At 39.4% G+C, this 52,229-nt stretch overlaps 3 protein-coding genes across 11 annotated transcripts in view; 2 read left to right on the forward strand and 1 right to left on the reverse strand.

Annotated features, from left to right (window-relative positions):
• LOC117409067 (cyclin-I) overlaps positions 1-8,680 on the forward strand; it is a 20,534-nt gene extending 11,854 nt beyond the window's left edge. For both annotated transcript variants that reach the window (XM_058990848.1, XM_058990840.1), the window contains exons 3-7: positions 3,899-4,033; positions 4,573-4,647; positions 5,417-5,557; positions 6,642-6,872; positions 7,305-8,680. In XM_058990848.1, coding sequence (XP_058846831.1) covers positions 3,899-4,033; positions 4,573-4,647; positions 5,417-5,557; positions 6,642-6,872; positions 7,305-7,793 — 1,071 coding nt within the window. In that variant the 3' untranslated portion in view covers positions 7,794-8,680. The remainder of the gene's footprint in view (positions 1-3,898; positions 4,034-4,572; positions 4,648-5,416; positions 5,558-6,641; positions 6,873-7,304) is intronic.
• A 2,003-nt stretch (positions 8,681-10,683) lies between these two features.
• On the reverse strand, positions 10,684-45,332 carry LOC117409066 (septin-11). Of its 8 annotated transcripts, XM_058990811.1 has the most exons (12): positions 44,899-45,070; positions 33,161-33,281; positions 29,821-30,016; positions 28,721-28,907; positions 25,886-26,047; positions 24,363-24,459; positions 22,524-22,692; positions 22,008-22,140; positions 20,395-20,576; positions 16,622-16,741; positions 15,718-15,788; positions 10,684-14,145 (listed from the first exon to the last, which is right to left on the reverse strand). In XM_058990811.1, the coding sequence occupies exons 1-10, from the start codon at positions 44,923-44,925 to the stop codon at positions 16,687-16,689; spliced, it is 1,329 nt and encodes a 442-aa protein (XP_058846794.1). In that variant the 5' UTR covers positions 44,926-45,070; the 3' UTR covers positions 10,684-14,145; positions 15,718-15,788; positions 16,622-16,686. The 8 variants fall into 8 exon arrangements, with proteins under 8 accessions (XP_058846794.1, XP_058846797.1, XP_058846776.1 ...); XM_058990814.1 differs by lacking the exon at positions 44,899-45,070 and adding an exon at positions 45,235-45,332 and having other exon boundaries at positions 10,684-15,788; XM_058990793.1 differs by having other exon boundaries at positions 10,684-15,788.
• Positions 45,333-49,862: 4,530 nt separating this feature from the next.
• LOC131698571 (uncharacterized) overlaps positions 49,863-52,229 on the forward strand; it is a 4,567-nt gene continuing 2,200 nt past the window's right edge. Inside the window, exon 1 of the mRNA XM_058990786.1 lies at positions 49,863-52,229. This exon is cut by the window's right edge and continues 2,200 nt beyond it. Within this exon, the coding sequence (XP_058846769.1) occupies positions 50,134-52,229 (2,096 nt within the window). The 5' untranslated portion in view covers positions 49,863-50,133.

A 52,229-nucleotide genomic window follows, 5' to 3' on the forward strand; every position in this document is an offset into this window, starting at 1 on the left:
TACTATACAGGGTAATTTACATTTAATGTACTCCCTATTTGCTGCATGTTTTCTGCACTGCTACAGTACAGTTGGGAAATGTAAGAATACCCATTTAAAAAGACAAGCAAGTGTAGAGCTACCCAAAAGTAAGTTACTGTAGAATAGCACCTGCTGTGAGCAAACTGAAAATGACCATCTACAAAGGTTACTCATTGTTGGAGACCATAAATAAAGCAACACGTGTCTGAGGACAAAAACTTACCGTTTTATTGGACTTGTTAGCTTTGCCGGAATGATTTTACTGTTGTCTGCATTCACTAGAAAATGAATGTGTCCAAAATGGATAAGCGCATACCATATTTGTTTTATTATTTATTTTGATCATTACCGTTAATGGTTAAATATATGGGCAGAAGGTTTAAACTTGTGATTGGAATAATACAATGAGTTACAGCACCAGACCTTTGGTCAGGTTTGGTTAGTTGTGTTTCACATTGAAGACTGCCCCCTGGTGGTAAATAAGACGGAGACACCCTTCCTCAATGGTCAGACAGGGCACAGGCACTTCAGAATCAGGACTGACACTGACAGGCATGAACTGGGGAGAAGTCCAGAATATGATGAGTCTGAATGCTAGATCAGCCACTGCCTGTGTGAACTTGGGTAGTCTGCTAGAAACCTGAGCACATGCCTCCGTTCTGGGAATGAATAAGGAAAGGTGAAACTTGAACTTGGATAGAAAATGAGAGCTGTCCCTTTAAACAGTGCCTACTTAGTATATTCCTGCTGCACAGTCTCCGCCCCTGACCTGGTCAGTGCTACCAGGCCACGGCTCCATTGAACTCCACTGACTTCCTCACTCACCCCCCAGCTCACGTGCTACCTCAGCAGTTTCCAGGCAGCTGATCGAAGGGTACGAGGTCAAGCAGCATCTGACAGGCTAAGAAACGCCCCCTCCATAGCAGGAGGGAGCCCAGAACTGGTGCTGTCTTAGAAAAATACAAAAATATAAAATATGCTTAATAGGCATACTTGATACATGACTATAAAACATTGTGGTGTAATATATCTCTTCATACAGTAATTAACCTTTGTGTACAGTATGTCCAGTGAGTACTAAGAGCAATAACTGGTAAGGTAAATGTAGCATCTCGTTTGTCATCTTCATAGTAACTAGTCCTACACTATCCAGTCTTTGAAATGAAGGATGAGTAGCAATGCTGTATGTATTTCACCTTGGGGATCTTGCAGAAAAAGCAACAGAAACAATGTAGACATTTGACCCTGCCTCAATGCCCAGGGGTATGAGAATGTGAGTGTGCATGAATGAATGAGCACTGGCTTTGTTTGCAGCCAGGCTTCATACATATCTACATGAAGGTGCAGGATTGTTGTAACATTCCTGAGGCTTTATCAAGTTTTGTTTAACACAACAGGTTTGAACATGCAATGGAACAGACAGTAATAGTCAAAATAAAAAAGTAAAACCTTAAGGTTTTTAGCTACTCCTTCGTATTTTAAAAGCTGTGTATTTCATGAAGCATGGTTCCTTCCTCCACTCTTGATCTTTTAAGCTCTCCCAGTACATGGCATGCAGTGTTATTGTAATGTCTTGTTTGTAACGCCAAGGCTGCGTTTACCAGCTTCCTGTTCTCATTCCTCCACCCTGGTAAAAAAGATAAACGTTACAGTTTTACTGTCTGTTTTAATATACTGTACTACTGACACAGGCCACTTCCCCAGCTCTACATAATCACTCAAACAGTTGGATTTCACAGCAAATAGAAACAGGTGAGCTACTTCCTGTATCCTACACAGTACTGATATTTGCCTGGAAAATTATACGTTATCACAGATTTTTTAACCTGTTTTTATTCCCAGGAAATTGTATACAAAATAAAAACATAAAGTAACATGGCTTGATTTTACAGTATACCAACAGTCGTAATCATACTACATATTATGATAATAATCTTCCACTTACAGAAGCATAGAAAACACTTACAAAGCAACTAATGGCAGAACAAGTCCCAGATGTTTGATACTGGTCGTTGAATTTCCTTCGCATGTTAATTACAATTTGAAGCGGTTCTCTAGATGTAGTGTAGAAAGTGTAACATACAGATGCATCCCCAACAGGACAGTAATTGGAGAGGTCCCCCCGTCATGATGTGAGCTTTGTGTTTGTTTGTTTTCTCCAGTGTACCATTCCTCACCAGTGTCAGTAGTTGAAGAATCCTGTCATGGAAACAGGGTTATTTTAGGAGTCCCAGTATGCCTGTGACTTGTTTGTATGTCTTCATAAAAATAAGTCAGTAAATACCAATAGTATGATCAGAACTGCCTACATTGGAAAATAATGAATTAATTTCATATTCCAAGGTATGCTGTTTAAGGTGGAGCGTATAACATATAACAATGCACACACAAATAAATAATAATAAAAAAAATAAAATAAAAAAAAGATTATACATATTTTGTTTTAGTAGGCTCTTCAACAGCAGATATCGGTGAAGCAGGGCCTGTGGTTTTGACTGTCGCCTGAAACTGACTTGACCTTGATGCAAGTCTAAATGCCTGGCCAGGCTGGCTTCTTGTACAAAGGGTGAGAGAAACAACAAAGCACAGAGCGCTATGTGCTCAGTGTCACAGCCTCTCTGCAGGACAACTGACAATCAAAACAATGGCTAGGACAGTGCTCCTCATTGCACCAGCCAGCTCTCATCAGCTGATCTCAATCCCCAGCTGCTTCAGTTTTACAAACTGACTTGGCAAAAAAATATAGGTGGATGTGTTTTGGTCAAGGTGGAAATGTTTTGGTCAACAAAACCTTCCCTTTATTCCATACTGAACTCTTACTTGGAATAAGAGACCAATTCACTTCTTCTTTTGCAGTGGAGTTGATGCCAGTGCTGTTTATTAATTGTGAATAATGGTAGCCTACTGTGAATGGTAGAGAAGGTGCATGTAGTTGTTAGTCTATCAATCTTATTGATCTCAACCTCCGGGTCCATGCATGACTAGAGGAGCGCACAGAAACAATAACCTCACCCCTGTATGTGATCCACAAATGGTATCATGAGAAACATCCACACTGAAACGTTCGGAGGCTCTGATTTATTAATAAGACAAAGACATGTTCCTAATGAAGCCGTTAGTGCTAGTGCTAACCCAGTTGATTTAACTTAGGGGAACAATTTCACTCGAGTTAGTGCCTATATGAAATCAGCACTGGGTTCAGCTACACTGTATTGGAGCAGTGCCCCTTGTATTTGTTTACATTGCAGTGGAATGTCAAACAGAGATAGGGACAGTGCTGGGAGTGTGGGACTCCTGATTCAGCAGAGCTCTCACAGGGCTTCTCTCTATCACTGTCCGCTCAAATCATTAAACCAAAAACGGAAACAAAATTTTTGCCAGATGTGTCTCGACCACAGAATTTATACCCCACTCGCACACCGGGTACATTTGAAAATGTACTACTGTATTTACCGTGCAAAGTACCAGCATTAAAACATGTTAAAGTTGCCATTGGGAGCAGTGTTCATAAAGTTTTAGCTCACCAGTCTAGTAAATTCATTAAAGTGCTGGTCATCCACAGGTCTGCTAATTTAAGGACACATCCATTAATGCACACTGAAAGATATATAATGAGAATTCTTCCCAAAGGTTTTGTTCACTGTGAGTGTAGTGTTCTGTTTGAGTTGGCAATTTCAATAATCTTGGTCACGTACAGTAAAAGCGCTGTAGATTCTTCAGTGGCTGTGTCGTTTTGACCTGTGTTTAACAGTGGTCACACTGTTTCAACCATTTTTCTCAACCTAAACTGCTCTACAGTATCCAGATCAGCCGATTGATTACATGTTTAACACGTGTAAAACAAGTGTAACAGTGTTCTCTGTATCTCTTTGTGCAGGATACAGATATCTCTCCAGCACAGCGGGATGAAGTGATTCAATGGCTGGCTGAACTTCACGACAAGTTCCATCTTTATCCAGAGGCTCTCGCACTGGCCATCAGTATTTTGGACAGGTTTTTAGCCATAGTAAAGGTAAATATCACACCGAGCTCACCTCCAGGCACACAGTCATTCAGAAAGTAAGATGCAATGCAGGAACCTCATTCTTTGTGATAGCAGAGCTACATGTCTGGCTGAACCTATTCTAAAGTAATTTCTGCAGCACAGGAAATATATATTTTGCATTCATTTAAGAGATTACTTGTATTTGTTAGTGCATTTAGATATTATGGTACTTTGTTTGTTTATTTATTTATTTTTATTTATTTATTTATTTATTTAATTAATTGATTGGGGTTTTTTTTAGAGATTTTTATGTCACCTGATCAAAAATAAACACTGGAGCTGGAAAATAAAACAAAAACAAGCATTCAGCCTTTACCCAAAAAATGACATGCTTTCATATTTTATACACAACTTTTTTTTTATAAACGGCTTGTGTTTTGTAGCCATGAGACGTTTGCTAACTATAGCGGTAAAAGATGATTTTCTTGTCACTCAGCAAACCCACACATCCTGAGGAAATGCCAGACAGCTCAAAACTAAACTGGTTTATTCTGGTTTCTCCTCAGGCCCGTCCAAAATACCTGCGCTGCATTGCCATCAGCTGCTTCTTCCTTGCCGCCAAGACCAGCGAGGAGGATGAGGTGGGTGCACTCCGCTACTGAACTCCCTGAACTCACACTGGTGTCAAGGGGTTCTTCTCCATGGCTGAACTGGATTTGTAAAATAAGGGTAGTGGCAGTGTGCTTAAAACTCAGAGCTGACATTCCCTATAAGACCATATTAAATGCTCTTTAAAATTAAGCAACCCTAATGTTGAATTTAACTTTCTTGCTGTGTCTTTACCTTTTCCTTTTATTCATTTAGTTTTGACCTTTGTACCAGGCCAAGATTTAGGGTTGCGTTAGTCTTAACTACCAGATATAAACTGTTGCTTCAACTTTTTTATATTTGGTTATTCAGCTGTTGTGGTGTGTAACTTGTTACCTAGACAATCTTTTATAGGTGTGCATTCTTATATTTTTGTACAGTGTGTTTTAACTTGTTCCCACATGCCCTTAAGGCTCTAATGTCCTGATTTCTAAAACAGTAGCTGAACTACAAATAAGCACTGTGCCTGTTTACCCTGCAACCAGTTTGTGGGTCAATTTCTAGCATTCTCAGGCACTCAGGCCTTCATTATTTCCCAATCATTAAACTGACAATCACAGTGACAAAAAACAAGATAATAATCAACTGCTTCTTTATGCTGTGTAAAATGTTCCTACATGGAAAGCAAACCATGGTGTATTAATTATTATTTTTTTTTTTTTTAATGATTGACTTTTTTTTTTTTAATGTAATTTTCTTGCTCTAGTAAGCGTGGTTGTTATGGGATACACTTTGTCTGAGCCCTTGTCTGTCTGCCTGTAGCGGATCCCAGCCCTGAGGGATTTGGCAAAGGACAGCAGCTGTGGCTGCTCTGCATCAGAAATACTGCGAATGGAGCGGATTATACTGGATAAACTGAGTTGGGACCTGCACACAGCAACGCCTTTGGATTTCCTCCATATTGTGAGTATGCGCTCCTGTTGTTCCACGTCTGCCTAATTCGGGATCTCCAGGAGCACAGGGGGATAACCTCCCATCTATCACTTAGGAGCCGGGGCAAACAAATGTGGAATAATCTGCTTTCACAGCTACTAATTCACAAAGAGCTGCTCTAATCAAAAGTTACAGCTCAAACAGTCACTTGTATAGATTCCTATTTAGAAACAAATGCAAGGGCAAAGGCAACATTTTTGAAAGGAAAAACATTAATGAATTAGCAAGGAATGGGTCATTACTCCTACCAAGCTGCAACTAAGTTGATTCTTTCTCGTTATATCCTACAGTGTGTGTGTGTGTGTGTATATATATATATATATATATATATATATATATATATATATATATATATATATATATATATATATATATATATATATATAATAATTTTTTTGGAAACTTCCGTATTTCCCCTTTCTTGACAATATTTGAATAGTAAAATATATTCTGAAATCAAAGATACCTTTCTTTCAAGTCAGTTATCAGTTTGTGAACCTTATCAGAAGTTTATTCAAACAGAGCTGCTTGTGTTCCAAAACCGTCAGTCAGTCAGTTGACTGTGGCTGTTACTGGCATTGATATACAGAGGAGGGTGCAGCACTTGTTTTGTTACAGCATAAAGTTCACCATATACTGGCATCTTCCTCAATTAAAGCAAAAAGTCCCTTTTCCTAAACAGTACAGGTTTTGCTTTCATTTCTTTAAGCATACCCTGTTGGTGTGATACGTAAATGGATAGCTCATGTTTCCACATCCTCACAATGAATTGTTTACTGTATGTTGGAGTATTTACTTGAACAGCAACTGACCCTGGTGAATTACTTGGATGACCTTGACTTTGACATCCAAACCAGTATGACTTTAGTGACTTTATGGTCAAGAAATCTAATAACTGAAATTGTTCCAAAACCGCTCAGTATGAAATAAACCTCCTTATTAAACTATGCTGGTTTGTTTTTTAAGGATCTTGTTAAACAAAAACATATGCAGTAATCCCTCAGCAAGGTGGCTGTTGTTAATTTCGAATTCTTTGTTTGCCCTCATTTTCCAGTTCCATGCGATGGTGCTGTCCAGCAGGCCCCAGCTCTTGGCCAGCCTCCCAAAGATGACCCCGTCCCAGCACGTGTCTCTGCTGACGAGGCAGCTCCTCCAGTGTCTGGCCAGTCATCCGCTGCTGCAGTTCAAGAGCTCCATGCTGGCTCTGGCAATTATCACCTTAGAGCTGGAGAAATTGTGTCCTGATTGGCTTGCTCTCACTATCGACCTGCAAAGCAAAGCGCAGGTAAGGAAATGCTGTCAATCATTTATCTTACTGTACACAAATAAACTAACATTGTAACAGAGCCACCAGGATGATTTTTCTTCCACAGCAGACCCACAGTAGCCCCACTGGTATCCTTTTACCAGCCTTCCAATGACATTGGCCATGATAATTGCTATGCTGTTGTCATAGTCTGCGGCATTCAAGTCTTTTGGCTTGAGTACCAGGGATTGTGTTAGGAAACTAGACACTAATACTAAATGCTATATACATGACATAAGCCAATAACATAAGTTAATCTTTGAAATAATAAAATACTAAAAAGCAGAAACATATATCAGTAAAATGAAAATTACATATGTTTTCATTCACATAATAAAAAGATTTAAAATCCTTGTACCAGTAAGGCAACTTCTATTTTCTGAAGCCTTTTTCTTTCCTCTTTACTTTCAGATTGATAGCTCCCAGCTGATCCGCAGCCGAGAACTTGTGGCGCGTCACCTGTCCTCACATCAAGCTTCCATGCCTCCCAATACTGTGTACATCTACCGGCCCCTGAAGCATTGCCTTGTTCCCTGTGACAGGGGAGCCTTCCGGGTTCAGCCTTCCTCCCTTGTCCCAGAGACCGGTCCTCAAGCAACAACAACGACGACGGCCAAGAACAGCAGCCGTCCAGGAGCCCCCCTCAGAGGCACAGCGGCGCCCCCCCTGTGCCGGCGCCTCTCAGCCCCACTCGGCTGCAAGCAAACCTCCACCAAGCGCAAGGTGGAAGAGATGGAAGTGGACGAATTCTACGATGGAATCAAGCGGCTCTACAACGAAGACGGTGCCCAGGAGGGGGCAGGCATGGAGATCGTTGGCTCCACCTGCTGTGTCACTGTGGCCCGGCAGGCAGGCAGTGTCTCCCCCTGCCCCACCCTGCAGCCCGTCAGCGTCATGTAACAATGTTAACAACTACGAATAAAACCGAGGCAACGGTTAAGGGCATACCTTACAGGCTGTGATGAAGTGAGCGAAAAACAAAATCTCATGCTGCTGATTTATAGTTTAACTGTTTCTGAAGCACATATTTAAAAAAAACAAAAAAAGATATACAAAAAAAAAAGTTCAAAACTCCCAAAAAATGTGGAACAAAAAAAGTAGAAAGAAATGTCTTGTTTCTCTTTAGTCTTTGATGTACGTTTGACTGTTCTCAGATTGCTGTTGGGGTTGATGTTTACTGTCCTTGCTTGTTCTGAATCCCCTCCACCTTTCATTGCTTAGAATCCTAACTCGGTTGTTTTGTGCTGAAGTCCGTCTGTATTCCTTTTACTTTTCTTAAAGATGTTGTGCATGATGGCCCGTGTGTGACCTGTAACCTCAGAGATGCTTAACAGAAAGGCAAATTGTAGAATTCTGGTATATTTAAGTTAATTTATAAAAGGCATCCAAAAACTCTGTATGTTAATAGGAAATATAGCAGGGAAGCTGTTTGTAAACCGCCCATTACAAACTATGAAACTGAAGAAAGTTGTGACATGAGAAATGTTGTGAATTCATATTATTTCTTAAGGAGGCAGCACAGTGATTTCATTTTCTTCATTATTTCCTGACCATTGTGCTCCATTTTTCAATTTATGTGAAACTGATCTTTTATAACTAAACAGATTGATGCTGTCATCATTTGAAAAGTTTTAAGTGAATAATAATTTAATCCTAATTTCTTTTGAACTCTGTATTATTCATTAATCACAAGCCTGTTGTTTGCAAAGCTCCTTTGGCAGCCTGAAAAGGGTAACCGCTGTTCTACTGAAACGCTCCTGGCAATAAAAACGTTGTTCTTGCATTCACTTTGAATTCTGTTTTCTTTGCTATTCAGAATAAGTGAATTTATCGCTCAATGGGTGCAGTTGGTCTACAGACTGTGTTTTCTAGTAATGTACATTGTAACAGCACTTGCACATTTACATAAAAGGTACTGGTTAATCCCTGGCTAATAGTTGAGGGAGGGGGATTTCATGTTTGGCAGAGGAGATACTGGTGAAACTATGTCACATTATACAAGGATTGAGAACATTTCACCTTTCAGGTGGAAGTATCTTTGTTATGTGTGTTGTTTTAATATATAATATATATCCCACTGGGTTGATGTTGGGTTTTTCTTTGATCTCCTGTGATCTGTTGCTGAATCACATCCACCAGAAGTCCTTCCTTCAAATGTCAGAGATCAGTTGCACATGAAATGGAAAGGACAGTTTGCGACCTCCAGCTGAAATCAAACACTAACAGTTTCTGTTGCAGTTTGTAGATAAAAGCAGTTCTGTAGATGTGAACTATCTGCACTGTGTGACTCCTGCACCACCTGAAAAATACATGCAGTAACGTCCTGAACAATGTAGTTCGAAACACAAGAGTGGGGGAAATGTGAGGTTCATCAGCTGTGGCCTGTGGGTGCACTGGTCCCTCTTTTTCCTTCCCTGTAAGTGCTGATCCCCTTCCCCAAATATGTAAGTATTAGCTGCATATCCACCGACAGACTGAATGCATTTTTAATAGCAGAAAGCTTGGCCAGTTTGCCTGGTGAGTAGACAAAAAAAAAGCATTTTTTTAAAAAATTTTATAGCCCAGTGCCATTAAGAGTCAAATTATAAATAAACTTTCTAAGAACCTTCTTTAGCCCAGACCTGAAAGGATGTCATAATAATAAAGTAAGCATGCAATTGTTGGCTGTTTTCTAGGCTCAGTGTGCAAAGAATCAATGTACACCATGGCTCTGCAGGATCTCTCTCATATTTTACTATATATTCTACAAGGGACAGGGGTTGTACGCCTTTAAGATGTTACATAAACTGCTGGGAGGGGCGGTAATCCTCAAGGACACCTCTGGCCACACTCCTGTTACAGTAAATACGTGGATTAAGTTGTTTACTGTACAGTATCACCGGGGGATTGGCTGCCCTGCCCAAGACAGCCTGGCCTGCTGAGAGTCGTTGAAAACTGTGAGACTTTTCAAAGTTGAACCATTTGTCTGCAGGGATTGTATTTACTTGATGTGTATATTAAACGTGCAAGAGAAATCTTTTAAGAAACAAAGTAGACAAACGTTTCGGCCAGCGCCATCATCAGTGCATAGGACACTTTTATACATTACATTAGTTTTACTGTATCTCGTGAAATTAGATGTTGTGTTCTTGAAAGTATGGATTAAAAAAATACATATTGCAGCAGAACAAGAAACTGAAGCAGCAACCTGGAAACAATCCTTGGCTATGTACTGAACTAATGTTTTAGTAAACAGCTAAAGATATGCTGAGCTGCTGTTAACATGCAGGAACCTTGAGTAAAAAAATATTTCCTAGCTGGTCAAGGATCTGGTGAAAGTTGATAGCCTTCCTCCAATAACAGGATGGTTTTGTAACCCATACCCAGTTACCCTTCATTTCTGTGGTAACTCTTTACTGTGGTGTAGGGCTCCCCCTGCCGGCAGAAGCAGCGACTCAGCTGTTTTCAAGCTGGATGTAGGATGTCATACAATATTAACATGGATTAGGGTGTATGTCATACAAAATTAACAGGGACTGTTAATATTGTAATCATAAATACATTCAAGAAAAATAGGGAGAACAATTCATGAAGTATGTACAGAGATGTTCATTACAATAAAAAAGTGATTCGTTTAAAAACATATCATTTGAATTACTTTTAAAGTGAAAAAAAAAATGTATAATTTCATAAATAATGTTTTAAACAGCTCTGTCCAAACCTCCCCATCTCATGAAATCTCATAAAATTAATATTTAAAATGAATATCAAAATCAAAATTGAAATAAGATCCATAAAAAGTGGGAAATAGTTCAGGGTTGCAATTGAGATATATTTAACAGTAAAACTTGAGATTGGCGTCTAAAATCTAGAATTCAAATTGAAATTAAGGTTAAAATTAAAGTAGGGGTAGGGGTTGAGGTTAAAATAATAAATGGAATCTCGAATTCAGATTGTCGTTAAGGTTAGGGTTGGGTAGGACTAAGGTTAGGGTAAAGAGCTGTTAAATATTGAAGTATATTTGGAGTTAAAATTAGGGTTAGGATTGACGTTGAGGTCTAGAATCTAGAATTTAAATTGAGATTGAAGTTGGGGTTAGGGTCAGGGATAGGGAGCTATACATTTCAGTGTATTACAATAACTGCATCTGCAAACAAGACCTGCTAAGAGCAGGACCATTATACTTCTGTGTGCTTCAGGTGTGAAGCTGTAGCAAAGCAAAACGCTGTAACGTGTCAGTAATAAAAAAAAAAAAAAAACAGTGATTACATTGAAAACATTTTTATAAACGTCAAGTATACCAAACGATTCTTTAAAAAAATGGAGTCTTTCATAAAAGGGAAAATAGATATTAAAAATGACTAAATTCCTCTCAGCCAATCGCAACAACTAATTGACCGAAACCCTTTGATTTTGCCAGTGTCTTTTTGTGTGGAAAAGCAACAAACTGACATAAAACATTTTTCAAAAGACGTGTGACAGGTGAATCGGGAAAACCAAACTCATCAGTTGTTTTCAAGGACACCAAATGGCACTAATCTTTGACCAGCTTACAGGAAGTCCAAGATCAGATCTGTGGGGTCCTTTAATTAATATGAAGAATTTACCAGCCACCCGTCTGTAAAATGCTCTGTGCCCCTATAGCTAATGCAAAAGTGCACAGGAAATTGAGCTCCAGAGCTCATGAATGTTATATAATAATGTGTGAACATTTCACAAAGCCTCAGGCGAATCCATTCACAACGTGGAAGTGTGCAATGCACAAGTTGTGTTGGCCTTCTCTCAAACCAACATGGCACTGACCCCGCCCTTCCTCCCTCTTACAGAAAAATAGGCTTCCCTGAACAGAATGGAGCCACCAACACAAACTGGCTCCAGAATCAAAAGTTTGGATCTAGTAGTTAAGACCTTTTATTTCACACATTTATTTTAATTTGAATGCCCATGACAAGAGTTTAATTCTCTCGCACCAAAAGGACCCCCCCCCCCCCCCCAAAGCCACTAGAAATATACTGTTGGCATCATATTGTTATTTGCAAGCTACTTGACTGGGCCATCATACATTTAGGCTAAGTTGATGGAGGTTATGTAACAGCTGGTATCATGTTGTATAGCAAAATTGATAAGAAAAAAAAAAAAAAATCCTGTCCATCATGGGGCCAGTATCAGGAGGTATTGTACAAAACAGTTCAAGCTTTGTTCAGACTGTGACAGATCATTACATGTTGGAGGCACAGCTTCAGTTGCTTCCTTTGAGCTTCTTCAGCGCATGTTGAACGATCCAGACCCAGTTTTCAAAGCAACTCTGAAGCTCATACTTGATCTTTACAAGTCCGGCATGAGATCTGCTCTCCTCAGTCACATCTGATGATTCTTTTGGTTGTTATCCAGATCCTCTCAAACATACTGCAGTTACCAGATATTTTAACTTGGTATGGGAAAACCAGTTGAGATCCTGATTAGATCCATTTCCATCCTGGACTAAAATCTGTGCCAGTGAGGTTCAACCCTATGAATATGAAGTCTAAAGCCCCATGTTGACCACAACCATAACACTTTGAACCACCCCCTTTTTTTTTTTTTACAAGGCAGAAGTCTGAACTCCAAACATAAAATGAACTGAATATAAAAGAAGTGCAATATTGGACTTTAATATGCCAGGAAATAATCCAAATGTATCAGGAAAATTAGACCAAAAAATAAGGTCTCCAAATTGCTGGTCACCAGTCACTATATATTAAAATATGGTACATGAATGTTTTGGGTATGTAATGGGAAACAGATTAAGGCTTCTCATAAAGGAAGCAGAGGAAGTCTACTCCCCAATGTCATGGCATTTTTTTTTCCTCTTGTTCTTTTGGTTTGGACAGGATACCTGACCAAGTATTATGAGAGCAGCTTGCAGAACAAAACACCCATTAAAGTGCTTGTAGCTAACAGAATCATTCCATAAATCTTACTGTCAGGCCCTTCCCTAATCAGTTGTGTGCACGTCTCAAATAAACAGGCTTTATCAAATATGCATTTTCTTTTAAGAGCATCTGGCACTACACAACGTTAAAGCATGTTACTGGCTGCAAAGCATGACATTCAATAAGGGAACCAGGTCATTGGTTAACAATGGGAAAGATGGTGTTGAAGGGGTGGGGACAATTTCACGCTCCAGGTGAGGCGACCAAGGAAGTGCAAGACAACCTAAAGCAAGGCTTGCAAACAGCTTTCTTTAACACAGTCTAGTACCAGATATCATGTATGAAAATATCCCATGTACTAAAACTGCATATTGAGTAGCTATGTAGTGAATGCCAGGTAAGAAAGACTTGAGCAGATACAGGTTTGTGTTGAAAGTGCACAATGTGGATCACTTATGGAACATGGTTCTTCGGGTTATATTGATTTAAAGAATTCATGACATGAAACAGTGCGAGTCAAGATGACCAGGACACGCTACGATGCGCATCAGGATAATGTGATGGTGCTGATGGGTTACTGTGGTGTATTAACATAACATGATTATTGGTGGATTTTTTTTTTTTTGTGAATGGCGAATGATATAAAGGAGCAGGTGTTCATACACACGAGAATTGTCATTAGAGAAGCACTTTGTGGGCTGCGAGTAGCTCTGCTGTGCTTTCGGTCTGGTCGTGTTCTACTATCCACTGCCTCTGAATTCCAGTTCATATCATGGAAGGAAGCACCACAATTCATTAGTAAAACATTCAATCACTTCACACTTTGTAGTTGTGCAATGTATGTTTTTTTTTTCTTTTTATAAAAAGATATCCCACCCCCACCCAGTAGTTATGAAACATCTGCTGTTAATTTGATCATCTAACCCTAAACAGTAAAGCTGTGCCACACAATATTGTCAAACTATTACAATAAAAGCATTTAAAAATGAATTAAAGTACTTAATACAAGGATTAAAAGTTGTAATACAATATATGGCTATTTCATAACAGATACATTTACCTGGAAAATAACCCCAAAACTTTTGACCCCTCAATCCCCACTCAAACATACATGGTGCAATCATGATCGTCCGATAGACATTTGCACTTTAATAAAGCTAAAACATAAGACAATCTGAAAACTGCTTTTAAACTTCCAAAGAGGATGCCAACGTTTCTATATAAATGCTGTCATTGTGATAGAGGCAAAGAAACACAAGCAATAGAGAATGCAGGAGCATGTCTTCTAAGAGCGAGTACACGTGCTCTCCAGCGCAGAACGTGCAAGCAGCTGGCAATGAGAAGACTAGAGAAAGAAGCGGCTAAAAGGAAACAAACGAGAACACAATAAAAAGGTTACTGGAAAGGAAAAAGAAATTAGGTCAAAAGGAATGGCGAATCTTGCCAAAAACAAGACAAAAACACCACTAAACATCAACAAACCTGATCCTAAAATTATGCAAATGACAGCCGAGCACAGCTGGAATGGTACCTTGTATAGAATGTATTTGTCAGTGCTGGCACCATTAGAATACATAGTTGAAGTTTACAGTATACCGTGTCAAAACTAAAACGTTATATGTCATTACACACATAAGAAAGCTCCAAAGCGACAAACCATTGTTGCCTTTTAGTATAGCATTTTTAATTCTATTACTATCTCAACATGACTCAGCCAGCCTGTTACAAAATGGTTACTTGTGTTTCAATTAAAATCTACCATATAAAAGCAGCTATTGATGTTCATGAACACATCAATCCTGTGATTCAGACCATTTCAGACATGCCCCATTACTTTAAAACAGAGAAACATTATGTAGGTAATGGTGCACATTGGTTCATTACATTTAGATACTAAATGTTTCACGCAAAACACGCGGTATTTATTTAACACATTAAAACAGATGAAATGCACTTTAATTAGAGAAATTATTTCATAAACACATGTATGGTAAATGGAGCAAAAGTAATACAAGCAGCAAGAACAGGGCAGTTTACATGATGCCATTTATTAAACAGATAAGTTATTTAAAAATATTTAAATTACAGCTTACTGATCATCCAAATCATGAATGTGAGCCATCATGCAGCTCTGCAAAAAAACTGGAGACACTTCTTTGTGGTAAAAGTTTGATCATTTATGATTTAACCAAAGTTTGCATTGCCTTTGTATTTCCTAACTTGAACTCCTGAATGGCTATTTTTTGAAGCAGGTGTTGATTTTCTAAGACAACATGTAAAAGCACCACAGTGAGAAAAGAAAGGAGCGAGGAAATGTATAGAGGCGGTCCTGAAGAGCAACGCACAGCCCTGCAGCAGGGGCTTGAAGTGGGGGGCCAAGCACAGCTGCTGACTTCTACATTACTGTCTGCAAGCTCATCTTTCCTTCATTTTCCTTCCCTACCTGATAGTCATCTCAGGCTACTGGCAGTCTAGTGTGGGCGTTACCCCTCCAGAGCTGTGGAGGGAGCTGGACTGGCCCCGCTGTGAATCTCAATGAACCTGCTTTGTACTATAGCAGGTGCGCAGGAACCTTGTCCTCTTATTTTAAGTCTCAAACGTGGACTTGAACAGTACTAGAAAGCTGAATGTCTACTTGCCAAGAGGCAGCATGCTAGTGTGTGAAACATCCACACTGCATTTTAAAAACACACAAGAAATAAAACACCAACGACTAACCCCACCTTCCAATTGTGAGTAGTAGTATATTTAATAGCTTTTTTATGCAAACCATGCAAAGGTTGACAAAAGTCTAAATGGTATAATGTCTTTGAAATGAGTCTGGCAATAAGAACCTAATCATTTAAAAATCATCTGAAATCATGGCGACGGCCCGTTTTGTGGTTGCATGCATTTTATATGGGAGTGAGAGTGGTTACAACGGCCATACTTACATGCATAGAGGAAAGAATAAATCCATAAAGACATTGATGGAGTTAGTTATTCCGTGCAGAGCCAAGGATTACTGTGAAGAAACAAAGCAGAAGAGATAGAAAGAAACAGAATGGCTACCACAAGGCTGAAACTTAACATGGCTCAAGGGATTTTATTCCTCCAATAAGAGATCAATTTCAGTTCTGTATCTGCTGAGACGTGTATTACTGTTTTCCCATAAGCGATGGCCTGGGTTACTGAAACAGTAAGCAATATTATTATCTTGAGCCTTTATCCTTTTTTTTTATTTTGTGTGCCCAGTTATTTGTACCCGGACTTTCTCCCTCATTTGGAATGTCCAATACATTTTCCCCCCTCAATTCCCCACATAGCTCAGAAGACCTGAAGGTTCAGAGCCAGCTTCCTCTTTTACACCCAGGAGCTCGAAAGCTATCTGAAAACTTTTTGCTTTGCTCAACAGTATTTCAGAAAATCAATATTTCATCTAGCTCTCATGGAGTCACTTGCATTGCAGGTTCTTCCAATTCAGCCTTGGTGAATTTCCATGAATTCATTTCAACTGCTTGTCAGCAATTAAATACAGATAATATAAAAGTTAGTTACTTAGAGGAAACAATTAATTGTAGATTTAATTCTTAGTAATGCTTTTTTTTTCTTTAACCTGGAGGCCCAAACATTGGAATTTGAAGGTTTCTTTTAAAAGGCGGTCTTTCTGCATTTCCCTACTCTTGTTGTCCAAACCATTCAAAAGATCGTTTTGTTTTTTTCCCTGGAGCCATGCTTGTCGAAAAGAGTCAAACAAAAATCTGCTAGTAAAAGAAGCAGAGGAGCTGTAAAGGTGCTTAATGGGACAGTGTGTATGTGTGTGTGTGTCTCAGATGAAGAGTAAGAAAGAGAGGCTACCTAGCCTGGAAGGGAAAGAAAGCAGAGAGAACATCAGCAGCAGAATAAAAACAACATCCCACAACTCAGAGGGTCAGCAGCGGCCTCCACGTCTTGGGATGTTTCAGAAACGGTAAGAATCTGTCCGGGAAAGGAACGCAATACAAAGTTAAGCACAAATGGATTCCACTGTGTTGTTCTTGCTGTTTAATATTTAATTTACTTTTAAAAGTAGGGATGGACATTTATTTACCAATACTGCAATAGAATATACGATCACAGACAGTTAAACATTTACTTTATTATGTATCTCCCCCCCCCCCACCCCACACAGTATTAAAAGACAACATGAAATAAGCTTGTAGCACTCAAAGTGTTTGGTCCCTGAATCTAAAATACTAAACTTCATAATAATGAACCACTTCAGTAACACTTGTTGTTTCTAAAACATAATCTTGATTGGAAAATACTGTTAAAAATGTGTACCCAATATTGAGGCCTTTGAATGGTTTTGAACTTAATGTAAAACTATTAAATACATACTGCTGATGTAGCAATTAAAGTTCCACAATGCAAAAAAAAAAATAGTAATAATAAACTAAACAAACATTCACAAGATGTTGCAACGTAAAGATTACTTCAAAGGCTGAAGACATTCCCTACTTTATAGTCTTTCATATTCCCCTTTCATAAAGTCTATTGTTGCTGTACAGGCCAGACGGCAATACACTGGGTAGCTGTGCACTTCAAGCAATCTTCATGTATCATGTTTATACAACACAAAACAAGCCCAAGAATAACAGTGGACAAACATACAGCACACATTATGATGCCCCCCCCCCCATGATCCAGCACTGAATGATATGTCCTTTTCTAACACACATCACATAATAAGGTAATGCAAGTCAAAGCAGTAAGTATGCCTAAACAAGAGAGATCAGACCGATTCAATTATTACAATACAGATAATATGATCTGGATAAAAATGTAATACAAATACTTATGCAATCCATATGTATATAGTACAGGGAAATAATGCTCAATAAAATTGTCCCAACAAGCAAGGTGTTTGCTCTTTGAGCTAATATATATATATATATATATATATATATATATATATATATATATATATATATATATATATATATATATATATATATATATATATATATATATAGACACACACACACACACACACACACCACGCTTGCTCATGTGATATTTTCCTATTATGAGCTCTTCTGAATTTTCCTATTTAAAACAGCAATGGATTGGCTGCATTACTGCAGAGTGGATGAAAGGAGCTGGTGAGTATGGGAAGCTTCCTTGGCTTGAGGGATGTTATGTGAAGCTTGAACTGCAAATAAAAGGAAAAAAACAAACAAACAAACAAACAAACAAAACATGGTTAGAAATCATACATGAGCTGCCCCCGCCCAAAACTAAAAACCACGTGAATCACGTTTCAGCACGAATGCAGTGATCTTTAAAAATGACAGTTTTAAAGTAATTTAAAAAAGTGGTTTAATGGAATGGAAACCAATTTCAAATGATGGACATGATAAAAGTACCACCGCCATGATCATGCTGTGCTGTTCAGTTCTTCATGTATTTAAGGAAACCTAGTTCACTTCACTAAAAAAAAAAGTTACAGAATAAAAATAAGTGAATTAATATTAAATGCTGAGTAAAGTAGTCTGATTGCTTTATTTGAAAGCTTTGATACACTTGCTTACTAGGAAAGTGGATTTCACAGCAGCAGTTTAGCTCTACCTTATCCAAAGTCATTTCCTTCAACATTAAATGATGAACAATAAAACCACTAATATATTAATGCAACAGGCAAATCAATGTCAGAGTAAAATATAGTCAATTAATGTAATGGATACTGGACCAAAATAAAACTACCAATGCTGGACTTGGAAAAGGTAATATCTTTTTCTATAGCTATGCCAATGTTTCCCCACGTTGCATATTCTTAAATTACCTTCTCAAAGCCCTTTCTACAAAGATAGGAATAGCCAGTATCCAGAGTCAATAACATCGAACAGTGATGAGCAACCTGAAACTTGTTCTTGATCCACAAATTTAACAACACATTCATGACGTGTCAACAGAAAGGTCTAAACCAATGTAGAGAGATTAAACAGTATTGATATCTAAAGATCCAATACCCCAAAGAGCAGAGCAGAGACAATCATTTTATAATTCCATGTAGGGAAACGAGGAAACACTTCTAGTAGTATCTAATAAACAGTTGGCTTTATTAGCAGTGTTTAAACGACTGTAATAATTGTAGGAAAACGTATATTTTATTTATTTATTTATTTATATATATATATATATATTTATATATATATATATATATATATATTATATATATATATATATATATATATATATATATATATATATATATATATATATATATATATATATATATATATATATATATATTCTGTAGACCCCTGACACCCTGGTTAGTGAGGTCAGCCAGGGGCTGATACTTTGGGATTTAGCTCCAAAAATATTTGAGTGTGTAAACCAAAAAGAAAAAAAAAAAAAAAAAAAAATAGGTGACTGCCATACCACCATTCCCCACTAGGAGGTGTAGTAACATCCCTAGGATCACACAGTCGAGCAAAGCCTAAGCAAATCTCCACCCTTGGCTTCGAATGCATCTTGTAATTGTATGCGACTTCGAGCTATTTCTTAAATGTGAATTTTAGGAGAGAGATACAGTAAAGTAACAATTTGGTTCACGTCGTGAAAACTAAAATATGTACATTTGCAAGTAAAGTAAGCGAGAAATAGTTAGTCAGTAGCCGGATGAACCTGATTAGTGACATATAAACTCTGAAGTTTATTTTGTCTTGAATTGCTGTCCTCCTTTGTTTATTGGCATAGAGACAATTGCAGATGCAGCACAGCTGGATCACCGACAAGAACTAGAGGAGAGCTGCAAAAAAAACCCTATGCAACAGCAAATTCATGATAGGCTGAAAATACCAACCTTCCATTTACTTTAAGAAAGGTTTTTAAACCATACATTTTTGGCTGCAGTTCTGTAAATAATGCGCCTGTCATATCCTGTCATGAGTGACAATCTGTTATACATTAAAACAGGGCTTTACTCTTTATATATAAGAAAAAAAAAAAAAAAGTTTGGTCTGAATGTTTTTCATTTGGCAATCTTGGTTTAGATAATAATACTAATAATAGTATAGAGGTTGAAACCGATTATATATTTTTCCTTTAGCTTAGGAATCTTAATGTGCCAAACTGTTTACTAGGCCATTTAAGAGCAAATATAAACAGCTCTTGTCACCTCATGACCTCTAGTGATGATACTTATACCTCCTTGCTCAGGGCTCCAATGTGATCAAAGTAATAACCTCCAAATGAACTTTTCCAAAACAGAGTGCCCCCGACCCAAACTAGCCTGAGACCCGCCCCCCCCTCCCCAGCTGTTTACAGCTGTGAAATCAGTCTCCCACGCAATTATTATTCAACTCCAGCTGTGCAGCTAAAACAAAGAGCAGCCTTGTGGAGCCAAACAATCAGTGGGAAGTGCGTGCTGATTTACAGCCTGTCAGGCAAGTCTCCGATAAGGGAGGGGAAAGGGTTAAACACAAGGGTTATGGGAATGCCAGCATCGTCTGCTGTCCCAAGTGGAGTTAACATTTCACTTGTATCTTATTACATGGCAGGCATTGAGGTGCCTGTTAAACACGCCAGGTATGCGAATGGCATGGAATCCTCCAGTGAGAAGATGCTTGCCGCACAGCACTTACTTTTTCTTGTCTTTGTCCTTCTTTGTGGATTGGGAGCCGGCCTGCTGGGCCTGGAGAAGCTGCACTGCTGCTTTCTTCTTGCTGAAGGCACCGACCTCGTCCTCAATCTCCTTCTTCTTGTCTTCCAGCTTCTTCTTCTCGTCCTGGTGCGTCTTCTTTAGTCTGTCAAACTTCTCATGAAGCTAGCAAGCACAACACAATAAAAAAGAAGACACAGAGGGTGTTCACCATTAAGAGTCAGGTTATTACAGTGCCTCATCCTAGCTCAGCTATTTAACACGAGTACAATTCCAAAAAAAAAAAACAACACACACCACACATGTTCGAACACAAGTGCCTTTTTCAATGCCACAAAATTCAGTGGCTGAAATGCTTGATGGCTAGACTTTATATTTTGTTATAGTTTTACTAAGATATTCCAATGCATGCAGGAGGTAATGCAGCCCTTCACATGCCAATCCTGTCTTCGGTCACTTTGTGTGAAGTACATTTTTGATGCCATTTCCAAAGACTGGCATCCCAATGTCTCCGTAGAACACAAGTTCTACAGCAGACCCGTCTCATGTTAAAGCACAGTGTGCTTTTGTTCCATTACAACAATAAAGACTACAGGAAAATTCCAGAATATTTTCACAAGCAACAGATGTGTGCAACTGGTGCACATGGTTGTGAAGCTCAGAGCTACAAGAAACTTCTGAACCACTTCAGCAGCTGCACCTCAGTTCTAAATAAGTGCACAACCCTACTCCACCTGCATCTCGCATGCCTGCAAGTTATGTTTCCAGACTGCACAGCCTGCTGTTTGAAGTGTGCAGTTGTTTTCCCTACACCTTTCTTTAGATGTGCAGTGTTGAAAGACTAATGAGCCACATGGAGTGAAAGGCTTGTGACTTCACGGAAAAAGCACATACAGTATCAAAAGTGATGCCTTAGCCCCACTATGCTGACTACCATCACTTTCTCAATATTTAAGTTATCACAGAGCACTAGGGCTTTAAACTCACAGCACTCCAGGCTCCCAACGTTACTGTCTGCCAGTGCCAAGCTGGCAGACAGGTCCTTTTTCCTCAGCCCTCCACAAAACTATCCCATTGTTCAACCAGGAACAGGAACAAGCACCCTTCACAGAGCTTGTGTTACAATGCTGCATTAGCATTGGCAAGGACTTTTGACTAACAGCATAAATTGAGCACAGCAATTGAACTGAACCACAATTCAATTATTCTGCATCAAACTGTGTAAACAAGTAAATGCTGATGCACTGAAGTATAAAGCAACAGCAATTTGTTCAGTAGTTCTTCAAATAAATAATATCCAAGAGCCAAAGTAAACATTTTTTTTTGTAAAAACATAAAAGGTGCATAGAACTTGTATAAAAGACAGCTATACATACATTATATATATATATATATATATATATATATATATATATATATATATATATATATATATACACACACACACACACACACACACACACACACACACCATTTCAAAAAGGCTAGAAAAAAAATTCTCGCTACACAAAACATCCTGGTAGTGGATTTGTCAATATTAGGTAAGTAGGCCCAGGGCACCCATTGGGTTAAACTACCTCCCTTGTTACACCCTACCTCTTTTTCAGCTTCTTTGAGTTCAGTCTCCTTCTCCTTGACCCTCATCACAAACATCTGCCTCATCTCCTCCTCCTTCTTCTGCAGCTCCCCCAGGAACTCATTCCTCTTCGCTTCATACGTCTCCTGAAGGCTGTGGAGGGAAGGCAGGACAAGCGCCATTAATACAATCGCTGCCAGACATCTCACCCCGCACAAACAGAAACGGCCCACGCAAGGGAGAGGGAAGCCTTTTATTTCAACATGTGTAAATAATAAATCAGCAGTATTGTGTACACAGAACGCACTGCAGTGGGGTTTAATTTAGATGAATCAACCCATTTAATTGATATGTGATGGTACCTCTGAGAAATCTGACCTGATTTCACAAACTGTGGACAGAGATGCAGTACATCTGAGCAGGTATACACTGAATCCACAACTGCAAGCCTGCCCTGAAGAACACACTGTACTGTGATTCTGGCATTCTCCCATCGAGAACAGAATGCTCCCACACTGCTCGGTACAGCGAGTTACCTGAAGGGCTTGCAGTCGGGGTCTGTGTCCTTGAAGCCCATCTCCTCCAGCTTGCAGCGGCGGTAGAGCTCGTAGTGCCGGGAGTGCGTCTGCTCCCGCAGGTCCTCCATGTTCACCCTGATCAGCATCTCCCTGAGCTTCACAAAGTCACAGTGATTCTCATTCTCCACTGCAGGGGCACAGACAGGAACACCAGTATGTTAACCAGGAGGCTGCCACTTTCACAGGGAGGTACAATCCAATCAATTGCAGTACAGCTTGTACTTAATATATCATGTTTTAGAGAAGTAAACATACAGTTGGTCTGGGGGGGGGGGGGGGGGGGGTCTGACTTTCTGGCGCATGCGTGGTTCTGCAGGAGGAGGGCAGCAGCCCTGTGAGTTCCGCCTGCCGCATGACACAGAGAAGCTGGGAGAAGGTGTGTGGTCTCTCCCTCTCTCTGAGTGGTTGTGAGGCGGGCCTTAGGGGGTCACTAGTCCTAGAAGAACTACACGCTGTTATTCATGCAGATGGCCATGACCGGGGATACCCAGTGATACTGGTTGAGGACGCCAGCATAACGCCAGTGGTTGGAGCGAGAGAACAAAACAGGCAAGCACGGCTGAGGAAGACAGCCAGCCTTGACTAAAGAAAAGAATAATAATTAAAATAAACTTATGTACCCGATGGGAACGTGTATCGTTAGAGGGGAACTCTGGCCACCCCAGTGTATAGAACATAGCCAAGCGTAGGACGGAGACCCGAGCTGACCGGCTTAGCAGCCATGGGGGCACTGCGTAAGCAACACCTTTATAGTTTTATTACTGTGTTTTATTTTTCCTTTTGCCTTTCGTTACTCATTATTTTGGGCACCTGTGAGTGCGCCATCACCAACCTGCCTGCTACCATCGTTGGTATCAGGGTAGGCGGGCACAAGCACCATCTGGTGGAGAAATAAAATAAAAACAACCGCAAATAAAAAGAATAATAAAACTGGACACCAGTGCAGTGTTTTTAACTAAACCTTCGGTCTCCCGTGTGTGTCAGTGAACTGCCCACCACCCTTCCAAACAGAATTATGAAGTTCCTATAAAACCAAGGACAGCCACTTGGGGGGACTCTGCAACCTCTCATGGGGATGGATTTTATATATATATAAAAAAAGCATGATAGCCTCATATGAGGATGCTATATAAAGTAATGGAAAACCCCCCCCCCGCTATTTTCTAAAAATAGGTCATGCATGAAAAGAGTTAAACACAAGAATGTTATATGAAGATAGATTAATGCTACAGTAGGTTTGGTTGCCAACTTTGCTTTAATACGATCAGTAAAATTGTTTGTCAACTATTTGCTTTTACTTTTGTGGGGAATCATTTTTTTTCATGACAGATGAAGAAAACAGCAGCTGACTTGTATAGCTGAATCCAAACGAGGTCACATTTATGAAATGGAAATCAACCAGCTGCTCAGCCTTTCACGTGTCCTCAAAGTGGCATCAGATGAGTGCACTGACAGGTCTTGCGTACTGTACCGTGTGCATTTATACAGCCCTTTATACTGAACAACAATTTCTGTTCAACTGTGATACGCTATTGACATCTACCTGGATTATATCATTAAATCAACCATAAATACTACTTCATGGGAAAATACGCAGCAGTGACCTTCTCTTAAACCCTTCAATAAATAAGAACTACACATCCTGCAGAAATGAATGATTGAAGCAGCTTTTTACACTGTGGCAAAAAAACAGACTCATACAGGAGGAACGGCAGTAGACGACAGTAAATTAAACGGTTTTCCTTTATGAGAACGGTACCATATGGAAGTAAGAATTGCTGCGAAGCAGACACATACCCTGCACAACACCCCAGGGGTACTGTCTTGCCTTGGCCATTTTATTTCCTATCTTCACCTCTTCAGTGCTCCCCACAACAGCAAATGGAAGATGGACCTAGAGCGAGGGAGGGAGGGTGAATCAGTACTTCCTGTTCCAGTCAGCTATGTCAAGTTTACACTATAAAAACAACAGCTGTGCAGTATGTTTTACAGTACACTGCACAATTTTTTTGGTTAATTGTAGGTTCTATATTTGCACAAAGCTTCAGTGTAAAGTGAATACAGCAGTCTTAAGTGATCAGATTTCAGGCCTAGCTGAATGCTTGTATAGTTTACTGTGGCTAATTATTTGCATTATCTGTGAAAAATCAGTTACTGGTGCCAAAAATACATTTAGTACGACCAGTGAAGCCTGGAAGAAATTAACTACCCCTCCAAAAACATGCAAAATACAACTTCACCAACACCATGCTTGGCAGCTTTTTAGCAGAAAGTGAAAACAAGATTCTTTGCATATTGCGGATTCGATTTTTGGTTTAGTCCTTTTTTTTGCTTTACAATTTTATAAAATTCTAACCAGGAAGAATCTGCTAAGATTGAAGCAACGGTGTCCTGTCAAGACAGCAGACATACAGTATGTACAGGCAAAAACAATAAACAAGAAACAGAAAATCCCATAATAAACACAACCAGAACCATGCTTATTTTACACATGTGCTCTTCAAAGAGTAAAGCTGTCGACAGGAAGGAACCCGGTAAAGACTGCCACAACGAGGAGACTAGAATTGAAATATTTATTGTCCACATATTCCCTCAGAACAGAAGCATAACTTGATGCAAGCGTATAGTTTGAGTAAGTCTGTTCTAAAGACACAAATAGAAAGAGAAGGGTTTATTGACACCCCTATACGTCTCAAGAAGCAAAACATCTTTTGGCTTCCCAAACTCAACTCTGGCCCTCGCGATCTAATCCTGTCCAGCTTTTTACTCCAAGCAGGTTCTAATGCAGTTAATTGAAGCTGTTAAGAGGCAATTAACTAATTTAGGACCTGGTTGGAAAAAAGACCAGGACTGGAATAGATTGAGGGCCAGAGTTGAGTACCACTGATCAACACTATTATCAATGGGGACACAAAAACACAATGAATATGCTTGCTATCCCAGCATTTCTACAACACAAAAGTAAAACAATTACCCAGGAGTACAGCAGAACACCATGATCAAGAGTATGTCCAGTACATGTAAAAACATATAAAGAATGACCTTTACCACAATTCATGAAAATAGAAAATCTGTTCTCCAAATAGAAACCTTTTGAGACCTATGTATGGGGCCTCCACTATATTCTCATCATCGGTGATATGCACCTCCCACAATGGGGCACAATTATTTCCTGAGAATGATTGCTATTTTCAGCATACTGGATGAGAATGGCTTACATGCAAGGTGGATCCAAATACACCATAAAACCGCTTGAATGCAGTAGCATTCAGTATTAACTTGATTTACTCAAAGAAAAAACCATCAATGAAAAACCTTACACTCATAGTTGCATTGATTTCTGCTACAGTCTCCTCATCAGTTGGGAACTGGTAGATCTGTACTCCGTTGCTGACCAGTTCACTCATGATTTTACTCTTAAACTTATGAAGCTCATTCTTGGCAATGGTATCCGCTTTGGCAATGATCGGGATTATATTCACCTGTAAAAAATACAAGAAAATAATAAAATTATCCTTTCAATTTACCCCTTAAGCTATTTCTTTGGCAGATCCTCAAGGAGCAATCCCACTGCGAAATTCAGTAACCAATTTCAAAGGTCAAACTGAGTAACGGACCTTAATCTAATTTGGATTTAAGATAATGAGCAGAAAAGACACTCTGTGTTCCTACTTTAATATACTGCATTAGCAGAAATAATCTATTACAATGGCAAGAAGAGCATGAAGAATTGTTTAAAAACCAATAGCACATACTACTGTATAGCCTTACTTACCTTTAGGCAAGCAGCTGTCAATCACTATACATGGCCTGTTACAACACGGCATTTGTCCAACAAACCACTGCATTTATTTTGTTTCATCAAAATATCACACTATATGTTTGCTATGTATATAACAAAGTAAATGATCTGCAATATTGATACAATGTGTTGTGGAAAACCAATAAAAAGGGGACAAGACAAATATCAGTATGATTCATGTTATTCTAGTATATACTAGTGCAGCACTCAAATGAATAGGCAATAGACGCAAGTTGGATTTTGTAACATCGTTATCCCTTTTAAAAAGGGATTTTAAAAGTTTAATAGGACAGTGGTCTCCAGTGTCTGAGGCGCGGTCAGGTGGCACTGCGCCCTGGTTTCTGTGGCTGACACATGAAAAACCTGTTGAGCAGATCTGGCAGGAAGCAAAAGGGGGTCGGAGACCTAACCCACTGAGGCCTGTAGGAGTCGACGCTGCACAAGCCAGGCTGTGAGTGGGGCTGTGCCAGATATAAGAGCAGGCCACATGTGCAGCAGACTGCAGGAAGTGATCTGTGCCAACAGAGGGCTGACACACATTGGATTGTTTAACATTTTCAGAGAGGGATGATTAACAAGTATGTCACCGTGGCCGTACAAAACAAAATTAGAGCCATCAGTATCACGAAAGAGCAGATCACCGTGACTTACAGCGGACACATGTTTACTTACATACACACAAATTCCATTACTCTCAATTTCTTACAAAGAATGCTGCAATCAAGTTTTATCACCATTGGTGAAGCCAATACAAGTAAAATGTAATGGCAACATATATAAAGACAGGCACTGAGGCTCCTCCTTAGGAGCCCCAGACTCTAATACTCTCAATAATGTGTGCAAAGGACTGTACTAATCTTATTGAAGTGTAATTTTGATTATCCAACACACTCTGGAGTAGAACATTTACTTTCATGGTTCATTATTATCAAGTTGTAGATGTTGCCTGTATACGTTTGATGGCTACTGTACACATAAGATATTTGGTATTTATCAATTAAAACATGAGCCAGAGAGAGTGAAACCTGTGAAGAGCTGCCACAAAAGCACTGGGAAAAATATGGGTTACAGGCTGATACCCTTGCAGGTAACATTATACTTCCAGCTTCTAATTCTAAACATTTCTAAAGACAGTGAACAACTGAAGCAAACCCAGTGAAAAAAACCAAGTCAAGCTTTTATAAATGAATATACAGCTGACAGTTATGGATTCAGATTCCTTCCTGTAGGCATAAGCATGAGAGAGTACCATTCAAAAGTAGCATTCAGCATGTGAGCAGAGAAATTACAGCAGTCAAGTAGAAAATATACCAATACACTGTGTACAGACAGCACACAGTGGGTTTATTGTGAGGAAATTACTTAATTACCTTGACTGAACAGTAAGTGCTGGAGTATTGTGTAAATAAAGTTTGTTATTCCTGTTGCTGGACCTCAGCAATGTGAATGTGCATATCTTTTTCTATGCAGATGCTCTGCAGTTTGCCCCATGAATATCAACACAAGGGGAAGTGCTTTTCTATTCACTACCATGCCCATACCACTTCTGCCTAACGGTGTTCCCAGCAATACAGTACTTTATGATTCGTAGCGGTTTATGGCAGGCATGCTCAAAGGCATTTAGACAGTAGGGGCCATATTCACTATACAAAATGTAAGGTTACAGAACTATTAAGAAAATAACTAGGGTGCACAAAGATGGACGCTGCCACTGTATTCCCAGCTGCCAGAAGATAGTCCATTTAAACTGATCTCCAAAGTTACTTATTTGAAGCTTTGTAACATCAGTGTCTTGTTTTCTTTTTAGCACTTGAGTTAAATGCTGTATGAATATGGCCTTTGTTACTTAACAAGATCAACACTGCAAAAATAGGAAAAATAACTCCACTTCAAATTGGCAGACTGCTGCACAATGGGGGAAAAAAAAAAAAAAACCTCAACACAGCAGCACAGCTAACTAGTGAGGATGCCCCAATAGTTTTTGTACGACTTACTTCCACAAACTCTAAAGACACGAAAACTATTTAAAATATTTATTGTAGGGTTTTCTTTTTTGCAAATATAAAAAGTGAAACTAAAAAATTTTGCACCCTGATGAGAATCTCTCCCTCTCGCATTCCCTCTTGAAATGAGTCCTATCTGTACAGTACCCAGTGAAATGAGAACCTTGCAGAGTGAGACTCGGCAGTTCTGGGCACAGCCTGGAATCAGAACAAAACGCTTTGTCCACCTGGGTTCCGTCACTCACTATTGTGATACATTCATATTTATTGCATATGATTAGCACACCTGCTAATCATATACAATAAATATGTCCCCCTTAAACAAATAGTTCAAATATACCATCCACTACCTTGCTGTCTAGCTTCTTCATTGTAACAAGGTCGAGAGACTTTAGCGAGTGTCCAGTGGGGGCAATGAAGTACAGACAGGCGTGAATCCGGGAGTCATGGTAATTAAATAAGGATCTCTTGATTTTCAGCTCCTCCTGCAGGTAGGCTTCAAACTGGGCATCAATGTATTCAACTATCGGTTTATAGCTAGAAAAGAAACAGAAATATCATTGTACAGTTAGTTATTTTGCTTCGTTGCAGAACAGTATTTAATACTCTTTTAATACACACTACTCCAGTTTGAAAAATTGCTGTTATTTGCTGCGTTACCCCAGACAGTGTTCCAGCATCCTGTTTTTAAACCCTAGTAGGACCAGGGAGTATTTAAAACAGCCACAACCCAGACGCAGACTGGGAAAAACAATAAATGTCCTTAAATAAAAACCAATCAAGTCTGCCAAGGATACAAATATCTACCTCCAATTCTCTGGCCAAAACCCAAATGAGGTTGAGGATAAGAAATAAGGAGAGATTTGATTTTACTACATAGCATTTAACTACAGGATTAGATTTGTTAATTTTATTTTCATCTTGCTTATGTTTTCATAACCCATTTGGGCAAAAAGCTGTGTAACCAAAGTGAGTGGCAGTCCAGGCATCACATGGCTGGGGTGCTGTATGAGGGAACAGGACCAGGGCCAGGCATTTTCCAACCACCTGCTAAGTTCATAGGCACTGTGAACTCTGCAGGCATGGAAATTACATTTCCAGGTCCTCACTGCCAGCCAGCAGACCTGCATTTGATTTGTATTCCTTGTGGCAGAACACAGATTTAGAAAAGGAGCACTAGTTACAAAGCATATCAGGAACAGGAGCAGCATGTCCTGTAATGCCCCGATAATAGACCCTCAGAGCAGTCAGTCATGGACTAACTGAGAAAATCCCTTGATCAAGCATTTCAAGACAGTCACAACCCAATAGCAAAGAACAATCTTCCAAGAGTCGTCCATTCATTACTAAACACAGGTCACAAAATGGATGTTCTTAAATCTTATCAGACATGGCGATACAAAATCCACACCCCATCTAAATGACTATATAAAAACATCTATATTTTTACCTATCTTCTTTGTTAATCTGGTCTCCAAATCCCACCGTGTCGACGGTTGTCAATTTTAGACGTACGTTGCTTTCCTGGAGTTCGTAACTCTGTGCTTTTAGCCGGACCCCAGGCTCGTTGTGGGAAGCGGGATCACCTTCAAACTTGGTGTTGAACAGCGTGTCCATCAAGGTGGATTTGCCAATACCGGTCTCCCCTGGTCATGCAGTAAGGAAGGTATACAAGGTTAATACCAAGAAAAGCTTGAGATCCTTTGGACAAACAGGAAAGAAGACACTACTTGAGTGCAGAAGGCAACATACAGACCATCAGCTTGGTCGGTATTATAAATGTTAAACAGTGCTTTTCTATGGTAACACAAACATGAAATATTTAAAAATCACACAAATCCATATTCTACTATATTAGTGTGCGTATGTGAGCAGCAAATGGCAGCCAGTTAGGAGACAAATATAAAAAGAAGGTGATTTAACAATAGAACCATGATATATTAGTGATGCATGTGTATTATTATCTGCTTGTAGAGAACAGAGCTGCTTTCATGAAGAAACAAACAAATTCTTCCCTTCAGAATGGCAGATTCCCGATGCTAATTAATAGGTTCCAGATGAATTTTAAGATGCTGCACACTGTGCCAGCAAAAGCCATGTGATTTGCTCCAGGAACAATCCTCCCCATTAATCACGGTCTTATGACTAGCAGTTAAAACTAAAGGCCATGCAAACTGTAGCCCCATTTGTCAGGTAATGAGCAGAGTAATAGAATACCAGAAAAAAGAATGTACTATAAAAACTTAGCTTCACTACCTGTCTAATTTACAGCTCACAGACTGATTCTAAACAAAATTAGCATAGGATTGATTACCATATGAAGTAATCTAGGAATATGGCTCATCATAGCCATATCCAGTGCAGATATAATCATTATGTAACAGAAACATTGTGTTCAAATCAAGACAGTGGCTCAGGTCTTGAAGTGGAATTACAGGAAATGTGGTAGCAATTACCCATAAAACAACAGTTACTTGGTCTGGGCTTTATCGGCTACAAGACTGTACTTATCCACTATCCTGAAACACTGCAGGCTCCGCAGCACCACTACACTGCAGGCTAAAAAAACAAACAATAAACAAAAAAAAAAAAAAACACACATAGGAGAGCCGATATGCGAGAATTTAAAAGTGATGCAACATCTAACTAGGGGGCTAGGTATGGCACAGCAGACCTGGGATCAAATCCAGTTCAGGTCACAAGTGAAATGAGTCGGATGATCTCAACTTAGCCACTACACTATTGAGCACAGTTCTGCTTCAGTGGGACCCACAACCCAATAGGATGTTCAGGACACTATTCAGTTGATAAGAGATTCAACTGGGTGGCTCTCTTGGTGCATGCTAGCACTGTGCCAGATAGTATACAGTGCCATTGTTCTTTCTAGCGGGTAAATTATTACTAAACGTGTGGTCTTGTGTAACTCGGTTTTGACAAGTGATTTACTTTGCAGAGCCACATGATTCAACTACTACCACCAGCTCCAGCTCCATCACCATGTAACACATAGGCGTCATCTGATTTCAGATATTAAAAGAGATACAGATCTGCTGTGCGGATGAGAAAAAAAAAAAAACGCACGGGAGACGGCGATTGCGCATGCATGCTCCCACGTTTACCCAGAGTACAACTATTAGATACCTACTCCTACTCCCCACCCTTCAATTACATGCTATATGTCTGCCTAGATAAAGATACTTCACAGGAGAAAGGGGCTGAGCTAAGGGGCTGTCAGCGTTTCATTTTGTATGAGAACATTGGTTTCTAGTTATCTCCTCGTCTGCCTGGGGCAGGATTCACTTTGATTCAGGGTTATTTAGGAAATGTACAGGTTACTAAGCTGCCTCAGACATTACTTGGCAGTCTCTGTCAAGTCCACTTCACTGCACTAGACAGACATTATTCTCTTCAGTGGCCTGTTCTTACTGCTTCCGTTTGTACAATTTACTAGCAAGACCACAATTAAAAGGCAATTTTACCACCAATCACTTCTAAACTTTGTACCCGACATCTTAAGAGCTGGAATTTGTGATCTCTGGACCCAGCTGGCTGCTATGGCATTCAAAGCTGTATCTTGGAAAATTCTTGTGGACTAAAGGCAACAATTTGTGGGGAAAAAAGCTTATTTGGAAGGTTAATTTTTCCTCTGCATGGAAACTGGATAGTTTAACTGTGTTGAAGTTCTTATGTCTGAATAGTTTTTGAACTTAGAAATGAATTAGATGATGATGCAGGGTTTCCAGTTCCTCTTGATAAACATCTGAATAAAAATAATAAAATGATGAATGTTGCCCACAAAAAATCAACACATTGATATATTTCAGTATCTGCTGTTGCATTACCAGACAGGGCCTGATCCGTGGCGGGTACAAATCTTTTTGTTCTATAAAATTTAATTTTTAAAACACAGAAAGTGTTTGTTCCATCTCTACGAGACAACAGTATTCTCCTCGTGTTTGACATGAGCAGATCTTAAACACAGGGTTGTGGAATAGTACCATGGCACCCTTTTAACAGAAGGCTTGGTCCTGCCCTGTACTACACTTGCTCTGGATTAAAATCACCCTTTTTCTATAAAACACTTCCCCCCCCATGCAGACAGTGACGTCACCAGCCGCCAATCCCTTAGAATATCTTTACAACCCACTAATAAGCCTGCATTTAAAAACCACAGAGAATAAACCTCAAATAAACCTGCCCACTCACACAGCCCTGATGACACACTGCTGTTATGCAACACTGTGAAATCCTGCTATTTATAAAGAGTGAAGATTCTCCAGGATGTACGGGGATATTTATTAGGATAGAAGCCCCCGACACCACCCCCCAAACACACACACACACACACACACACACACACACAGTAAAAGGGTGTTCGGTTTGGCATAGACTGTCAGATATTTAAATAAATGCATCCAAAAATAATTCAATGTATTACATCATCGAGCGATTCCTGTTAATGCCCTGGGGAAATCAATTGGATTTTGTCCAAAATAGGCAATGGAGCTTTGACAAGAATGCTGATAATTACTAATAATAATAAAAGTACATTTTCTCACCCCACCTCCGCCCCCACTGCAACACCAGTATGAGTCACCCCTTAGCTGTCACAAAGGACAGTTGATGCACAAAAGCAAAGAACCGTTGAGGCTTTACTTTAATACTGTTAACTGCATTTCATGCAGTACATCACACTTGTCAGAACAGTAACTACAGGTTGTAAAGAGATAAAAGGGTGAAATCCGTTGATTCTTGACATTTAGAAAGTTCACAGCTGCGGCAGTACTTACCCACACAAAGGATGTTGAAACAGAAACCCTGCGTTGTGGATTTGTTGACCAGTTGATCTGGAAGACTGTCGAAGCCAACATGACCAGATAAAGTCAAGTTCCGCAGATCTTCACTCTGAGACTAAAAAAATACAGGAGATGTACAATCAGACACTTAAATCATCATAAAATTACAAGTGGAAGATAAACCACCCCCAATCTACCTTCCTGGAGCCCCTCTCTCAAAGTGAATGTTCCATTTATAATAATATGAATTCCTTGGTGTGTTTACAAATGTAGCCTTCTGTGCACTCTCTACGCATCTCTGACCTAGTACTAAATAGAACAAGCAGTTCGTCGCTGCTGCGTTCCCAGAGATGGGCTCCACACAGCAGGGGGTCACTCCTCTCAAAGACAGGGTTATAATAACTCCCTGGGAAAGAGGAAATCTGACTGCAATTCCTCTCACTGCATCTCAATGCTCTTCAAAGAGCCTATGGTCAAAGTTAGTTCATTTTCAAGAATGTGTTGGAATAGATTCTCCTCATTTGTATTTGAAGTTTTCAAACTTGTAATAAAAAAAAAGGAAAGAAACTTGTGCACTGAAGCTCCATACATTATATAGGAGAGAGCCCTGCCACAGAGGGGAAAGGGCTGTAGTGTACAAGCACACATGTAATACAGACATGACTGGATGAGTCCATGCCACAGGATTCACAACAGACAATAGCTTCCCATTCCCGGATTGAAATTTCAAGTGATAGGCGAATGCGTCCTTACAATAAAGTAAAGCCCTCACGTAGTGCTGCATCTGCTGCTCAAGGGTTTGGATACTACACAGTCATGTGTATGTTACAGTACGTCTCATTTGATACATTTGTAAAACAGGCAGAGGTTTTTCCTAGTTTTACAAACTAGGCAGCCGATTCTGGTAATTTTGCAAAATAGGGTCATGTTCTTTTTTATATATATATATATATATATATATATATATATATATATATATATAATATATATATATAGAGAGAGAGAGAGAGAGAGAGAGAGAGAGAGAGAGAGAGAGAGAGAGAGAGAGAGAGAGAGAGAGAGAGAGAGAGAGAGAGAGAGAGAGAGAGAGAGAGAGAGAGAGAGAGAGAGAGAGAGAGAGAGAGAGAGAGAGAGAGAGAGAGAGAGAGAGAGAGAGAGAGAGAGAGAGAGAGAGAGAGAGAGAGAGAGAGAGAGAGAGAGAGAGAGAGAGAGAGAGAGAGAGAGAGAGAGAGAGAGCTATAATTATAAGGGACAATGTCCCAACAACCCTACTGGGGTTAGTACTCACTCATGCACCATTATCTATGGAAAGATGAGCATTACTGGCAAAAACTGACCCACATAATTTCAGGATAAAATCACTCCCTCTTGCTGGCAGTACTGAGGCGCTAACATTGCTGAAACAAAATTAATAAAAAAATAAATAAAATAGTTTGAGATAGCATTATGCCTGACAGCTGCCCATCACTGCTTCGTGTAATCCGCAATTCCGCAGACAATCTGCCATGAAGCCCGAATTGCACTGGTATGCTTTACTTGGATCTGTTTCAAACAGCACTCCAGTTGAAGCCCAAGCACCACGGTCTCATGGAACACAGAGCACTGACATACTTGAATTCCGTTCATGTAGCGTCAACTAATCCTTAAAGAAAGAAACATTTTCAAAGTAATTCCCAAGCAACTTATATTTCACATAAGGAATTTGTATACCTCGCAAATACAGAGAATGTAAAAGTAAAGCTACAGATATTGAACATTCAAATCATAAATGTCTAATGAAACATGTTTAACAAAAAAAAAAAAGAGCACAATTTAAAAAAAAAAAAAAAAACATATGAACATTCAAAGTTGATTTTAATACAGTACCAGTTTAAAATAAAGTCAGATTCAATTTATGGTAAGATAGTAAGTTTGTAAAATGTCCCCCCTTCCATCCCCCACATCTGTACGGAATTAGAGTGATCAGGATCTTCTTAAGACACACACACCCCTTCTTAAACCCACAGTACCATACAATAGAATTCTTTGACAGACTCCAAAAAAATAAATTCAGAGTTTCACTTGGTAATTTTGGATGCCGGGTTTCATTTTGGTCCTCTGAAATCAATATATATATATAACTGAATCAATAAATTATGTAAGATAAATACCTTGAATCAATAAATGATGCAAGCTTGTAGTAAAACAACTGTACAACAATTCTTGGGTATCAATTGGTTTTAAAATGTAAACACTAAGCTACTTCACAGAACAATCGAAAAAGTTTTTATTATAATTTATAAATAATAAAAAGAAGAATCATCACCACATTCTCTCTCAGGGACACCGCAGAAGAGCATTCCTGAGCGGTCAAGTAAACTGCACTGCAGCGTGAAAGAAGACTGAACCACAGTGGACCATTGCTGCAATAAAGCTGGCAATACAGGGAAACCACCAGCAAGGAAAAACACAAAGGCTGCTGTAGGAGGAGTGCTCTTACTACTAGGGTGCATATAATTCAATCTTACAGATTTCTACTACAGCAAATTAATCATTCAAAAAATGTTAGAAAAACCACAGAATAAAAAAACAAGTCATTTTTTGTTACTGGATAACACTTAACAGAACAGACATTTTCCCTTTTTTTTAATCTGTCACATTTGTGAATATCACAATTTACTGTAATGATCGCAAGCAACAGCTTATTTAGTGACACAATATACTGGAGCCTAATTCTTCATGGAGACTTAGTAGTTTTAGGGAGTAATTATCCAGGAATCACGGACATAAATAAAACAATTAATTGGGGCCATGCCTGATCTAACCCTCCTCCGAGCCCTATTACTGAAACAATCAGGTGGCAGGAATAAGGTATAATTTGAGCTGTTAATGCAGTGAGAAGGGGAAACAATATTTAAAAGGTGTTCCGACTCCTGTCACCTAATCATTTAAAACAATTTACTTAAGAGTATTTCTGAAACGCAGGACTGGATGCTGGGTTAGTGGGAGTTTCTAACTATGCATACTGGATATTAAGTAAGGTAAATTATGTGTATGGCCTTAAGACTGCACATTATTACAGGAACCTTTGAAACTTTAGTCTTTCTAGTCCAAGAATAAACTCATAACTCGGAAGGCAGAGCACTTTATTCCCACTATATAAAATCGACATGGATAAAACAAACTAAAACTGACCATGGGGAAAATACCAAAAACACTGCACCTCAAAAAAAAACAAAAAAAAAAAAAACATCCACCGCACTTTTAAAAAGGGACTTTCCTAGCCTTCTCTACTGCATTCAATTCTGGTCCCCACATTACAAAAAGAAGTCTGTGGCTCTGGACAGAAACTGAACAAACCTGCCTGGGTTAAAAGACAGGAGTTATGTAGACAAGTTAAGGGAACTCAATCTATTTAGCCAGCAACAAAGAATGGGTAGAGGTGAGTGTTACCCTCGTCACTTTTTGAGGTACAGCACAAGAGACCAGGTCTAGAGGACACAGCTGGAAATTGAGTGCAGATACATTTTACAGAGGTTGGTGGGTGTATAGAATCGGTTACCAAGCCATGTTGTGGCTGCTGTGTCATTAGGATCCTTTAAAAAGGCAACTCTACAAGGCTTGGGGATCAATCGTCACTAGAGACTGTGTGAGCTATGGTGAGCCGAATGGCCTTCTCTTGTTCCTAACTGTTCTCGTGTGCATTCCACTGCCTTGTAAACTCGATTTCTTAAGGACAGCAATGTGACAAACAAGCGTGAAGGAATGCCAGGACCCAGGAGTTGGGTAAACAAATAGTCTTCACATGTTACAAATTCCACTGGCCAAAATACTACGCAAACACCAATTACTCAACCTGTATGTCTTTGGCACAAACTCAGTACTAACACACACACACACACACACACACACACACAACACTGCGAGCCAGAAGAAACCCATGAGAAAACGCTCCAAATTCTGTGGGACATTTAGTTTGAATTCCAAGGAAAATATGCAGAAACTGTCAATAAATTAAACCATTGCAGTTTTTAACGTGGCTTTCCCACAAAAAATATATGCATGATAAATAAGAGCGATAATCAAAGTTTTAAATACATTTTCTTACTTAAGTTAGTTATACTTTAATACAACTATATAAAGTACATTTATGTTTGGGAAGTGTATACTATATATGTATGATCTGTTAGATTTGGAATATCTGCACATACCAAATAAAATAACTTCCTAACTTCAAGGTCAACAGAAGAAATGAACATTTGAAAAGGGCCGAGTGACACTGCGGCTTCAACTTTCCTTGCGGTGAAAACAAATTCAACCATCCCAGCAAACGCACCAGTAAAAAGATTAATCAAAAGAAGGTTAGTCATTCCTACTTTCACAAAACAACTGAAACTTTAGTATTGCAGTTCTGCCACCACACATTGTATCCTAGGTTCTCTACTGAAGACAGTCAGAAGAAAACAGCCCATCTCCTAGAATAAATGATGCAAAAGTGCCTGCTCTTTAACCCTTTATCTAGAGGGAGCATTAAAACCCTTTCAGGTACAGTCACCAGCTCTTCTACTGAAGTGTTTCTGTGAGCCAGCGTGCCGTCCACACTGTCAGCTGAAACAGGCAAGTGGAAAAACTAAAGGCATCTTGGATTAGGACCAGAAGAGGTGAGGGGAAAAACAGAACATGACTTAGATCAAGATGAAAGCAACACGGTATGAACTACAGAACAGCAGCATTTTAATACTGAACAGATCGAATTAAAACTAGCAAGCTGCACAGGTCTCTGAAAACAAAGTGTAGATTGACAAATCTGAAAATGATATTATTATTTATTTCTTAGCAGACACCATTATCCAGGGCGACTTACAATTGTTACAAGATATCACATTATTTTTACATACAATTACCCATTTATACAGTCGGGTTTTTACTGGAGCAATCTAGGCAAAGTGCTCAAGGGTACAGCAGCAGTGTCCCCCCACCTGGGATTGAACCCACGACCCTCCGGTCAAAAGTCCAGAGCCCTAACCACTACTCCACACTGCTGCCCCTATTGCAGTATCAGTTGCATAGTGTATGGGCAGTGAGGTTTCTTTCGTCTGTGACTTCCACCAGCACCTTTAAAACAAGTGTGAGTGTAAAACTAAACCTGCTCTTGCTCCCAACCTGGGGTCGTGGATGGTTCCATCTGCAGGCTACAATCCAATCTGTGACCAGACTTGGCACAAAGATAGATCGTCTAGAAGCATCACATTGGTCTAGCATTGCCATGCACCTGCCTCCAATATTTCACTGATGATAGTAAAAATAATACAAGTATACAAGGAGATATGGAGTAAATAAAAGGCCAATTGACTTTGCAGAAGGTGTAAGTGAACATGCCTTCCGTGCTATCTTGTGTTGAACAGATGCTATGTTGAGGAGCAGTGCAGGTGGAACACCTGTTCCGAGGCTTCACACTGTTTTGGTTGTTTTCATAAAGTCCTGAAATAAACATTCAGCTGTTGCAAGTGCAGAATCCCCCCTATCACAAGTGGTTTTCAAATTAAACAGATTTGAGTGTTAAAAAATTAAGTGTTTGCACGCAAGCTATTCTCTAGTCTATAGAAAAAACAAGATTTTGTGATCTCATGCACTAAATAGGTCTCGACCCTTATCACGTTGAAGCGATTTGAAACTGGATACCAACTACATCAAATTCACTCTTTAAATAGGAAAAGGTAGCAACCTCAAAAAGAATAAATAATAAATGACAAAGCTGAACAAACTGACAATTCTTTTTTTGTTTTAAATTACCGCTGTTGAAATGAATGACGATTTCATTTGAACAATTACTTGTTTATGGATCTCCTGTGCAAATGACTAAGCCTATGAGAAATCTGTACTGAATTGTGTAGCCATTCAGTGATATTTAGATAGGATTCCTTCTGTACGAGTTAAAGATTCCCCCAGTAGCCCCCCAGCCCCAAAAATGCTTCATACTGTATATCTGGAACGTTCACCCAAGTCAAATTGCATTATGGGGGAAATGGGAGCCATGACCTTACCATGTTATAACCAATTCTGTATTATTACAGATTGCGTTATAACAGGGTAACACTGTGTGTGTGTGTGTGTATATATATATATATATATATATATATATACACACATATATAAATTCAGGGACAGAAGTGAGAGAGATCTAATATTGTTTGTCAATCGTCATGAATTAGAAAGATTAAATCACACTGCGTTTTGGGACAAGTATTATTGAAGTGATATATTATAAAAAGTACAGTATCAACATTTTTTTTTTAGTAATGAATGTCATTTTCTAGCCTACAATGAAATGAACTACAAAGTTCTATCTGTACCGTATGTCATATGCTGCAAAGATCATTGCATTTTCATTATTTATTTATTTAGTTCATTTTGCAGACATATGTTTTTGTTGCAGACTGTGACAGCGTTGTTTCAGTTTAATGCTTGCCCTTGTTTCGTGCTGGAATCCTATTCCAGTGCTGCAAGCACACATGAAGAGGGAGGTGCCCTTGGTGTGGTCGATGTGACTTCCTCTCTCGCTGACAGACACTGCCCTGCCAGAGGTCCTGGGGGCTGGCTGTGCTGTTACAGCTGGGACACCGTTTAAACTTCCAGTTACATTCCACTTCTCACTCTCCTCACGCTAAGCTGAGGCAGCAGGAGAAAAGAAAAAAAAGGGATGGAAAATGCAAGCCAGCACTAAATTTTTTTTAAAGTGAAGAACGCCCAGTTCCAATTGAAACATGCTCAAAAAGACACTTTAGAAACAAACCTTGTCTAAGTTCCCAGACAGTGGTATAGCTATAGACTATATTACTGAGAAAAACTAAATTCTCGCATAATTCTAAAGAACTTATTGACTGCCGGACGAAACAGGTTTTACTTATAACAGAGATAACAAAAAAACAATCTACTCTGGTGTCTTACAAAATCTATTTGTAGTGTCGGTTTTCAGGAGGAAACAGACATTTTAAAAGAGGGGTATACGCTTATAATTACTGAAGCAGTACACAGTGCTGCAGCCAGAGAGCAACGTTTCCTGGTAATTTCTTATCTTTTATTACTATATCCTTCCTTAGTCCAGTGTTGCATTCAACAACTCAAAACGATAAACTGGCAGGCAGGGGGGCTTCACACAGTGCAGCAACCTGGAAAACGTGGAAGTTTCAGCAAAAGGGCAAGACGACAAATGATTCTGGATTTCATTGCCAGTTACCCCACTTACGGGCTCTGTGATAGCCACTCCACCAGTCTGTCCCTTAATCTCACAACCCAGTTCTACAAGTGGATACAAACACCACTATGGTGTACTGTTGCAGTTTTAATAGCTCTGGCTCTTTGCACTCGGCTAAAGTACAGTCACGTCTAAAGTACAGATCAACTACTGTACTTTATCATTTTAACATGAACAAGTAGGTATGCATAATCACCACTATATAGACGAACAAAGGAAGAGCTAGAACAACGTCATGTATCATGTGTTGAACTGCTGTACTTTTGCTGGGTTATAGTGTTGTCATGCAAGCATTTTTTACCTCTGCATCACACGAAACTTTCTCCTGTAGACACCCTTCTTGGATGCAAGCGATCAGTCGTTAATTATAACTTTGCTGGAGTGGTGCAGGGAGCTGGTTTGCTCACACTGTGCTACATACATTCAGAACACATCACATTGATTATTTGTAGCTGGAAGGCAGGACCAGCCATTGCAATGCCTTAGGTATGTTTTACATTTTTTGCGATCCCACACAACAAAAATACCATGAAATGACCCTTTTTTTAAAAAAAAAAAAAGGTTTTATTGTCGTAGATCTTATTTATAATACTATAAGCTATATTGATGAAGGCACTATCCACACATGAAGCTTAACATATTTATTGAGTTAATGCAAAATATTTAAATCAGTGGTATGGTGTCTCCTCAGAACCTTTTACAGCTTAAGAAAGCCGATGTGGTGACAAAGCTCCACTGCACTGTGCTTTGAGGTGTTAACCACAGGCTGAGCATACAGACTCCAGACTGGAGTGACCACAAAAACTTCATCTGCAATCAAGGTAGTTAGACTCCAAGCAGACAAAGAAAACTCCAGCTCTAGAAACAGGGCCTGGTCAAAGAATCTTATGTTAAGAAACAGAATAATAATTTCAGGGAAAATGGTCTTTACAATTTGTATTTCTTGTTCTTATTGTATGACTTATATTGTAACACTTGAATGTATTTGTATTTGCTTGCGATTGTAAGTTGCCCTGGATAAGGGCGTCTGCTAAGAAATAAATAAATAAATAAAATAAATACAATTCCATTGTTTAGTGGTTGTGAATGAGCCCTGAATAGAATATGATTTCCTACTTTAATATGTTCATATTATTCCACAGCATTTCCTAACTATTTCAACACTGCAGAAAGGCCATTCAGAAAAACCCTACAGAAAACAGCAGCTCAACAATTAACCAGGCCTGGTCTTTGGTATGCCACAGTATCATTTTTGTTTCTCTTACTTTCATATAACATCATTGAACCTATTTAATTACTTATAGAGGGGTTGTCTTTTTGCAAAGTTTGCTTCAGTTTATCCAACAATAAAACTGTACGGTACTGTCGAGTTACTTTACGGGTCTGGTTTTCTCTAACTCTGCTGTGCAGAATAAATGATTTTTTTTTCTTCTATTGTGTAAGTATCGGGACTTTCACATCGGTACTGTCTCGACCATTTAGGGACTGTTGGCATGTATGCATATGTATAAAGAGCTCCTTTTCACTGGGGGAGGGTAGTGTATTGTACAGTACTTTGTAACAACTGTAAACCGTGCTGGATAAGAGCGTCTGCTAAATAAATACGGTACATAATAAATATTGGTTGAGCAGAGACAGAGCACACATCCACATAACAAGCACATTTGTTGAAAAAAGAATGCGAGCAGGCGTGAAATCATTGGATCGTCATAGCACCAGGAGGATAAATCCAATGGGAATCAAGAATGCTACCGCCTCCCCCCCACACCCACACACCACACAGGGGCTTATTTTAATTATTTGGAAAATAAACACTGAAAAACAAAACTGTCATGAAAACCAGAAAAGATCCTAGAACAGAAAAACCTAGAAAAGATTAGTCGGAATGAAACTCCCCCTATTGGCCAATCATGGCCACAACGAGTCTTGCTTCACAATTACAGCACGGTCGATTTAACACGCCCTCGTATGCTTGATTGGTCACTTCATGGGGCAAAACCTGCCCCCTCATGTGATTGACAACCTTTAAAGAAGTCTTTGTTTGCCAAATGAAATTGAAAGATCATTTACCAAATGAAATTGAAAGATCAGTCAGCAAAAAGCTTTATATAGGAGGCTGTGTGGTCCAGTGGTTAAAGAAACAGGCTTGTAACCAGGAGGTCCCCGGTTCAAATCCCACCTCAGCCAATGACTCATTGCGTGACCCAGAGCAAGTCACTAAACCTCCTTGTGCTCCGTCTTTTGGGTGAGACGTAATTGTAAGTGCCTCTGCAGCTGATGTATAGTTCACACACCCTAGTCTCTGTAAGTCGCCTTGGATAAAGGCGTCTGCTAAATAAACAAATACTAATAATAATAATAATGTATGATTAAGTATTAAATAAATTGACTTCAAAGGTAATTTATGAATTGACAAATTAATTTAAGAATTGATTTATGAATTGACAAATTTAATAATTTATAAATTAATTTAATTGAAGATTTAATTTTGACCCTTATAAAGCTCTATAAGAACACATGCGTGGTTGTACAGTAGTTCAAAGTAACATTGCAGTTAAAATGGAAGGCTCTTTTTTAATGCCACCCCATTAGCATTAAAGATTGTACACTATTTTACCCCGTGAAAATACATTTTACTCTCTGTGTCAGAGGGTAAGTTACTCCCAGACACAAAAGTAGTGGAGTAGTGGTTAGGGCTCTGGACTCTTGACCAGAGGGTTGTGGGTTCAACCCCAGGTGGGGGACACTGCTGCTGTACCCTTGAGCAAGGTACTTTACCTAGCTTGCTCCAGTAAAAACCCAACTGTATAAATGGGTAAATGTATGTAAAAAATAATGTGACACCTTGTAACAATTGTAAGTCACCCTGGATAAGAGCGTTTGCTAAGAAATAAATAAATAAATAAATAAATAAATAAATAAATAATACTGAAACCTATATTGCTTTCCAATAGTTTCAGTAATTCAATGATAAACGCATTAGACAAAAACATGTCTACTTAACAGTGCTCCCTTGAAATGAATGCGGTTTCAGAGATTCCTGGTAACTATTTAACAGTTGTAACGTGATGACCCTTGTAATAGAAGTAACGCTACAGCACTGTATACAGTACACAGGTATCATCATCTCCGAGACGAGGTGACCAAGAGCTATTAGGCCATTTTACCAAAACCTGCAATGCATTCGTTCATCTCTGCAGAACGCATATGACGTCTAAATACAAGAAAGTAAATGATGTTGCCAAAGCCTAAAACATGTACCGACAGTTGATCGATTACGTAGTGCTGATCGGAGAAAAGCCCCACGCGCTCACACCGTCTAGCGAGCACATCTTGGTCAGTTGCCTGTGACCTGCTGCTTTATTTACTTAACATAATCGATCAAAGCTGACACCACAACTTATCCAAACACGCCGCTCTCTCACAGAAGTGAGGCACTCTTTTGTGAAGCAATTAGCACACCACTTTGACATTTTAATTCCAGTGTTTGCGCAATCAAGTATAATACATCGTACATTATAACAAGACATGCACAAATACACCTCCAGAAAAAAATAAAAAGGTTTGGGATGTTGCTTGATTATGCAGATGACCAAACAAACCGGTTGCAAAAACAAAATGTGTTTTTCAAACATGTATCGATTACAATAATGCATTCTCAGTAAAACTGACTTTTGAAACCAATCCCATCATTAAACTGATTAAAATGTATAATTGATCTGTGTAATTAAACTTGCGGTAGCTTATTTACATTTCCAGTAAAATCTAAACTTGTTATATAAATTATATATCTATAAATCCACCCACGCACATCCACATTTTCCTTGCCACTAAAGCATGCACAAACAGTATCCTTCTAGTGCTGTCTGTATACGCGGCATGCCGCCTGCTTCCAAAATAGAAGAGAAAGGGTGAGGCGACTTCATCCGGTCCATCATAGTACCAATTTGCAAAAAACAAAACTGTAATGTCTGTAGCTTTACTAAATTAACTAAATAAAGTCCAACTATACTATATATAACATTTTCAAGTAAACATCAAGCCATATATAGTCGGTATATATATACATAATTTCTATATGCTAGTTTGGAGGGTAGACCTCCCCTCTAATCTGACACATTAACATATTAATATTACAATCCATACCCCTAATCTACCGCAAGCTCTTTTCTAGAAGTACAGTCTGTGTATGATCTAGCTTTGAAGAATCTAAATAACCAGCAACAAATAATACAAACGAACACAACAAAAATACTTTAGAATTAATTTATATATCCGCACACATATTGGCTGCATAGGTATCGTTTACTCAAGTGAATGTATCTTGTAAAAACATTGGACATGTATCTTAAGCATAACTGTACTGTACTGTGCAGAATGATACATGACAAAGTGCACAATGAATGGACACGCTTACCATTAAAATAGTATTAACACTAGCATGTTACTTTACGCACTGATAATCAGGAAGCATTATTTAATGACGAACAGTACTTACAGGTTTACTTCCAACCGCAACAGACATTTTTTGTTACTTTTTTTCTTTCTAAACGTGCGCCACTTCGTATAATTTCTGTGTGAGCATCAGCTGCGTACGATTTCAACTAGAATCAACATGGCCCCTGCGCAGTAACGCAAACTTTCCGCAGCGAATAGTAGGGGGGTCCAGTTACAACTATATTTATTGACAGAGGTGCAAACACTCACTATGAACTAAAACATGACTTTTTAAGTTAGTACATGTGTTATTATGTGCTTGCGTTAGAGATATTGATGCCGTGTTCTCAGAATCACTGTAAATTACGTTCAGCGTGCCTTTGTCTCCCCCGCTTACCTGATCCATGTTCGCCGGTCTCAGTAAAGGACGAGCAGCTGCTGTTCTCACGCTGTGAAGTTACTATTTCCTGTGTTGACGGTGAGAGTATGATTGTGCTTGTAAAGTAAAAAAAAAAAAGACACGCTAGTTTAAAACAGTTTATTAGCAATTCGTTTTTTATTTGTTAATTTTTTTTTAAGTGAGATCTTTTGGTGCCTGCTAAATGTGTTAATTACTATTGCTCTGGTTTGAATAGCATTGCAGTATATTATGAATCCCATCACACCTCCGCATAGGGCCACTTACTATCACATATTTGCTATCAAAAACACAAAATCCTAACGTAAACTTTGCTTTGCTCTAAAATATTTAACGTTTGCTGCTTTAAATTGTCCATCATGTCCTTTATGTGGTCTAGTAGCTCATTTAATTACTTGATGACTTCAGGGACATTTAAAGCCCTTGACAAATTAATAAAAATCATTTTGCCTAGTTCCTTGGGAAACTAGTATTTAATGAAGTAATATAACACTAATGATCTGTACAGTCCTAAATCCTAATCCTCATAGGCTGAGGTAATAACTAAACTGGGTGATCATAAAGCCTATGGTCTAATAAACACAATTACACTTAAACCACGTTCATTTTAAAGCTTCCAGTATATTATCATAGGTTCATTTTACAATCGTCACAGTCTAGGCACCAAAGTGTAAGGCATACAAGTTGTACTAGAGTGATCCATTCTGAGCCAAAATAAGCCCAAGTTTCTCTAAACAGAAAAAAGATGGTGTGTTCCAAGGGAAGCAGTGCTTCTGTATTCTGGGAGGCTGGCAGTCTGGTAGATCAGGCAAATTAGGCTATACATGCCATCAACTTTGCCCTAAGGGGGTTACTGGAAACGGGCCCCTGTCTGGTGTTTGCATGGTGTGAGGAAGTGACTCCTATCTGAAAACGGTAGGATTATTAAAATTATTCCATTGTTGGAAAGCTTGTGCTAAGGGAGGAGTCCAACTGAACATTCTGCCTCGATCTGAGAGAACCGATGCATCTCAGATTGTTTATGTCACAATGGCTCCACAAAAATAAGGTGTTAAGGGTTAGGTATTATCACCTTATTGGGGTCACTTTACCCCATCCTGCTACTCAGTGAAGATTGTATTCAGAAATGTGCAAAGTTGTGTACCAAAGGGAGAAATGTACATCTTTTTTTTCTTTTTTTTTTTTACCTATCTCAGCTCCCACACACATATTACATTTCTGCAAGTACCCTCTCAGTTTTGATTGCAAAGAGAAAATATTAAAATATTACTGTCTGTCACCCTTACAGCAAACATATTCACTAAATATTGGCTTCTTGTTGGCTCTTAACTATTCTTACAATTACTTTTTTTTTGTTGCTATTAAGTCTGAAATTGCATTATAAAGCAGTAAAAGAGCTTCTAGGCCAAGATCACAACGCATGACTGGAAGTTTCTAATGGTGTAATTGTGCTTTGTGTTATTCTTATCCAGATATGCAGCAGGGCTATTTGTGTGCACCCTAACACTGCATGGGAGAGACCAGGTGACACAGAAATGATTAGCAAACCATGTCCAGAAAATAAAATAGGGACCCATTGTGCACCAGAGTTTTGAAAAGGTATGAAAACTACCAGCTCTATTTTGAATAAACTCCTTGGCATTTAAATGTACACTAACTGGCCAAAAAAATGGAGAATGACCTTACTAGGTAGGACCACATAGCTCCTGGCTCATATAAGGGACACTGGTGTGTCTTGTCCAGTATTGAAGGTTGCAGTGATTTTTGCCACTAGAACACATCTGCTGCTGCTTCCAATGGGTTTCACATGTCTGCAGACTAGACCCGTCATGACCAGCATGCAACAAGAGTTGTGCTTTCTGGTTGTGGTTTTCTGGACTAGTTGGTCAATGCATCCACTGTGTTAAGAGCTGAGCCAGTTCCACACACTATCGTGCCTCTCATGATGCAGCAGAAATGCTTCTGCTTTCCTGTGATGCTGAATTGATGCACAAACCTGTTACACAGATTATACAGGCTTAGGGGTGGATCAAATGACACATCAAGCGACCACATACAGTTGCATACATTGCAGAATAAGGGATTTTCTGATTTTAGTTTCATTCTGAACTGTTTAGTCCAATCAGTGTACCTGACATTTACTTACCAACTACAGTAACTGTACAGTATAATCAATTAAAAAGAGATACACATCTCCTGGTTAGATATAGTGCTACATAAGACAACCTTTTTTTGTATAAAACAGAGCATCTTGATGCCCTGGAACACAGTTCCCTAGCACAAGATGACTCACAGAGTAGGCTGTTGCGAAGCCCCCACAACATGAGAGGAATCAGATATTTATAAATATCTTTCAACTGCCAGTGTGTGGCTTTAAAGAGAAAACACTTTAAATTACATACCTGCGGTTTTTTAAAATGTATTTCCCTGGGTTAAGGTGCTTTCACCAGAGATCAGGAGCTGCTCTTCAGTTATACAGCAGTTATTTATCATAGACATATGTAAGCCAGGCTAGATCTGCCAAAGTGTCTTTATATTAATTAGTATGTACCAGCACCCTCTAGTGCACAGCTGTGTATTACAAGAGTGTAAACAGGATAGTGCACTTGTATCCAAATGAGCTGGTCAGACGGCTCGCTCTTCTATACTTCTGACTGATCTAGTCTATTAATGTTAACGGCAAGGCATTAGAAGTGGAGTGCAAACAGCAAAAAATAAAACAAAACATACTTCAGTCATAACAATAAGAACATATTCGAATTCGAACCACAAGATAAGGGACAATGAAAAAACAAGAACGTGCCAATTGAAGCTGTGAACTCTTAATAAATATTTACTTGCAGATATTTATACAGGGTCTATAGTCCGCTGAGGTCTCGTTCCAGGGACACTGTGTCACAATGAGAGCTTCTCCTCACTGCTCAGCTCTGAAAGTGCTCCTCAGTTCCCCTGCCATTCAGCCAAGGAACAGACAAGTGTTAGGAATGCTGTGGTGGGCCTAGATTGAAAAAAAAAATATACCAAGTTCATCACAATTGTGACCTGAGACCGATTTAAACTCAAGAAGGCAAAGCCCTGAGAAGCTTATTCCTTACAAAATATAAAAATAAACAATTGTCATTGGAATGACTACTTGCCCACAATTGTAATCCACAAAAGGTATAATTTGTGTTCCATTTATTTTGTTAAAAAGACACATAACAGAACTCCACATCTACAACCTACAGTATAAACCAATACACAGGGCTGAGCGGGTTACATTGATCCATGTTACACTTGTGTCATTTCTTCCAAATGGGTGTGCAGTTTACACTGGCAGCTTACACAGGCACTCTACAGCCTTCCTGTTGCACACTGCCTTTTCTAGTCCAACACAAAGTACGGGCAGTACAGCTTACAAAAGAAGGAGTGTACAAGCAGGCAGTACTTCAAAAACAGCAGGTTCTTTTATTTTATACATCCACAAGCTGGCACGCAGGCCGCTTATATAGCCCCAGACCCTTCAATATTGCAACATTCATGCAGATTGGGCAATATGGTTCAGATCGTCCAATAGAAAGGCCTGGGTAATCCTGGCTGACCAATCAGGGTGCTTCTGTCAGCCGAGCCCAGAGAACCGTAGCTGCAGAGTGGAGAAGCAGAGATGCAACAATCAAATCCCTCCTCCAGCCTCCGTTACAATATGTTCAGTCAGCTTGGTAGATGACTTTCTACACGCTTTCTGCAAGACTGGAAAACATCATTTCTGTGTAATGCTGTCAAACAAATACCCTGAAGGCACTGTAAATTATGCAAATTTTAAAAGTGTATTTTGCACAAACCAGCAGCTGGCACTGCTGGTCTGTGCATCACATACATGCTCTGGCAGGTCTGTTACAATAAAAAAGATGCCAATGCTGCCAGCTCCTGGTTCTACCGGCTCATTTCACTAATATTTCATTTCTTGCCTGTTTAACACTATGCTGTGTGTGCTCTGTATGCTCTGCACTGGTGTTTTCTGTGCAGATTATTATTTACCAAGCTATGCTTTCTAACTTTTCCAGCCAAAAGACTTTACATACATTACAAAAACAAGTTACACATCAGAAAATAGAAACTTCTGGTTAAAGTCTTTTTCAGAATGTTTACACAGGGTGATGGATTCCATATCTTTTGGAACAGTGTTCTAAAAAGATATGATAAGGAAACTTTCCCAGTCGTAATTTGTTTTCTTTACATGCTTTAGGAGACGTTTTGTTTTCATAGAGGTCACAGATCATACTTGATTACACAGGTGCTTTACCAGTGGCATATTAAACAAAAAGAGCAACTAACACAACACACATCCTAGAACTAAAAAAAAAAAACAACTGCAGTGGAGGATTTATAAGTGAGAATCCCAGTAGTCATTTGAATTCATTTGACTTTGCCTGCCCTTAAAAGATTCCCATAGTAAAAACATAGCATAATAAAATTAATAATTATGTTTGTACACTTACGTGACAGAAACATGTACAAATGTTGGAACCACACGTTGTTCAGATCGGCGGTAAGTACATTGAAATGGAATGTCCACCAACTGAATATTTATAAATATATATTTTTAAACTTATCTCTGTTGTTGAGTAACAAACAGCGCAATCAGCATTTACACCTTAAACGGCCACGGGAAGTTGTAATGTTTGTATTACTAAATTCATTTACCTGCCTTATTACCGTAAGCGTTGGCAATCGCCTTGTTCTACACAGACACACCCAGACGGCAAAGGGGGGAGGAGTTTTTATATTAGTAGGCACTTTTCGTTTTAGATCATAGGCTGAGGAAGGCAACCTGTTCTTACCTGAATTGCATACAACCACATTTCCATAGCTTAAAAAATATATATTTGCCATCAAGAAATGGCAACGCAGTTCAGCCAGGACGCGGTACTGGATTTCCTTTGTAGCCGAGGAGGGAGTGTGAAAAACTCGGACCTGATCAGCCACTTCAAAACATTCTTAAGGGAGCACGAGAACCAGGTGCAGCACAGAGACATGTTTAAAAGGTTTGTGAACTCGGTGGCTGTAGTGAAACGAAAAGACGGAGTTTCGATCGTGATCCTGAGGAACAGGTACAGGGAGCTGGTGGGAGAGGACATCAGTTCGGCAGAGAAAGGTTCAAGTTCTGGAAGTGTGCAAGAACTACCGGTAAACTTAAAGGAAACTTCGACCAGACAGAATGCCGACAGAGAGCAGGTAACCACGCGTTTGAATGTGAAACAGAGTAGTAGGACAAAGTCTGGAGTTACTGACACTTATGAAAATGACAATATACAGTTTAGTTTAGCTGAAACTGCTTACAGTGATGTCAGGACATCTGAGCAAAACCAGAAACGTTTTGTTAACTCTCCATCTTGTATGGAACCTGTTGAGAGAGTTACTAATAACCCCACCCACGTTTCTAAGTCACCCCAAATAGCCGACTCAAAGTATCAAGACTGCATCATAAAGAAGGGTGTGAAGCCTCTTCAACCATGTGATTACAGTGCAGGGAGTGGGGCTGTCGGTTTCAGCTCAAAGCAACAGCCCTCTGCAGATTTCACAAAGGAGAACCCTTTTTCTGCCAAGTCTCAGCAGTTTGGAAGTGTCAACAGGGAAAGGCTCTTCTCAGAGTGGAAAGATTTGGACTATGGTAGGAGGCCCCTCGACCAGTCATCAAATCAGCATACAAAGAACAACGGCCTAATCAGCAAAGAATCTTTTGAGAATAGTGCACAGAGGTGCATTTCTCAAAGGGAGGGCAGCAACACTACCCACTCCACGCAGCCTGTGTGTTTGCTGCCTTCTAGGTTTTCAAATTCCAGATTAAATCCTAGTTCAAGATTGTCCAGGTCATCCCACTGCATAGCATCAATGTCACCCGAGGCCAAGAATGCATGCCCTGATTCCATTGCAACCTCCAGTAGCAGTGAAAACCTGTCTAATGAAGGATGTCGTTTAGCAGCTTTCAAAAGTATCAGATGCAAGGAGATCACAAAGGAGTCCTTTGAAAAAGCTCCCCCAGAGCCCCAGCACTCCAATCCACTTGTGGTGGAACGATTCATAGCTACTGCGTCAGACGATGATAAGCATGTGCAGTGCTTTTCAGTGAAACCTAAAAAACACAAAAAAGAGACAAACCAGGGTTGCTTTCAAACAAACTTTCTTTCTACCCGCCAAAACGCACCTCTCCACCAGAGCAATGAATGTATAGGGAACCTCACAGCGTATGAAATTCCGTCCAGAGCAGATATGGAAGGAAGCAGCTGGCGTAATTCAACAGGTAACATCGATTACTACCTGGGGGCCAGGCAAGCACATCATGGAAGAAAGGCTGGAGTGCTTCTACCGATGCATTCAGGAGATGCTATCGGCGGCAGCATATATGAAAGCAGGAAATACCACAGCATGGATGCAGAGACATCAGTGTGTGTCCCATTTCTTCAAGCTTCACCTCAGCAGCATCCAAGCAAGACGCGATTACCTTCACCAGATATCGACAGGCCTTTTAACCCCCCCAGCCACCCTGAGCCACCCAAGTATGACCCAAACACCAAAAGTAAGATTCTGAAAAGCAATGAAGACTTGTATTCTCACAAAAGCACGTTGGTGCCACTGGAGTCCAGGGAACATGATTGGCTGGTGAAAGCAGCAGCTGGTGCTTGGGATCAGATATACATCTTATTTCGTGAGGACCACAGTCTTCTGAACAAAAAGGATTTCATTTCCGGGTATACAGTGCTGCACTGGATAGCCAAGCATGGAGACCACCGGGTGCTCAACACCCTTTGCTATGGGGTGAATAAGAGGGGACTGGCACTAGATGTGAATGTCAAGTCCAGCTGTGGGTACACCGCTCTGCATCTCGCAGCTATACACGGACACAAGAGTATTATCAGGCTGCTGGTTCACAAGTACAAAGCTAATGTTAACCTGAGGGACACCAGCGGAAAGAAACCCTGGCACTACCTGGACAG

This window comes from Acipenser ruthenus, chromosome 2, assembly GCF_902713425.1.
Source record: "Acipenser ruthenus chromosome 2, fAciRut3.2 maternal haplotype, whole genome shotgun sequence".
In the NCBI taxonomy this organism is placed as follows: Eukaryota; Metazoa; Chordata; class Actinopteri; order Acipenseriformes; family Acipenseridae; genus Acipenser; species Acipenser ruthenus.

Coding starts and splice junctions, on each gene's coding strand:
- LOC117409066 (XM_058990811.1), bottom strand. CDS start 44,925: ATGTCTGTTGCGGTTGGAAGTAAACCT. Junction 30,017..33,160: donor TTTCAACATCCTTTGTGTGG/GTAAGTACTGCC, acceptor CTGCATGACCAG/GGGAGACCGGTATTGGCAAA. Junction 16,742..20,394: donor AAGGACAAAGACAAGAAAAA/GTAAGTGCTGTG, acceptor TTTCCCGGACAG/ATTCTTACCGTTTCTGAAAC.